The 72,089-nt window shown below is 40.1% G+C and overlaps 2 protein-coding genes across 11 annotated transcripts; both read left to right on the forward strand.

Moving 5' to 3' along the window:
- Positions 1–26,728: 26,728 nt before the first annotated feature.
- On the forward strand, positions 26,729–41,797 carry Nt5c1b (5'-nucleotidase, cytosolic IB). 10 transcript variants are annotated; one of them, XM_051143425.1, is made up of 10 exons: positions 26,729–26,761; positions 28,330–28,420; positions 28,813–28,934; positions 30,036–30,173; positions 31,510–32,025; positions 32,186–32,353; positions 33,848–33,977; positions 35,819–35,941; positions 36,319–36,503; positions 41,451–41,797. In XM_051143425.1, the coding sequence occupies exons 1-10, from the start codon at positions 26,729–26,731 to the stop codon at positions 41,778–41,780; spliced, it is 1,836 nt and encodes a 611-aa protein (XP_050999382.1). In that variant the 3' UTR covers positions 41,781–41,797. The 10 variants fall into 10 exon arrangements, with proteins under 10 accessions (XP_050999382.1, XP_050999378.1, XP_050999379.1 ...); XM_051143421.1 differs by having other exon boundaries at positions 28,330–28,419; positions 28,761–28,985; XM_051143422.1 differs by having other exon boundaries at positions 28,330–28,419; positions 28,761–28,934; positions 30,036–30,182.
- Positions 41,798–42,458: 661 nt separating this feature from the next.
- Rdh14 (retinol dehydrogenase 14) lies at positions 42,459–47,632 on the forward strand. The gene is made up of 2 exons (XM_051143431.1): positions 42,459–42,886; positions 46,466–47,632. The coding sequence occupies exons 1-2, from the start codon at positions 42,500–42,502 to the stop codon at positions 47,081–47,083; spliced, it is 1,005 nt and encodes a 334-aa protein (XP_050999388.1). The 5' UTR covers positions 42,459–42,499; the 3' UTR covers positions 47,084–47,632.
- The last annotated feature ends 24,457 nt before the right edge of the window (positions 47,633–72,089 follow it).

Raw genomic sequence — 72,089 nt, forward strand, 5'->3', positions numbered from 1 at the left:
GGCTAAAAAAAAGCTAATGAGAACCTGACTTGCGTCATACACTTTGCACATACAATACACTTTTGAAAATTTCAAGAATACTATACACTGTTATTTCCCACTGTCACCATACTGTACAGTTAATTTTTTTAAATGTATGTATGTTTAGTTTTGTTTCCAAATAACTAAGCTATCCATCTTATTACACTTGTACAGTTAGAAGTGCAAAAATGAGTCATTAAAAGCTAAAGTATTTTATGTATCCCACTAAAACAAAGTAAATTGTTCCACTAAGAAATTATTGTTATTTGTATTTTATATTACTTATATTTTTTGCATATTTGTGTTATTATTCACGTAGATAAGTGTGATTATGTGCATGTGCAGCATGTGTGTGCATACCACATGTGTATAGGTGTTCATAAAAGCCAGAAGAAGGCACTGGTTTCTCTGGAGTTGGAGTTATAGATAGTTGTAAGCCTTTCTACATTTGCTCTTGCAACTGAACTCAGGTTTTCTAGAAGTAGAGCAAGCATATTTAATGCTGAGCCATCTCTCCACCCTGTGGTTGATAACCTGAAATGTCAACTGACTGGGTTAAGACATCCTTAGGATATTAATAAGCACAGTGTTAGGTGTGTATGTGACGGTGTTTGCAAGAATATAAAAGGTAACAGTCAAGAGGCAGTATGGTATAAAAGAGTTTTGCGTTCTTAAAATATGATGTAAATGCATAGCTCTCAACCGGAGATGTACAGTATCTACTGCTAAAGCCAGTAAGTAGCCTAGAACAGCCTAATGACATAAAATGATACTGGTTTTACATGTGTAGATTATCAGGAATCACACCATCTCACTATCAGGTCCTTGATTTTGGTCTGGGACATTTCTAAACTCTAACTTCTCTCAGATAAACCTTGGGCAAGACTAGGGCACTGATCTGAGATAGGTTAGGAAGCCAGTTCTTACATTTGTCTTCAGCTCTGCCCTTTGTCATGGTGATTAATTAGTCATTCCTACTGGAAGTTATTATTAGCTTCATTCTACATGGAGGAAATTTGGCTTTAAACGAGTCTGCAATTGACCCTGCCCCATTTGCTGTCACAAAATGATAGATCACAATCCAGAACTGTCCAACTCCAAAGCATGCGCCTTCCGCTACATTAAGCTTTCTTCCTGGGTCTGCAAAATCTCATATTTCATCCAGTAATCTCTGAAAGTATCCAGTGATGATTTGCTTAGTATCTACATATTCAGCCGTACTACATAAAAAAGTGAAAGCACATAGTTCCTGCTTATGAGAAGCCAAGAGCTTCTCTTAAAAGAAAAGAAAAATAATGAATGGAAAAGCAAATTAACAGAGCAAGCATATTACTAAAGTTAGCCAAGAGAAATGTGCCCAATGGCAAGCTGTGTTGATTAGTTTCCCTATCACAAAATGCTAAGAGAAACAGCTTATAGTAGGAAGGAGGTCATTTTGGTTTGGTTCACAATTTTGCAAGTTCTGGCCTATCATTGGGTCATCCCTGTCAGTTTGAGCATCATGGATGAAGGTAGCCTGTGTTGGAGCAAAACTATGTACCTCATGGCTGGGAAAGCAAACAGGAGACAGAAGAAAAGGCAAGGCTCAAGGTGCCCTCTTCCTATCCTCAAAGACATGAATATCTCTCAGTGGGTGCCACCATCTAAAAGATCTACTACTCAGTACCCTTGCTGTAGTGGCCAAGCCTTTAACATATGAGCCTTTAGGTGACACTTAGGGCTCACATAGAACATATGTAAAAATAGGCAGAAAGGGGCAGTGTGAAAACATGACAAATGTAACTATGCAGAGGAAGTTCTACAACCCACCACGTGAAACCTGCAGACCCAGGAAAGACGTTGATGTATGTGTACTCTGGAATGCCTGAGAACCAAGGAAGACAACGGTGGGGGTCACAGCCCGAGTGTGACTCTCTGCACCAATGTCTCCACCGTGCATCTGCAGGAAGAAGATGAATACTGTAACTCAAGTAGACAGAGAAAATGCAAATGTACCGTGTAAAGGAATTTTAATCTAGCAACATAGATATGCTGGCAAGGGGTCACATCCAAAGACCTAGATTATGTGTGATCCAACTGGAATACAGACAGGCGCTTAGTATATACCTTTTTTGCTCTAGCTGGAGTACACACCTTTAATCCCTCTGGTTGGAATATAGACACACATTTATGACACACCAAGTCAAACAATGACATCTAATTGAGGGAAAGAAAAGTAATGAATCAGAGAAAATTTTGATAGAATGATTCAGAGATAGCATACCAGGATATGCCCAAATCTGATGAGAGTCACACAGAGACAGTAGAGAGTTTGTGGAGACAGCACAGTAGAGTTCAACAGTATAGGAGAGCTCGGTGCAGTTGAATTGAGTGCAGTTGAATTCAGGCAGGTGACATCATGGGGATCAGAGACAGTTTCTCCAAGCAGAGCAATTCAGTGAGAAGTGTATGAGAACCAGTTTAAATCAGTCATCTTGTGTTGTTTTTAAATTACCAGTATTATCAGTATGTGTGGCTAGCGATCAATTAAGACACTGACACTTCTTATATATTAAAATAGCCTTAGTTAACCTGGGCCAGGAAAGATATCAATCCTCTAAACTACCTGTCATAGTGGGGCAGGTATGTGCTACCTGCCCCAATCCCATGCCATCCGCTTCCAATAACGTCTATCAAGCTACCTCCCATCCATATTCCCAAATACTTACTAACGTTCTTCATCTGGGCCGAATCTCCATCCACGTCAGCCATGTGCTTTTCTTCCACCTAACCCATGAGGGCCTTCCTCTCTTCCCTTCTCCTCCTCCAGTCTCTCATCTTCTTCCCAGGATTCCTCTCTCTCTCTCCATCCTGGGAACCTTAGTCACACCTATCTCATCTTCCCTGCCCAGGTCATGGCCTTTTATTGGTCAACAGGTGGGGCACAGAGACATCAAGCAGTAATTAGCATCAAAATACATCAGACCATCTCCCAACAATCTTGTAGAGAAGTTTTGAGCCAGACAGGTAAGTTGAAGCAGCCAGCTAGAGTTCAGAAAGAGCTTGGAAAGATGAGCTTATTCTATAGTAAATCTTAGAGACTGAAAACCTTTTAGGCCTAGGTTAGCAGACAGAGGCTGGAAGCTGAAGCCTTCAAGGTACAGGCTTGCAGAAGATTAGATTGTTCAGCTTAGACGGAAGTTTAGATGGAAGCTTCTAGGCCTGCATCTAGGGATGGTTATATAAAAATGCTCCGGGCTCAGCACAAGCCATGTATTCATAAAGTTTGGGTATGGCTCTCATCTCACCTCCTCTTTTGAGGAAATAAAACTACACTTACAGTGCCCGCCTCTATCTTCCTTGTCTAATCAGGTCTCCACCCGGTTAGCAAGAATAGATTCTTTTGAAATGGATCTCCCAAATTATATGCTAATCTTCCAGGAATACTCTACGATGTTTCCAAAATTGCTATTGTACTGGGAATATGAGCTTCTTTCCTCTAAGTAAAATTAAGATACAAAATTAATCATCATCGAAGGAAATAATGAAAATGCATACATATGGCCGTGTAAAAACGTAGCTAAGTAATCTTTGCGACTGTCAGTGAAATGCCTAGTTAGTGAGATAGGGACCAAGGTTGATAACAAAGTAGGATGTACTAAAAATTTGAACACATGAAAAAATGGCTTTGCTGACAAAATGGTGGTGGTACTTTTCCTGACACTTAAGAAGTAGATAGTATACTTAGAGGTCTTTTCTTCCATTCCTGTCACTAAGTTTTAGAGATGGGACCTCCCTAGAGGCAAATCTCTGAAGAACTGATACAGAAAGTTGCCTAGGCAGGAGGCCCTAGTCTAATGCTTTGAACATTCTAAATGTAAAACTCTGAGGTGCCAGTTATATGTGGTATTGGGCAGAATGCCTTCCTGCAGTGGGTTAAACTATAGGCTGAGTAAAGACAGAGGCCTTCTGGTTTCATTTTTGTACCTTGTACGGTTAAGTGTAGTCAAAGGAGGCTTCCTAATATAAAGGGTTTGTTGTCACAGTCGGGCAGGTTTCAGTTGACAATGCTAGGGTAAGAGGGAGACAAGAAAGCATTCTTGGCAGAGGGAACTAAATTAGCAAAATGGGTACTACATTTTTATCAAGTCCACCTCTCCCTCCATCTCTTCCAACAGCTCCCTTGTGCCTCCCAACATCCCTTTCTCAAAACCAGGTCTTTATCTTTTAGTCATCTACATTATCATTGCTATGGTTACTGTTGCCCATCTGCCCATGGCAATAGTGCTGGTGTGTTTCTCACCTTACTCTTGTCTTTTCCTCTTTGAACTCTTAAAACAATGTTTCGTCCCAACTATTTTTCAAGTAGAGATGGAACTCACTGTACAATATAGTCCTCCCCGTATTCCTCTTCTTCCTGATAGAGTGGAAGCCCAAATTTGGGTTAGAGAAAGAATTCTGATACCTGAGACAGGACCTGAAACATAGTGGAAACTCAGATAACATTTGTTGAATGAAAGTGGCCTAAAGAACAAGGCTATATAAATTCTGTGAGAATATAGTCTTAGCCAGTGCTACTTTTCTTTGCATAGGATGTAACTTGAAGTTCCAAGATATTTTGGGGTCTTTTCTGTTGACAGGTTCTGAAATTGCCCCTAATGATGCAAAGATGAATCAGACATAGCCCTTGGCTATAGGGATTTACTATACAATAAAGGAAATTTAAATAAACATCTACAATATTCTCTAGCAAGAAGTAAATTAGAATTTTATGCAGGATTAGCATAAGCCAAGGACTAGGGTGGAAAGCACGATAGGGTGTTGGTGGCAGCAGAGCCCCCATGAGAAAAGCAGTTCTCCCTACTTTCTTTTGGAGGCAATGGGGTGACTGGCAACACACAGGCTTAAATTGTTGATCTTAGCGTTTCCTGCAATATTTATTTGGACAGTTCAGCATTTCACCGAGCAGCAGGTGATTAAGCATGGATTTACTGAGAAAGGACCAGTGGGTGGCACAGTTAGAAAATAACCACCACCTGTAGTCAGTGGTTACCCCTACCAGGACTAAGATCTGAAAAACCAGCAGGGGGAACTGCTCTAATGAGTTTTGAACAGATTGGAATGCAGGTCCTCAAAGTGCAGCTCCAGGAGCAAGCAGCTGCCACTGTGAGCTGCTCACATGGCCTCAACCCCATTCCTCAGACAGGGCTCCTGGGGACACAGTGTTCTGCAGGCTCCTGGCATGCTGGTGGAAAACTCCCTCCCTCTTTTGGTCTTGGACATCGTTCAATCTAGTACGCGATTGTACCATGAGACAACAGGCCCTCATTCTCTGTCTATCCAAGTTCGCAAGTGTTGCCAGTGCAAGCGCCACAGAATGGCTGGGGTAGGAACCAGGGGTTTATTTTCATTTTCCCCAAATTCAGGAGACTAGGGAGTGAAGGATCAAGGCACCCGCAAGCATGTTTTCTTCTGGGGCTTTCCATCTTTTCCGCATGTATTCTCATGTTCTTCCCTCTGTGTCTGGCCAGGGTCTAATGCCTCCTTTACATGTACAAGCCACACTGAGTTTGAGCCAATGACCTCAGTTTATACTGATTGCATTTTGAAAGGCCCTATCAACACACAAATCTTTTAATTTTTTTTTTAACATGGATACGTATTTTGCCTGCATTTCACCTGTGTACCTCATGCTCCTATTGCCCATGGTTCCTAAAAAAAAAAAAAAAAAGGTACCAGATCCCTTAGGGCTGGAGTTATAGTTTTGAGTGACATGCAGATGCTGGGAATTGAACCCAGATCCTCTAAAAGACAAGCACATGCTCTTCACCACAGAACTGTCTTTCTAGCCTCCCATATACACTCCTATTCTGAATTTCTGAGGTTAGGACTTTAAGACATAGTCTCGGGGACAACAGCCCTGAAACATCCACTTCTGTATAATGAAGTACTCTATCTGCTAAAATAAATTTCTGCATTATGCAAGTGCTACAGTTTCAAAATGATTTGTGTGCCTGCAAAGGTAAGTTGTGGGCCTGCTCCCTATGTGAGGCTCTTGGGAATTGATGGTAAACCATTCTCTCCCTCTCTCTCTCTCTCTCTCTCTCTCTCTCTCTCTCTCTCTCTCTCTCTCTCTCTCTCTCCCTCCCTCCTTCTTTCCCTGTCTCCTTCCCTTGCTTTTAATTACTACCCTTTTATCTTTATGCCTCCCCATGGTTTGATATCAAGACCTTTTGCTTTGACAAACATTCCCACTATGATGTGCCACCATACCTAGAAAAGATCGACTGGGGACACTAATGCCTTTGAACCTCTAAGACCTGTAAGTTGCCTCATGTTCTTTGTTGGAGTGATGTGAAGCTGTCTAACACAATGAAAGATCTCACAATTGTGTGGGGGAATGTCACCTTCCAAAGGTGCACTACCATCTCTTCCAAAGACCTGAACACTCTCTTATTAAATAAACAATGCAATCAGAAAGGATAGCCGTGAGGAAGGAAGAGGCGGGGAGATAGAGCTTAGAAATGTCTCATGAACACAGACAAGAAAGATGTCAGCAGGAAGTATGCCTAGGAAAGCATTTCTGGTAAATTGCCAAGGAAGCTTCAGAAAAAGATACAGAACCCCAAGCCTCTAATAAAGTATTGTTGTTTGTCTCCCATTCTTTTTTGTTAGAAATTCCATGCATTCCTGTAAAATATTTTATAAAACCCATACTACGTCTCTCTCTCTCCATTTCCTTTCCTTATACCCCCCAGCACACACTTCCCCTGCCAACTTTATACACTCTTTCTACTTTCAACCATTGAATCTGCTTTATAGTCCCTACATGTGATTGGGTGTAGGATCATCTACTACAGCACAGGGAGCATCTCAGGGGCGTCATCCCTTAATGAAACCGACTCTTCCTCACTTGGCAGCCATGGACACCCTCCTCGGTCCATGCATGCTTCTGCACAGGTCTTGCGGGTGCAGCTCCACCTGCTGTGATGCTATGTGTACAACAGCCCTGTTCTGTTCCATGTGGAGGACTCCACTACATTGGGCTCCTACAATCTTACTGCATAATGATCCTTGAGACTTGTGGGGGAAAGAAAAAGCTTCTCCCATGAGGCCTAAGAGATGCACTGCTTTATGAGTAGATAAGGACTCATGGGAAAGATTATCACTATGTCAATTTAGTAGGAAAATGTTCGAATTGCCTTCTCTAGGGCTGTGACCCAGCAACACATAGGGATTTGGCCCAGTTGAGAGTACTAAGCACGAGGTCAGTCTTACTGAGTGGGCCTTAAATTCAATCATAAAATGGTTGCTCACAGCATATCCCCGCTTCCTATTGCACCGGTGTACATATCTTCCTAGACTAGTTGTTACTGTAGTCTTAAGAGCTCACAACCAGGTAGGTCTGTTAAATATCTTTCTGTTCCTTCTAATACTATGGAACATAGCCAGTAAGGATCTTCCAGCACAAACCTTCCAGGTTCATACCAGTTTGCAATGTCCATGTTCTTTGACTTAACAATAGGGTGTCTTGCCAGCTGTGATGGTGCATGCTTTTAATCTCAGTAACCTGGAGGCAGAGGCAGGTGGATTGCTGTGAGTGCAAGGTTAGCCTGATATACAAAGAGAGTCCAGAAAAGCACAGCCAAGGCTACACAGAGAAACCTTGTCTCAAAAAACCAAAAAAAACAAACAAACAAACAAAAAGAATAGGGTGTCTTAATAACCATTTTTATGCCTAATTTTGTGTTCTTTATCTCGTTTCAAATTCCTAGCACAAATTAAATGAGTAAGGACTTTTCCTTCCTTCTTTCCTTCCTCTGCTTTTCAATCTTTCTTCTCACAGCTTGGAAACTGAAGAATCTGAATTCTAGTATAGCTTTCTAAAGTTGCAAACTACTCAAAATGTAAACTAGATGAAGTTGAGATTTTTAGCACTCAGTCTTGGTCTTGGGAGTTCCTTGGGATTGAACTAATAGAAATTGCTCCTTCACTGCTGAGTCCTCATGCCTTGGTGCTGGCTGCTCATCACAACTCAGCCATATTTAGAATGTTCAGTGCAGCCTACAGTTCCTGCTTCTACTGCAGAGAAAGTGAAAACAGCCATGAACCAATAATAAAATGCATATGGACAGAGTCTAAAACTATCTTTTTAAGAACTAAGTGATTCTATTCCCAGCAACCTTATTCCCATCTCACCCAAGACATACCTTCATAAAAAGTGTCCAAGTAGAACACAACTTATATATAGCAAAGTTTGTATAATCCATATAAACTGGTAACCCTACTCAATGTTGACCATTCACACTGTCAACCTCAAGTTCAAGGTCCACAGCATCTATACCACAAACACTGCAATGAGTTAAGATAATGTTAGTTGTACTTAACCATCCAACTCTCTTCATTATGTTATGTTATTTGGTGTCTAAATGCCAGTGTCCCTGATCATAACTCAATTATTCCTGACGAGGACACATTTATTTGGTGGGGTGAGTTGCAATAACTAATGATAGGCTCTGCTATCCATTTGGATTTGATATGGGTAGAAAAAAAAGCAAAGATTATTTCAGAATAGTAAATACCAAACTTCAGGTATAGTACTTAAAAGCAAAACAATGGGATGACACCTGTCTGTAATCCCAGTACTTGAGAATAAGAGGCAGGAAGATTATAAGGCCAAGGGTGGACTGGTTATATAGGAATCTCTAGACCAACCAAACTACTATCTATCTGTAGATAGATAGATGATAGATAGATAGATAGATAGATAGATAGATAGATAGATAGATGATGGATAGATAGATAGATAGATAGATGATAGATAGATAGATAGATAGATAGATAGATAGATGATGGATAGATAGATAGATAGATAGATGATGGATAGATAGATAGATAGATAGATGATTGATAGATAGATAGACAGATAGATAGATAGATAAGTATACATGATGATACTAAGTTAGATGAATTGTCCAAATAAAATGTTTCATATATCCTTCGATCTCCAGTGTATTTATTAGCAAAACAAAAACAAATAATTTCAAGAATGTTAGTCTATCCTGGTAATCTACCTACTCGGGGAAAAACAGAGAGAGAGAGAGAGGGAGGGAGGGAGGGAGGGAGGGAGGGAAGGAGGGAGGGAGGGAGGGAGAGATCCACTAGATAACCCTCTTCAACCCCAGTAAGGAAAAGTGAATAGTGGCACAGAAATAAAAAACTGCAAGGATGGTCCTTCAAACACAAAATAAGAAAAGTTAGGGAGTGTGTTTGTTGTTATGTGTCAGTATTAAAGACTAATTACACAGACTGTCAAGAGATTTTCAATTTTATAACAAATAACTACATTTCCATAAACACTTTTAAAGGAAGCTCATTTATGGAAATAGATTTGGAGTAACATTCTCATTTTAACAGTAGGACAGAAAAATAACAAAACATCAGAGGCAGCAATCTGATGACAGGGCTTGTATTTCCCTGTGGCAGGTGTGAGGTGGATTTGTCTTGAGGTGGCCATCACTACCACTGAGCTCCCATGGCAGTGGTTTTGGAGTGAGCAAAAGCACAGAAAGGATCCCAGAGTTAGGCAATTCTGGAAGAACCTTCATGGTACGGGTACCAATGAGATATGAGATATGAAATATAAGATATGAAATATGCACCACACAACAGATATGATATGGAGAGGTTTACTATTTGATCATGGGGAGAGAAGGAAGGGGGAACACTCTAGGGGGAAAAGAGAGAAAGAGAAAGAGAGAGAGAGAGAGAGAGAGAGAGAGAGAGAGAGAGAGAAACAAGAAAGAGAGAGTGAGGTGGGTTTTATCCTTTTATAATCCTAGGTAGGGCCACACGTAGTGCTAGATAGGCAATGACATCACACATTGCTAAGCAGACTGGGGCAGATCCTAACAAATAGTATATGTCCATTAATATGATTTATATGCTTTTAGTGAAAGAAAAAGCTCAAACTGTAATGGTGATTTTATTTTATAATTTTTATTTCATGGTGTTTTACCTGCATGTATGTCTGTGTGAGGCTGTCATATCCTCTGGAACTGGAGTTACAGACAGTTGTGAGCTCTCATGTGGATGTTGGAAATGGAATCCTCTAGAATAACATCCCGTACTTTTTAACTCCTGATCCCAGTATTTTTTTTTTTAAAGACAGCAAAGCTGTATTATAACATGATCTCAACAAAACGTTTTAATGTTTATAAAAACATAGATTCTAAAAAGTACACTTATATTTTTTCATGATATATTTTCAAAAGGTTCTGTAAGAAACATGCATCACATGTGATTATGAAAGGCTTACTTTTTCCATATCCTTTAATTTTTCCCACATACTTGAATTCATTTTTTAAAATTTATTTTATTAATTTATTCTTGTTACATCTCAATGGTTATCCCATCCCTTGTATCCTCCTCTTCTTCCCTCCCTCCCATTTTCCCCTTATTCCCCTCCCCTATGACTGTTCCTGAGGGGGATTACCTCCCCCTGTATATGCTCATAGGGAATCAAGTCTCTTCTTGGTAACCTGCTGTCCTTCCTCTGAGTGCCACCAGGTCTCCCCCTCCAGGGGACATGGTCAAATATGAGGCACCAGAGTACGTGAGAAAGTCATATCCCACTCTCCACTCAACTGTGGAGACTGTTCTGCCCATTGGCTAGATCTGGGTAGGGGTTTCAAGTTTACTGCCTGTATTGTCCTTGGCTAGTGCCTTAATTTGAGCAGGACCCCTGGGCCCAAATCTGCCTATTATAATGTTCTACTTGTAGGTTTCTAGGACCCTCTGGATCCTTCTACTTTGCTATTCTCCCATGCTTCTCTCATCTAGAGTCCCACTAGTTTGTCCTCTCCTCTGTCCCAGTTTCCTGGTAAGTGAAGGCTTTCATGGGACATGCCCCTTGGGCTAGTATGCAGATATAAGTGAGGATATACCATTTGATTCTTTCTGCTTCTGGGTTAACTCACTCATTATGATCATTTCTAGCTCAATCCATTTATCCACAAATTTCGGGAATTCCTTGTTTTTAATAGCTGAGTAGTATTCCATAGTGTAAATGTACCACAGTTTCTTTATCCATTCTTCTACTGAGGGACACTTAGGCTGTTTCCATGTTCTGGCTATTATGAATAAGGCTGCTATGAACATGGTTGAGCAAATGGTCTCAATTCTCTTGAATTCATTTTTTATATATTATTCTAATTTAATAAAATGAAAATTGTTCATACTTAACTATTATTCTTTAAATTAAAGCAAAACGTGTATTTTAAGCCTATACAGCATTTACTATACATATAAAAGTGACTATTCATATCTTTACAAACATACCCATGAGTTTTACATCAATGAAAAAGGAAATATTTTCCTATTTCAATTTATCCTCAAAATTGAGACATATGTCTAAAACACCTATTGATTCTATAGAATAGAATAAAATAGAATCAATGACAAAATGAATTCATGTTTTTGAAAGGAGCAATATTAATTTTTAATTATTCATGATCAAGGATGCCAGAGAGAATAGAGTAGGAATAATCAGATTTGAAATTCAGAAAATAATTAACTTTTTTTCATTACCTCTCCTTCCCTTCTTTATTTCCCTCCTCCTTTCCTTCCTTCTTTTCCTTCCTTCCTTCTTTCCCTTCTTTCCCTTTTCCTCCGTCCCTTACTTCCCCCTTACTTCTTTTTTCACAACCTTGCCAATCAAGCTGAGACGCGCTAGAAAAGTGTTTTACCACTGAGTTACATTTACAGTCCACAATATTTTTTAAATTATGTCTTTTGTAACTTTTGAGAAGTCAGTGTAGTACTTGGGAAATGATTGTTCTGAGAAAGTTTTCTTGTTTATCTGGCATACTAATTTAACCCGTGTGTGTGTGGGGTGGGGTGGGGTGTGTGTGTGTGTGTGTGTGTGTGTGTGTGTGTGTGTGTGTGTGTGTGTGTTGACATATAGGCAAATGCTCTATCACTGAGCTATATTCCAAGCCCACCATCCGAAAATTTTAAGTATTAAACTGGCAACCCTATTCATAATGCCCTTTCAAAAAACTACATTCTCTGCTCTGAATATCCAATACTCAAGTTCCTGCAGGGGGCAGAACAATTGAATTAACCAGAAACCAGTTCATCAAGCTAAAACTAAAGCTTTCCAATTCAAATGGAAACTCCCAGGGAGGGTACTTAAAGCGACTCCATGCTTGTAAAACTCACAGCTTTAGCCACACTGTAATTGTTTTTGTGGACCTCTCCAGGCTCCCATGCCTGTTGCCCCAGCTCAGCTAAACCAAGAGCAGCAGGGAATCCAGGTGTCCTCATTTCCAACTAATCCTAAAAGGGAAGTCTCCAATCCCACCTTGCTCTGAGAACAGCCCCAGCTGCACTGCTATACCAATGAACCCATGAAAATGATCCAAAATAAATAAATAAATAAATAAATAAATAAATAAATAAATAAAACCCCACTAGGAACATGGCTTCCCATGATAGGGAAGCACGCAGAAACAAAGCATTTGGATGGTGACATCCTTTGCAGAGAATAGTAGAGACATGTACAGGAAAGGGCGAGTAGCCCCCAAGCAGACACTGTGGAATGTGCAAAGGCCACATTTGCTCTAAGAATCTGAATCATTCATAGATGCATTGAGAGAAAAGGAAAGTCATGGAACCATTTATGTCTTAGCAATATGGGGCAAGTATCTGATAAAAAGGCAGAGAGACCGGAGGTGACAGTAAATTGAATTAGAAAAGCAACAATGAAGCAGGGTATGTGTGGGCAGAAGTCTGGATACAGTCTAATTGTAGAGACACCCTAGCCTGAAATCACTCTGGGAGGGCATGGGCTTGGAGGGTAGCTTCCTTGCTGAGCTCAGGGCTGGTACTTACTACAGTACAGAGAAGAGCCAAGGCCAAGGGCTGGTGCAAGATGCTGTTCCTCATTATGCCTTCTCAGACCTCCACAAGTTCTCAGAACAGAGAAAAGTCAACCCTGCCAGACTTTTCTTCAGGCAAGAGCAAAAGCCACGATGTGAAAGCAATGCTTTTATCTTAAAACAAGCATGTTAACAATGTTAACAATAGGCACCAAACAGATATGTTACACCGACAAAAAGATAGCATGTTGGTGGTTTTGGTGTGTTTATTTTATATTTCTTTTAAGGAAGAACACAGCTCTCCTCTCCATAAAAACCCCTTCCAATTAATAACGTGTTTAGCTTCAACTTGAAGGAGGTTTTTAAATTAACACAGGATTCTCCAGTTCGTTTGTCCCAGAGAAGCCCCACAGAGTGACTTTCTAAATATTGCTTTTGTCTGGGCCAAATCAACTTGCCATGCCAGAAACACATTACCACGAAGCTGCATTATGAGACAGTGCCATCATAACAGAACAGTGCACACAGCAGAGCGAGTGTTTATTAATAACAGCAGAGTGTAATTTCGTTGGTTTTAATTTACCATTTTCACATTTTACTATGACATTACCCAGATATAAACTGTTATGATGAGAGCCATTCACTAGGGACCAAAGAAAGTTACGGCTCTGCTTTTCAGAAAAAGGCTTTGCATATATCAGTGAAGGACAAACTAATAAAGATTGGTCTGGAACTCTTCTTTTTATGACGATTGACTTATCAGCAATAGTTCTCGCAGCACAGTTGGAAATTAAATAATTGCCAGAAACTGTAGATATTTGACTTGGCAGAAACCCTAGGTTTATCTGATTTATTTTTGTTAGAATTGGGCCCTGTGGATATTTAGAAATGTTTCATGAAAGAACAGTAGAATACAAATGAAACAAGCAAAACTCCTCTTTCAAAGGCTGCCTTTAACTCCATCCTCACTGTTGTGATAACACAAATAAACTAAAGACAAACCTTTGGTGATGGTGTGGGGTGAAAACACTACTCTAAATTAAAACATTATGGGTTACCGACATCTGGATATTTTCTCCCTCTTCATAATCATTCTCGTCCATTCGCTGTGTGCTATTTGTCAGTGGGCACTATGAAATGACATGGAATCTGAGAACACGTGGCTTGTATACAAGGCTACGAAACAGGAAGGGCTTTACCCTGGTAGGCAGGCTTTCCTGACCTCCGCATGCACTCTGAGACAAGGCCACCCATTGTCTAGGGAGAGGAGACAAATACAAAAGCCAGGTTAAGATCCTGGCTTGCTTTAGTAAGGATGAAGGGGTACAGTCTTAAATTTTGAAAAGCTGTGCTCTGAAGTGGGCACTGGGACCTACAATGTGCTAAGCACTGTGGACATGAGGAAATGAAGATTCTTAGAATTTTACAATTTTATTTGAGAAGAGAAAACTCTTGTAGACATTTGTTAGTACTACAGCTAAGTTCGGAGCACAGCTATAATCTCTATGAAACATGTAGCCCAGTGTTAGGTCTTGTATGACGGCTTCTCCCCAGCAGTGTTTAATTTGTAATTTTAAAGAGCTTTGTGTATATTTTATGGGTGCATGTGAGTACCTACATGAATGTATGTATGCCATGTGCATACCTGGTACTGTAGAGGCCAGAAGAGGGAGCCACGGAAGGTTGTAAGCTGCTAGATGAGTGCTGGGAACTGAACTCAGTTTTCTACAAAGGGTCTTTAACCTCTCCAGTACTGAATTTATTAACATTTTGAGGAATTTTCTTCACATTCCTAAAAACCACTACCATTTTCCCTAGAACTCCATTAGACAAAAGAACTTCAGTGCATGCACTACCTCAGGAAACTGACTCTGATTGTTCACAATGCAAAGGTCTACATTTAGTCAGATCTTCCATTGTACTCGATGCAATAGGAAAACTGTATCGACACTATATAATACGTGAGCACTTTTTAAAAATCCATATCCAATAATAAGAATATGACAACATACATGATGAGAGTGCAAGCTAGTGGGCTAAGAGTGTAGGGTTCTGCCTCTGCCACTCACGAACTTTTATTCTAGTCAAAAAGAAGATGGGTGTGTTCTAGATCATTAAACTGAGCTGAGAAAAATAATCCAAGCACAGGTTGCAAAGAGCCAAGGAAGCCAGAAGGGGGCAGTATTCGACCTTCCTGGAAGGCACTGGGAAAGGTTTTCAAGGGAGGTAATAATGGAGCTACAATACCGGGGATGAGTAGATTATATCAAATATAGGCAAGTAAAAGTTTCCTGGAAATTGAAAGTGGTGAAAAGAACAACAATTCAGGTGAAAGGAGAAAAATGTGCAAGTCATAGGTACTCAGTGTAGATTGTTCAGAAGCACTGGACAGTCAGACATCTTCAAAACCTAAGTAAGAAAAAGAGACAGCAGAAAGGTTAGGTGGTGTAAGTGGAGGAGCTTCTGGGTAATAAACGACATGGGGTATTTTTAAGCAGGGGAGTTTTGATGGCAAATGTGAGAGGTTGGCCTGGTGTGTGTATATAGGGGTAAGACACTGGAAAAGATGCATGAGAGGAAGAAAGAGAAGGGAGCTCTTAGCTTACTCTTAAAACCCTCAAGATACAATTGTTCCTATCTTATGTTTGCCTCGGGAATTGAAGAATATATTGAGTAAAACCAAAAGAAGGAAATTAGAAATATAGAAATAAAATATTTTACTGAACCATGCATAACTGGTTTGCAACTGAAGATACCAATATAAAGGCATGGCTTTTAATGCCACAGACTAATAGGTACATAATGAGATGGAGAAATTGCAGAGATTCTTTATTTTTGTGTGTGTATGTGTGTTTGATCAGAAAAAAAGTATGTCTATCTGTTTATATATCTACCTACCAATGCATGTATCTCTTCATGATTAGTTTTAGATATTTAGTAGGATAAAGTATAAGCAATAAATGAATATAGGTAAAAATTTCTAAGAGTTCCTTTTTTGTAAGTTTCAAATTACACACACACACACACACACACACACACACACACACACACACAAACATTGTGCATGTATGGAATTTCTTGTTCCCAATAGCTCATAGTAATGGAAAGAGAAAGACATTTAAACAAAAATCTAAGACATAATGTGTCAATAACGTTTTATTCTCACCACACTGACCACCCAAAGTAACCTGTTCATGAAGTCTGCACCCACTGCAGAAGTCTGCGTTGATGTGATGAGGAGAAGAATAAACAATGGAGGGAGGAGGTGAAGAATTCAAGAGTTATTGGGAAAATGGCATAGGGAGATCTCAGCGACCTGATGACTGGCTGGGTGACAGAGCTGAAAAAGGCTTTTCAAGATCCTTCTGTCCCTGCCCAGGGTTCCCTAAGATAGAACAAAGAGGTCTTATAGGGCCCCCAAATAAGTTCATTTGGGGGTCATATCAAATTTCAGGTGTCTTCAGTCATGAAGCAAACTAATCCTCAAGTTGTTTTTTTGGGTTTTTTTTTTTTTTTAACTTTTTTCTTTTCTTTTTTGAACATTCTGTTATTCAGAGCACACTAATCAATTACTGGAGATATTTGTGTGACAATTAAAAAAATACAAATAGGAGGCAATAATGAGATTGGAGATTGAGTGTTTCAGGTTTGGAAAGCCCCGCCTCAAACCTTTACCTGCTCTTGGACACAGACTTTCAATACAATATTTTATATGCATTTTTTAAGCCAGAGACTCTCTAGGTATACCAGGATGAGATTATAGGCATGTGCCTACATGCCCATCTTCCTTTCTTCTTTTGTTGCTTTGGGAAATAATTACTTGAAACAGTATACCGTAGGCACTTGAGGATGCAGAGATAGATAACATGGAGCTTCTAATCTCCAAATCTGAAAACTAGTGAGGTGGAGGAAAACAATTAGGACAAGTTATTCTAATCTGGCATGCTTAGTGCTTAGTATAGACATTGCCCAGGATGCCATGAAAGGGACCACATATGGCACAGGATATGCGATGGAACTGTATGGCTCATGTCAAGGGATAGATATCACATAAACTAGACCAAAGAATGGTATTAAGTGTTAAGGAGAACTCTTCAGGAGACTAGAATTAATCCAGGTATTGTGCTATCAACAGAAGCTGATCGAAAGCGAAGCAGTTGAACCTTTTATTTTACAGGGGAGGAGGTAGTAGGTACCCAGAGGCATTAACTGAAAAAGACAGGGAAGCTATCTATGTCAAAGCCAAATCTTTAAAAGCTAAACCACGTCATGAAAGCTAAGTTTGCCCATTTCCAATACAAAACCCAATTCAGATTCAGAACTCTTGCCTGAGATGTGCTGTGGCTAGGGGCATTCATCACTCACTGACATTTTGTACTTATGTCAGTGGGTAGTACAGTGACCTCAGAAGTAAGCTGCTTGCTCCTCAAATAGCAAACACACATTTTCTCACCATGGAGGGGGCTGTTGCCAGGAAATCACACAGACCAAAAATAAAAAACAGGCTAAAGAAAAACAGAGAGACAATATTCCCTGTCTTTTGTCCATAGAGCATTGGATTTCAGGGCAGAGCCCTCTGTAGGTGGCCTTGGGATCCAGAGGAAACCCCATCCACAGCCCCTGAAATATATTTAGGACACTGGTGAGTAAGGACGCAGGGGTCCTGGGAAGAGGCCAGGTATCCATGCTTGTTCCAACTATCACACTGGAGTCCCATCTTCCCTTGTCTCCTTTCCACTTCTGAAGTTAGCTCATTATTATTCCTGTTTTATGAAGGATGAAATGGGAGGTGAGAGCAAGCAACTTACCCAGACACACAGCAAGAAACAGCACTAAGCCAAGGCCAAACTATAATGCTTCTTCATTCCTTAATAGTATATCTCTCAAGGAGGTGAGCAAGCTTACCTGGGAGGTCACTGATCCTAGAAGTGAGGGCCACTGCCACACAGAAACTAACTTAGTGACAGGGAAGGCACAGCATGATGAATTCTGTCCATGGGCTGATGACTTAAATCCTTTGCTTCTTTCTTTGAAAACTATCTAATATGTCTTATCTCCCCACATTCCTTCTTACGCCATGGGTATCCCTACCAAATCAGTAAAGTACTTAATGGTCCTTGGCCAGAAGGCATTGCCCTGTGCTGTTCTACTGAAAGCAGGATTTTGAGAGCCAAAGCATCAGGGTGCTACATTGGGTCTACATACAGATCAGCTTCTGAGACACATGTCCATCTGTCTATACATACTATGTTTCTGGGGGTAGCTGCTGCTGAACAGTGGAGGGTATATACATAAGTCCCACTTAGTAGTTGCCCTACTGGTCAGCATGAGCAGGAAAACCCCACCCTTGGTAAGGCACATAGCAGGCTGAGTAATGGTGTGAGGCAGGGTAGGCTGAGGAGGGGAGTTCACATGCTTTTTTGAAGAGATCTATAGCTGGCATGAGGAAAGAAGAGTGTGCTTTACAAGTAGAAGGGGTTGGCAGCACTGACTAATTAGGGTTTGGTTAAGGCTGTTCAGTGTTGAACATTCCTGTTAAGGGCTGTTATTAATGGGAGAAACAGGATCACTTGTTAATTTTATTTATGAGAGTGGGTGTTGAAGGCAGAATGCAAGAGAAAACAGTGAATATGGACCGTTTGAGCTAAGCTGAATGAAAACTGGGGGTGGGTGTCACAATTTTTTGTAAAAAGAGCAAGACACTAATTTCACATTGGGACCAAGCTATCTTGCCTTTGTGAAAACATGGTCACTGACATGTATTTAGCCAGGCAGATTTTCAAGCCCTTTGGTTGTCTTCCAACTGACCTCTTCTCCCTATTCAGTCTATAGATATATTTTAAATACTGCTTATCTTGGAGGTATGTGTTATTAAGAATGTCTGGGCTGGGATGTAGGTCATTGATAGAATGTTTATTTAGTATTTGACTCTGGAATAGATTCTGCCACTGGGAAAAAATTCTGTGAACTTCCTATGTACTTTTACTTCCATGACTACATTAGCTATGGGAGTACTGGTATGAATGTGTGTGTGTGTGTGTGTGTGTGTGTGTGTGTGTGTGTGTGTGTGTGTGTAAGAGAAAGAGAGACAGAGAGACACATAGAGAGAGGCAGAGAAACAGAGAGAGAGACAGAGACAGAGATATTCTTATTTTAAAAAGTTAAGAAATTATAGATAACACATTTTGAAAGCTTTATATTTTATGGGACGTCTTTAGATTTCAGATCTTCCCTTTGGTAGAATTTTTAAGTTATTTAATAAATTACTAGTGATTTGCAAACATTGTCTCGGTGTCCCTAGACAGTTATTTGGCCCTCTGACTCCATGGTAATACCTAAATGTATGAATAACCAATATGAACTGAATCCTTCACTTGGGATTCCTGAAGAACACACTCACCTCTCTTGATGGGCTTCTTAGAACTTGTATTTCATAGCCTTGGCCTGCACAAATATAATGCTGATGTCATCAGGATCTAAGAAGAGCCTGGTATAGACACACAGGCCTTGAGTCAAAGTTTAAGACAAGAAATATCCACTTACCAGCGTTTGGCAAGAATATGCTACAAAATTCTCAAGCAGGCACTCCAGGAGAGGCTTGGTTGAACCCTTGAGATCTGGAAACTGCAAATACATCTAATCCAATACTTTAGTCTTTCTAACTAACTGCACTAGATTCCAGATGACCGAGAGTAATAACTGATGCAGAAGACAGGGCTACTGGAGAGGAAAAAGGATGATTAAAAATACTAATATGCTATCAATGTAACAAGATGGCAGTCGGCAGATTGTGAAAAGGGCTTCACAAATTCTACATCTGACAAAGGGGCAATATCAAAAAGTATATAAAGAACTCAAAACATTAAACACCAACAAACAGAAAACCCAATTAAAAATGGGGTACAGAGCTAAACAGAATTCTCAACAGAGACATCTTGAATGGCTGCGAAGCACTTAAAGAAATGCTCAACATCCCTAGTTATCAGGGAAATGTAAATCAAAACAACTCTGAGATTCCCCCTTACATCCACCAGAATAGCTAAGATCAAAAACTCAAGTGACAGCACATGCTGGCAAGGATGTGGAGGAAGGGGAACACTCCTCCATTGCTGGTAGGAGTGCAAACTTGAACAACCACTTTAGAAATTAATCTGGTGTCTTCTCAGAAAATTGGGATTAGCTTTACCTCAAGACTCAGCTACATCCCTCCTGGGTATATACCCAAAAGACACTGCTCTGCACAACAAGGTCATTTGTTCAAGTTTGCTCACGGAACCTTTGTTTGTAATTGCTAGATGCTATAAACAAACCAGATATCCCTCAACCTAAGAATGGATAAGTAAACTGTGGTACATTTACAAAATGGAATATTATTCAGCTATGAAAAACAAAGAAATCATGAAATTTGCAGGCAAATGGATGTAATTGGCAATGATCACCCTGAGTGAGGTAACCCAGACCCAGAAAGACACACATGGCACATGGTACTTATAAGTGGATTTTAGCCATATAGTACAAGATAAGCACACTACAATGAGCAGATACAAAGAGGATAAGTAACAAGGAAGATCCAAGGGAAGATGCTTAAATCTCACTTGGAAGGGGAAATAGAATAGACAGAGATAGTGGTTCAAAAGAGGTCACAGAGTGGGAGAGGAAACACAGAGAGATATGGGAAACACAGAGAGCAGACCTAGGGAGGATGAGGGCTGGAGGACAAAAGGCCTGTAGAAAAAAAAAAAAGAAAGAAACTGTGGGCTAGAGCAGCTCTGTGACTAGCTCAAGACCTGAGTCATGGTAGGCTCCCAGAAGGATATGAGAGGGACTCTAGAAGAGACTTCTAGTAGCATCAGCCCTAGAGACTGAATAAGACACCTAATTAGACCAGATACCTAGCAGAGAGAGGAGAACAGCAACCAACTACACAAACTTCAACCCAAAATCCACCCTGCCCACAAGATGTGCATTTTTGCTGGGCACAGTGGCACACACCTGTGATCTTAGCAGTTAGAGAGGCAGAGATAGGCAGATCTGTGTGAGTTCAAGGCCACTCTGGTATACAGAGTGAGTCCAGGACAGCCAAGGCTACACAGAGAAACCATCTCAAAAAAGATATATATATATATATATATATATATATATATATATATATATATATATATATATATATATATGATATATATTTTTTATTTTTATTTTTAGAAGTACTTAAAAACTATCTTTCCTATGTCAATTAGGTTTAAAGGATTCCTTTAGGTTTAAAGGAATATTTAGGTCTATTTAATTCTATTCTGTACAATACGACCTCAGAGAAGACAAGAGAACTATACTAATCATCCAATGACATCCAAACAAAAGAACCTAAAGGACTTAAGCATGTGCTCCAAAACTTCTGTACATATTATGTTTTTTACACCACCCTCTTAAAAAGTAGGTCATGTCCTCAAATCAAATGCCCAGAATCTTTTGTATTTGGTGACTGAATAGTGATCAACATTGATTTCAACCCTGAGCATTTTCAAGCAGTTCCCTACTTTAAAAGCTCAACAAAGTGAAGTCAATTGAACAAGTATGTGGCAGCATCTTGTAACAGTATACAGTAATACCACAGCCAGGATGCTGACATTGATAGAATCAAGGTACCAAAACATCTCTTCCATGTTATTCTGTTATAGCCATATCCACTTGCCCTGAGTCACTTTTGAGACCTACTGACTACAAGTCTGTTCTCTAGTTCTACTGCTTGTCATTTTAATAATGGTATTCAGATGTAATCACACAGTCTCTTACTTTTGAAGATTTTTTTCTCTAGGAAAGTCATCTAGTTTACTGGCTATATTGATAATTTGCTCTTTTAATTGTTGACAGTATTCAATGTGTAGATATGACATCACTAAATTATTAAATAGCCTGTAGCAATCTCATCTTATAGGCTCTCGGGGTAATCTGATATCTTCTCTAGTATAAAAATAACTAATCTCAGGATAACTTGCTTACAAAAGTAAATAGAAAGAAATACAGCCAAGTGTGATAGAAGAGGCAGATACAGGAGGACCATGAGTTCAAGGTCAGCCTAGACTACACATTTAGAAGGCAAAGAGATGAGTCAGTGGTTAAGCTCATATATCCAGAGGACCAGAGTTTGGTTCCTAGCACCCATGTCAGACAGCTTACAACCACTTGTAACTCGATACATAAATGGCTTTTCTTTTTAACCCACCCCACTACTGTTAGCATAGGCTTCTATGCCTTTCTGATCATTGATAATTAAATTACTTTCCTTGGAGATCAATATATCCATTAAACAAACACTTAGTAAAGTACTTGCTAGTAATTGTTTTGGAACATGAAATAACAACCATGAGAAAGATACACAGGCCATTTCTCAAAGGCTACTTTCACTCCAGTCAGGCCAGGAAAGGTGATCAGTAAATAAAACTTTGTTAAATAGAGTCAACTTAAAATAACTGCTGTAAATAAAAATAAAGCAGGCTATAGGTTATAGAACAAATCAAAGGAGGGTATTGATTTTAATAGCAATGACCTCCGTGAGATGTCATGGGTGCAGAAAGCCAGCCAAAATGATCAGTTGAAACATGAAAATACATGAGGAACATCAGCAGACAGAACATTAAGTGTAATTGTCTTGACTTTAGAATACTCTTAATTCATAGACCTAGAGACAGTAAAAAAAGAGAGAATGCTGTAGCATATGAGATGAGAGCTAACGTTGAAAGAATATTGAATTTGTTTGTTACATACACACACACACACACACACACACACACACATATATATATAATATATATAAAGTAATGCTTTGTGTGTGATTCAATTCACAGCATTAAGTCATTGTTTTGTTGTCTCAGAGTAGGAAAGAATGGATATGCAAGTCCAGTGGCCTATCAAGACACCTGTCCAAGTAAGAGTTGAAGAAATTAGTTCAAATCAGGTAGTGATATACATGAGTAGTGATATAATGGGTGGCTGATCGGATATATTTAGAAAGCAAAATAACCATGATTGACTGGAGGATTAATAGTGAGAGAATAGTAGAGTCTAAGATAGCACTACATTTACAGTCTTTAAATTGGCTGACTGGAATATCATGCATGGAGATGGCATACATGAAGAGATGAAACCAAACAGGTCTGTGTAATACGCCAAGTTGAAGGTGCTCTAGCTGGAACACTAGTCACTATGAGAATAGACTGCAAACTACAGGAATTTTACTCTGATTAAACAAAGAAGCAAGAAAAAAATTATAATGAAGAAAACTTAGAGATGCCTTCAAAATTCAACAGTATGAAAATCCTTATGTAGATTATTGTGGATTCACTCTGTAATGTTATGAAGTCATTGAAACCTAGGATGAGCCAAAATAACTGACAATATGGAAGCTATACTTAATATTATAAAAGAAAACACTGAATTGCAAATGCAATGTAATTCTTGCAATACTGACAGAAAAGAAGTTAAGCAAGATACATAAATTCTGATAACTACATTATTATAGGAAATTCAAAAATGTTTTCTTTATATAGCTTTAATTGTTTTGTTATCCCATAGTATTTCCTTATTTATTTTCCTTGCATCTTTTTAAAAAATTATTTTTATGACAACTTCATACAAGTTTATAATGCATTCTGGCCACTCTTTTTATTCACACTTATCTCCTCCCCTTCCTTCTAAATCTAACCTGTAAAGTGTCAAGTAATACTTATCTTCTATTCCTTTAAGCCTTGTGTTTCCATATACCCAAAAGCACTTTAATATAGGAATGAATGCAGTTTTTAATGTGTTCCTGTATCTTTAGGCTCAGTAAAATGAATAGACAAAGGACATAAAAACCATTAAAACAACAGAGACACATCCCGCAATATTTGTTTCTATGGATCTGAAGAAAGCAGGGTAGCCATGGTGAAAAAAAAAATGATCCTTTGATATCTTCCCTGGTTGGCAATTCCTAGTTGTATGACTCAATATTTGTCTTTTACTTTGAAAAGCTCCAGACTAACCAATAGTCTACTAACAGCTCCAAAATTGTCAAGTGATAGCACTATTGTCCCTGAAAATAAGGAGGAGAGGAAATAAGGCCAAATGGAAACTATGTCCCAGAAATCCTTTTGAAACATCCTGTTAAGAAGAGCGCACTGCCAAGACAATGGAGTGATCATCTTTGTAACCATGGCAAGAACTAAAAAGCATTTGCTCCAAAGAGATGAAGAATGCAGACTCTCCATGTTTGTGGTTTTCTAACATTCCTTACCAATACTTTTATGGATCTCTTTTTAAAATTATACACAACTGAAACTGGCAGTAGTAATTAAATCATTGAAAATAGTCTGAAATAGTCTTCGAAGGCCACACAAAAGTCCAATAATCACGTTTCAATTTACCTTTATGAGCAAGGCCAAACGCCTGGAGAGAGGAATCCAAGCAAATAAATAACTTACCTCCTATACATGTGTATCTTTTTCCATGCTCAATAGAGAAGTTAAGAAGTATAAAAGAATAAGAGAAAACAAAGGAATCTGAAAATAAGCATGAAAGAGCTCTTTAATGTCACCTTCAGAGCTTGAAACAAAACAATGTGGCTAACAATGAGTTAGATCTCAACTCATAAAATAATTGTAATACTTATTGGAATCCTATTTGCTCATATACTATGTAATATTGGAAATATTTAATTGCTGGGCTAGTTGGAACAGTGTAGAAGAGGTCAGATGAATTGATCTTAGATATGGTTTGGAAATATCAATAAGAAATCAAACGTTTAAGCTCTCATCTCTACATCTTTCTTCTTTCTTCTATAGAATGCAAGTAGGAGCTTTCCTAATACCTGGTCCCACGTCAGCTGTCTCCTTCACTCTGCTTGTACCACCAAGTCTACCATGTAGGGAATGGAAGGAATCACAAGACTGACATTTGATTGTTCATAAATCTTGATCAACAACAAGTATTCTACTAATGTTGTTCTCACAATTTTATCTCAGTAGTTTCCAAATTATTTTAAATTATTTAAAAAAGCAAAAATTATGAGTAAAAGTAGTAGCTAATGTTTATTACTCAGTGATAAATTCTTCGCATGCTTTATATGTAAAAAATTACAATAATTTGTGTGTGCGCGCGCACACGTATCATGCATGCACACGTGTGTGGCAGTGGGAAGTTCTTCACTAACAAGGATACAAGCGGAGGCCAAAGATCATTGTTGGGATATTTTCTTCAACTGCTTTTTTACCTTATGTTTTGAGACAGAGTCTTTCAGTGAGCCTTTTGCACTTCAGCTAGACAAGATAGCAAGCCCCTGGGACCCACTTGTCTTTGCCCTGCTCAGTGCTATGTTCAAAGGTGCGCCCCTTCTCAGTTCTGGCACTCAGTTCTTCTGTTTATCTGGCACACACTTTCCTCACTCCATTCAGCATGCCAGTTTCCCCAGTAACTTTTTAATGCTTACTCAATTATTATCCGATCAGCGTCTCCATTTTTTTTAATGGAGAAAATTAAGATTATTAAAACTAACCAAACTCTTTCAGATTCCAGAAAGATGGGGTAGTAGAGAGTGGTGGTATAAAGGAATTCAAAACTAAGGCCTGAATGCCATATTCTTTTTTTTTTTTAATTAATTTATTCTTGTTACATCTCAATGGTTATCCCATCACTTGTGTCCTCCCATTCTTCCCTCCCTCCCATTTTCCCCTTATTCCCCTCCCCTATGACTGTTCCTGAGGGGGATTACCTCCCCCTGTATATGCTCATAGGGTATCAAGTCTCTTCTTGGTAACCTGCTGTCCTTCCTCTGAGTGCCACCAGGTCTCCCCCTCCAGGGGACATGGTCAAATGTGAGGCACCAGAGTATGTGAGAAAGTCACATCCCACTCTCCACTCAACTGTGGAGAATGTTCTGACCATTGGCTAGATCTGGGTAGGGGTTTAGAGTTTACCGCCTGTATTGTCTTTGGCTGGTGCCTAAATGCCATATTCACTAAAAGATTATTTGGAGATTTTCTACTATTCAAACTTGACAATCAGTGGCTTTTGACTGTCAACAATCTGTCACTGTCTTTTGTGGTTTCAACAGTGTAGGTTGGTAGGACAGATGTATCTTACCTACATGTGGATGAAGATTAATATCAAAACAGAAACCATACAATATGGTTTGACTTCATAAACCAGGGTCTGGGGACTGTCTTTGATACAGTGCTCTCTGTTTCCACAATAGGGGGAAAGGTACATTACAAAGGTTAAGCGTTGGGCAAAAAGGAAAGACAGGCACAGATAGTACAGGCAACATCCTACTCTGTTCAGCCATAAGGGAGGGGCTTTGGCAGTGACTTTGTCAAGAGTCTTTGCCACTATGAAAGAAAGCTCAAAACAAAACTCCCCAATTAGAATCAATTCTTAACTATCAGGAAAACTCCAAGTCTACAGACAAATAACTGAGCCAACAAATGAGTTTGCCTTTCATTTCAACAAGAAAATAGACAGAGCCAAGTAGAATTGATATGATGAGTGACAGAGTCAGGCTTTAAAAGACTTACAAACAATCAAGTTGTAAAATTAGCATTGCCGTATAGAACACATCTGAGCACCTTACACACCAATTCCTAGAGTTGCAGGGGAATGACTGTAAGTAAGTAAGCTGAAATAGGAAAGGCCATTGCTCTATTTACCACAAAAAGCATAATTATGTATGCATGGCATCAGTTACTATGGAATCCCACATGATGTCATAAATTTGACATTCCAAATTCAGAGCTAGACTGAACCAGCGAAGTGGGAGGAAATGGAGCTGGGGAGATGAGGCCTTTCATAACAAAAAAAGAATTCCATCAGTTGAAGAAATGAGTCAAACATCTTTGAAACAGAAAAAGAAAGTGAGTGAGTGAAATGCCCTAGCATCTTACCAGGAAGTGGAGGACACATAAACATTAGTCCATCTTTTCTCTCTGGGAATGCTCTGCAAAAACAAATAAGTCCGGATCATGGAGACATGTAAAAGGGAGTAAAGGGAACAGAAGAAAGGGGGTGGAGAAGGAGATCATAGGTCAGCCTAGCCAGCCTTTGTTGAGCATATGCTCACAGTTAATATGAAGAAGTAACTACAGTGATTCTGTAGGACAGAGACATAAACACTACAGTTCAGTGCTCAGAGAGATTTGTACAAGGACAGAGGAATGTTCCCCTATGGTATTGCACCAAGATCAGGATGAGATTCGTTTAGAGGATTGCTGAAGAGAAAGTGGTTTACAGAAAAGAGCCAGAGGGAAAAATGACTTATCCTAAATGGTACAGCATGGGAAGGGTGGTGAGCGTGGGAGTAGGAGGTAGTGGGGGTCGATCCTGAGTCTCCTGGTCTGCCTGGGTGGCTAGAGTTGACCCAGCAATGAAGCTTCACTAGGCTTGCATTCCATAGAAGAAACAAGTTTGGAAATGTGGAGGCTTTTAAAGCCAAGAACGATGACTGACCTGAGAACCTAACACAGAGCTGAAGAATGTTTGGGCTTAAATCTTTTTTGGAGCTAGAAGTGAATAGCTAGAATATTATGGAGCCTGGAATGAGGTGTGGAAGATGATGGAGAAAAGTCGTGTCAGTTCAGTAATTACACAGCTAAACCATTCCTTGAAGTCACATTACCATTCAGCTAACATGGAGAAGATGATTCATAGGCAGGTACAGGGAATAGATAGATGAATACAGAGAAATTTCCTGAGAGAACTTTGCTCTAACTTATGTAATAAGGCTCCATAAACTGACACTTCACACTAATATTACTCATATACTCTACATCTGAAGTAGCATGGAACAAATAGTCTCCTGATAAGCATTTCCCAACCAAGAATGAAAACATCAATATTTGATCAGGTTTCCATGAAAGACACGGTCATCCTGACTGCTCTTGGTTTTTACGTGTTAGTAGGCACTCTTTTTCAGCTAGACACTAAGAGAAATTTTGATATTAAGAATAAGTGTTTTGCCAAGAAACCTGTACAAGATTAAAGTCCCTGTTTGTAAAACTCAAATAATATTGGTTAGGGTCGTTAAATGTGTTTCTGTTCTATATGGAAATTTAACAGAGGATGAGAAACAGTTATTCTGTATAAGCCACTTCATATTTAAACCCAAGTGGTGTTGACCCTGGAAGACTGGCATTGCCTTTCTCATTCTTAATGATAAGCATTGCTCATACTATGAGTCTGTGAAATGACCAAATCACATAATAGCATGCTTATGTAATTTTTTCACTTATAAAATACATTCGTATTTTTACCTGTTAGAATGGGAGAGAAACCATGTCTAAAGTTGACGTACATTTTTGATGCTGGCAAAGAGACAATATGTACGTTTTATTTACCCTTTTTTTTTTTTTTTTGTTAACAAACCCAAGGTTCCTATTGTCTCTGAGAATCAAAATTAATAAACATTCTTTGTTTCCGTATTAAGAATGAGCCTGGGATGAGGTACTCAAAAGAGAGTCTAGATGCAGAGAAAAGAAAGGATCCTGACAAATCTGGAGCTCGTCTGAGCACTCAGGTGAGCTACCCTGCATAGCACAGCTGAAAGAAAGAGCAGAAAGTACAATGAAAAAAAAAAAAAAAAAAAAAAAAAAAAGCAAGGGGGAAGCTTCACAAGGGACATGTGAGCCACACAGGTCTGCAGCATGGGTACCTAAGGTCCTAGTGAAGAGGTTAGGGACACACTCAGGAGAAGCTGGCCCTTGCCCTTGCTCCAGTCCACAGCCTCCTGTTCATGCAGAATAAGAGTAGAAATACAGTCTCCTTGACTCAGCTACAGGAGGAGACTGGTGCACTCAGATCAGGGAGGGAAGGGAAGTCTGGCCATCACATTGACCCATTTTCTGCACAATCTTTCAGATGAGGCGTGCGGGCTATCCGAATCACTCGCTGAGATGTTGCCCCATGCGGTATCACCACTCCTGTAGACGCTGCCTTTGTGCAGCTGAGGGAACTAGCCCCTGTCGCACAATACGTATTTATTTTCACATGTGCCTGTTGTGGGAGCAGGGCCGGCAGATCACCATGATCAGGGTGAGCAGAGATCAAATGACTAATTTGGGAGGGGAGCCCCAGGCATCCTGGGTAGGGGAAGGATATGGGACAGAAACTAGTCTACTTGCCTCGCCAAGGTGTCACCATGAAACAAAGGCTGGCAGGTTGTATGCACTTGTGTGTAGCTGTCACAGAGCCCTGCTGCAGCTCTGGCTTGGGTGCCAGCTGCACTCACTTTACAGTATGGTAAAATCATAGCTATGTCATTTTAACCTCTATCACTACACTTATCTTTTTTAAAATTTTAATTTACTATAATGTATTCAGATTACATCCCAATTGTTATCCCTCACTTGTATCTTCCTGTTTCCACCCTTCCTCCCTCCCTCTTCCATCCTATTCCTGTCCCCTAGACCTCTGACAGAAGGGGGCCACTTGCCCCACCACATGACCACAGCCTACCTGTCTCATTTGAATAGCCTGCTTCCCCTTCCTCTGTGTACCACCACACCTCCCCACCGAAGGGAAGTGATCAAATTGGGGGCACCAGAGGCCATCCTGCTCTCCCCATAACCATGGGAAAAGGAGAAAACATGACTTAACTCTGTTATGCACCATAGCAGAAGTGTCACAGGTGAAAAACTCTGAGCTACTATAGTAGCCTTGTAAGACTTTCTTTTGTTTGTATATTTTGGATTTTGTTTTTGTTTTTGTTTTTGTTTTTTGTTTTTTGCTTTGTTTTGTTTTTCGAGACACGGTTTCTCTGTGATAGCCTTGCTTGCCCTGGACTTGCTTTGTAGACCAGACTGGTCTTGAACTCATAGAGATCCACCTGCCTCTGCCTTCCAAGTGCTGATTAAAGGTGTGCGCCACCACTGCCAAGCATAAGGCTTTCTTAATATTGGATGTTCAAGCTCTTCAACGTACATCTCCACTTTACTTCATACTGAAGTTAGGATTGGGCCAAAGCAAGGATGGTACAAGGACCTAGAATGAACCAAGGGTTGTAGACATGGGGTGTGGTGGGTCATCTTTCCATTGGTTGCTGCTGCTTTAGCCTGGCATGGTTATCCTGTGGGCACATACATATAAGGAGTAGATGGTTAAGAATTAAGTAGTTGGGTTTCTTCTCTTACACAGGGATCCCAAGAATTGCCTGTGCCTAACTCAGACTCTCGAGGGTACGTTGTGCGAAATCAGTGGTCCCGAACATCACGGAGCCCATCCACTGGGGCTCCATCTGTAGATGAGCCCAGAAGCAGGAATTCAGTTTCCAAGGTAGAGCTTGTGGCGAAAGAGAGGAGTGGGTGATAATTAATGACTTGTATCTATTGGGACATACTTTTCAAAGTGCTCAGGGCTGGGAAGTGGTGGCCCATGCCTTTAATCTGAGCACTTGGGAGGCAGAGGAAGGTGGATCTCTGTGAGTTCAAGGCCAGCCTGGACTACAGAGTGAGTTCCAGGAGAGCCAGAGCTACACAGAGAGATCCTGTCTTGGAAAAAAACAAAACAAAACAAACAACAACAACAAAACAAACAACAACAACAAAACCAAAGTGCTCAGGCCCAGCTCTGGATAAACTACTTGTTTGTAGTCAATTTAGCTCTTCTAGAAACACCCAGGTAAACCCAAATTTAGTACTGAGAAAACCAAAAGCACAGAGTAATCTGCTCAGCCTTCACACTACATAGCAGTAGAGAGCAATTTGAAACAAAGCGTTTAGGGCCAGCTGTATGTTCTCTGTCCTTCATCCACACAACAAACAACTGAGTACCCCTGTCTCTCAAAAGAGGAATGGGATGAAAAATATCAAATCAACAAGAGAGAAAAATTAAATGCCATCATATGTGCTTTAGGCCCTTAACCAGGCCTCCCCAGAGAAGCAAATTTGTGAGATTCTTTTTGGATGCATAGACTAGATTCCCAGGATACATCTATATTCTGTCAGGTTTAGTACAGTAACCTCACCAAGAATATACCTTCCACACATGTGAAGCAAACAAAATTTGAGATACTATGTGAATGTTTAATAACATATTGCAAAGCCCTGTTAGAAAAGGTATTTTTTCTCTAGAGTTGCCCCTTCTTACTTAGAGAGTCAAGTCTGTTGTTATCTGATAGCATACTAGGACTGCAGATGTGTGATTCCCCAGCCTTCCCAGAAAGCACGTGCTTTTCGAAGAGCAAAGGGACCCATACAGGATCAGGATATGACGAGCATTCTATCAACAGTGCCATCTTGCATAGTTTGATCATGAAGCTGTCTGGAGTCACTGAGTGAGGCAAGGTCTCTGACTTACGCTGCTTAAGGATAAAAGAATTTGATCCTTTGTACTCAAAACCAAATAGTGGGTGCTACAAGGATCACCTGTGATATGCATGTTTGAGGTGTAAACAGGGGCGTTGGAGGATGAGAACAGAGCAGTCTGTTTTAAACATTAGTATCCAGTGTCTGGCGACTTGAAATGCTTGCCTGCTTTATGTCTTAGTTAAAGGAGCTAAAATGAAGTAGAATTCAAGACTTGGGACTAGGCTAGAGCTGGGAGACACAATGTGGGAGCTAGGGATGTGCATCCCCGTGGTCCTGAACTTTAACCCCCATTTCTTCAGCAGGCCCCCAACAGCTCTGCGACCTCTCGAGCTTCCTCTGCCTCCCCCAGCCAGCATGAGTCTTTGCCTCTACCTCAAGCATCAGAAAACCCCTCCATACAGCAAACCCAGCCAACCAGACCTGTCACCTCGCTTGACTCACAACCTCCCACACCCCCGGAACCAGAGCCCAATTCCAGACGGACTTCAAAGATGTATGGGCCCACGGATACCTGGGTTCACAGGGAAACCAGAGAGGCTAGGGACTCGCAGCTGAGGGACTATGCTCACAGCTGTGACTCCAGAGAGCTGATACCCAAGACTAATAGAGAGTACCCGCGCACTCCTCCCACTGAGTGGAAGTCCTATGTTCAGCGCCGCCTGCAGTATGGTAACTCTATGGACGTAGATGCGGAATGTATGACTGAAGCCCAGCAGCGGCAGAAGCAGCAGATGGAGGAAGATGAGGTGGACGAGGCTTACTGGTCATCCGTAAGCATGCTGTATGAAAAGATCCCCAGCTGTGCGCGGCCGAGGCCGGTGAGAGTGCTAAGGCCTCTGATGCCCCCGGGCTCCCTTCTCACTTACTGCCTAGGGATGTCCTTCCCAGTCCTTCTCACCTTAGTCCTCTGTCCCTTTTCAGCGTCATCCCTACCCCTTTCTACAGGTGTTGACTCTCCTTTCCTTGACCTCTCCACAGCCCAAACCCAAGCACGCCATCACCGTTGCTGTCTCTTCCCGGGCACTTTTCAATATGGTGGACGACAGAAAAATCTATGAAGAGGAGGGTCTGGAAAAGTACATGGAGTATCAGCTCGCCAATGAGAACGTCATCCTGACCCCAGGGCCAGCATTTCGGTTTGTCAAGGTGTGTGAACTGCCTCTCAGTCCCAACAGGAACTCTGAATGGCAAGCGATAGACCCAGGCGGATCGTTGAGAGTTTGTCAGGTTCTCCCGACAATCCTTGTGCCATCTTTATAATTCTTGCCTCATTCCAGTTGACCAAGTCACAACGACAGCTGTTGAGAAAAGGCTTTTTTTTTTTTTTAAGCTAAAATCCACCGTTATGGATCGTGGCTTTCTTAAATGGAGCCATAGTCTAACCTTTAACAATATCCTGTTTCCTCCATACAAGGAGTCAAGTAGGAAGTAATAAGGAGCTAATGGTCCTCAGTCGTGGAGAGAAAAAAAATGCCTTATTAAAATGAGGGAGTTCAGTTGAGCTGGTCGGACCTCAAATATATCAAGACAATCAAGATGCTCCTGACACTTAGGATCATAAATATGTACTAAAATATGCAGCACTCATAATTAATATCCAACATAAGTTATAGGATTATTGCAACCATGGGAAACCAAGTGATATCTCTATGGGTTTAGGATAAAAGGTGCTTGAAGGACATGTAGAACCATAGGGAACATCACAAGCCCATGAAAAGCATATTTTTTAACAAAAAAATTCAAAATAAAGGGGATGGAAAAGAAGGGTACGGTATTACAAGATGGCATTGTTCTTGAAGAGGACCTGCCCTCAGTTCCCAATACTCACCTAGGGCAGCTCACAACCAGTTCCAGCTCCAGGGAATTTGACACTGCCTATACAAGTGGTTCTCAACCTGTGGGCCATGACCCCTTTGGCAAACCTTTAGCTCCAAAATATTTACAGTAAGAATCATAAGAGTAGCAAATTTATAGTTTGAAATAGTAAAGAAAATAATTTCATGTTTGGGGCTTACCATAACATGAGGAACTATATTAAAGGGCCTCAGCATTAGGAAGAATGAGAACCACTCTTGTATATTCTGTGGGCACCTGCATTCTGACATGTGTTCACACACACACACACAGACACACACACACACACACACCTTTAAAAATAAATTAATGTTAAAATTAAAATAAATGAATCAAAGCTTTTGCTCTCCCAGAAAACATAAACAAGATAAAAGAAAAAAATTGAAATTACCAATCTGCTTCCTGCATGAGTGACATGCTAATTCCCCAATCATTCCAAATTTCTCACAGTGAAATCAGAATTTACAAACTTACATAGGCAAACGAGAAGGAAAATCATAAAATGGATACCCTGATCTTTTTCTCTACCTACCATTGAGATAATTCTATTAAACAGAATGTTCTCAGAGCATCCCATAGACATTACACATCTGTGCCATGGGCATGGAATGAGGCCAATGTGTGGGAGTCAGAAAATACAGGATAATGACATAGAGATGTCTTAAATTATTTCTCAGCCAGTATTCTGCAGAGTTTGGTTCTGACACTGATGAGGTATTTTTCCTCCTGCTGCCTAACACCCACCTTGCCTGCCCTTTCTTATACATCCATGTTTGTAACCTGCAGGCGCTGCAGCACGTCAACTCTAGACTCCGTGATCTATATCCTGAAGAACAGGACTTATTCGATATAGTACTGATGACTAATAACCATGCCCAAGTGGGAGTACGGCTTATAAACAGCGTCAATCACTACGGTAAGTTCAATAAATACCATGTGGAATACCAGCCCACAGCTCTGCAAAAAAGAAGCTGTGCTATTTTGCTAACTGTGGCTTAAACCATTGCAGTGTCTTTGATACCAACACCCCCTTCTACGTGGGGAATGTTTATTTGCCTATGTCAGAACAAGAAAGGCCATGTTCATTTTTAACTTCGGCACAGAGTTCGGCTCAAAGCTCTGGATTTAACTTGTCAAGTGTGAATTTCAAAGTCTTAATCCCAGGTCCTCAATATATTTTTCTCTGCTTTATGTTTTTCACTTCTGAACTTGACTTCAAGGAGCTGTCAGCCTGGAGGCTTTTTCTATGGGATCAAACTTTTTCCTCACCACAGATCCATGTTAGGGGTTTAAAGGTTTTTCACCTCTCCTTCCAGCTCTTAAAATTGGATGCTCCTGGCTGCTCTCTCTCTCCCACACACAAATCCATATTCTTACCAGTAAAACTGTCACTAGTACTTTACAGAAAAATTGTACTGGCATTGGTCTCCATAGCATTTCCACCAACGTGTTACTTTCTTATAAAGTCTCCTCTTTATTTTTCCTACTATGAAGTGACCTAACATTCTCTTTGGGATGCCATCAGCTTGTTTTCTAGTAATGGATCTAGTCATGGGTAAGTCACATCAAAATCGTTTACCTTGTGCACATAGAGATTAGATTCCAGGTTTAAATAGGGCATTTTTGTAAATAATGAATGTGTATTACAAGTTGTTGAGTTTTATTTTATTATTTCACATGATTCAGATTTTTTCCCACATAAATCCTTACTGAACTTTTGTATTATTTCCTTAAAAGGAATTCTATGTTAAAAGGTATAAATCTCTAAAACCTATTAGTAGAGACCATTAAATCACTTCTTTTGCATTACAGAGTATTGAGCCTTAGACCTCATGCATAAACTAGCCAAGTGTGTAACCACTGAGCTACATCTCTCAGCTCATTAAATCTCTTTCTAGACAGCTTGTGTCAATTCATTCTTCCATTCATTGTGAGTGGCAGCTTCAGAAAATCGTGTGAACATTCAACTTTTCTTTTAGTAGTTGGGAGGTATTTTAAAGTTTATTAATTAGATCCCGATGGCATACGCTTATAATGCTAACTTTTCAGGAGACAATGGCAAGAAAGGGGGTTGGGTTAAAGACCTACCAGGGCTGTACAGCAACATAGCAAGTGGAAAACCAGTATGGGCAACTTAAATACACCCTACTTAATAATTTTTAAAAGTTAAATGAACGTGGTAATTGGTAAAAATATCAATTAATATTCCAAATGCTAATAGCTATAATCAAATATTCTGTACAAGGAGGAGTGAAAATTTCAGAATATCTTTAGAATGACTTATAACTTATAAGTACTGTATTGAAGAAATGTAGAAAAGGCTCCTTTCAATAATCAAGGAGGGGGCTGTGGAGTTAGAAAGAGAGAATTGTCCTAGTGAAGATGTGAGTTAAACATGAGGGTGAAAGACTGCCCTATCTATGAACTAGTGGACTGGGCATATCTTTTCAGCATTCTTTTCTATAAGGAGAATAATATCCACCATGCTATTTTGAGTACATTGACATGGTCTATGTGAATATGTTCTATAAACCATAGTGTACCAAATATAGAATATGAAGTATTTGAGAGGTTTTGTAATATCAGTACTGTGAAAGTCATTTTTAATTTTCAATAATTTATAACATTTAGTTAAATGTATAAATGAACTCACATAAGTTTACCAATCCAACATCTTATTCCTACAGTAAATGTCATTTGGATCAGTGTTGTATCTTTAGTCTGAACCATAACACAACCTTTCTCACCTGGCAACAGGTCTGCTAATTGACCGCTTCTGTTTGACGGGTGGAAAAAGCCCCATTGGCTATTTGAAGGCATATCTTACCAACCTGTATCTTTCTGCGGATTCTGAAAAAGTACAAGAAGCAATAAAAGAAGGTAGCAACCTGGGTTTGTTCTCCTAGTGCGTAAGGTTTGCAGTGATGGTCTGTTCCCTTGGTTCTCACACACCTTTTGGGCGGCTTGCCTCTTTATTGGGGCTTCTGCTGAGGCTTTTATACATGTGGCGTCCCTTACGTTTGTTCCATAAGGATTTGACTAGCTGGAAGGGATATTTTCAGTGATTACTCCACAACTCATCTCCATTGTCCCATGGCTGTATGAGACAGACTTAGTGCATGCATACCTATGCTGAGATTTCTAGTTGTGGACAGGAGCAGCATTAAGTGGCAATGAGTATAGAGGAAATATCACTGTAGGGTGGAAGTTTTTACTGGGAGAAACTAAAACCCATGGGCCTCTCCCTATGATGCCAGGAATTGCCTCTGCAACCATGTTTGCTGGAGCCAAAGACATGGCTTATTGCGACACGCAGCTCCGAGTGGCCTTCGATGGGGATGCTGTCCTCTTCTCTGACGAGTCTGAATATATTGCCAAGGAGCACGGGCTGGACAAATTCTTCCAACATGAAACACTATTTGAGAATAAGCCTCTTGCACAGGTCAGTTCAGTGAGCTCAGTTTTCACCTGCTTTTCTCCCAGGATGTGAATATAGATACTGTTCCTTGTGATGACATTGTTAATTTGAAAATAACTTTAAGATTGAGAGCCTGGATTCTAATAAATAAATAATTAGCCCCCAACATCTCTTACAAACCAAAAACAAGTATTTGGGGATTTTGGGGTTGGGGTTGGAGCTTTCTTTCTTTCTTTCTTTCTTTCTTTCTTTTCTTTTCTTTTCTATTTTTTTCATTTTTTTAAAATATCCATTTCATGAAGTATTTAAAATCAAGATCTGGAAAGGGGATCTGAACAGAAGGAAGTTCAAAACATGAGAATGGTATTCAGACTGGATTTGAACCGATGGGTGATCCAGTTTTACTTTGGATACGCTGCATAGAACATTCAGCTACAGCATGAGCTTGGCTGGACCTGCTGGCCTTGCTCTCTGTCCTTCGAAGGATGTTCAGTCTTCCAGCAGATATGCCATGTCTACAACATCTTTTCAGATATCCCTTGTCAAATTGGGGCCGCTATCATCCACTACGCATTTTCGGAATTTGCAGAATGGATGTTAAGTATGATTGATACCGTTCTACCATTTATTGAGAAAATCAGTTGCTTTAGGAGATCAATCGTATGTAAATTTACTGCAGGATCTTAACTTGTTGAGACATTTCTGCACAGCAGGTACACTAGAGATGGTCATATAGGCTTTTAACCCACCTAGTCATTTAATTTTTATTCATTTCATTCCTTTCTTCTGTTTATTAGTTTGTATTCCTCAAAGAAATGGTTTCCTTTGTCATTTTTATAACCACAAACTTTTGAATGTTTTACTGGGTTTTTAATGTTTGTAGAATAGTTAGTTATGTGTCTCCAATTTCATGTTTAATATTAGAAATTATGGTCATTTTGTTTTGTTTTATTTCATTTTATTATGGTGTGTGTGTGTGTGTGTGTGTGTGTCACTATGGGCAGAGGTTTATCACTTGTATTTATCTTTTCCATGAAGTATATTTCCTAACTTTTTAAATATGATGCCTAAGGGTCACTGATTCCAGTCTTTTTTCTTTCTCTCTCTAATTTAGGCCTTTTGAGTTTTAAGTCTTCTTTGTAGGCTACAGTTTCATTTCCCAGACTTTTTAAAGTGATGCCATTTTATTTCAATTCAAAATGTATTTGAATTTCTTTATGACTTCCTCTCTGCTGGTGAATTATTTACAGTGAAGGTAAATTAACTGCCAATGATTTGGTGAGGTTATTTTCTTCTACATAGTCCTCGATTGTTATTTATAAGTCTTACTCCATTGTAACCAGATAATCTATTTTCTATTTTACTTTTGTTTGTTGTGGTGTGTTCTGTGCTGAGAAGGTTATAACCTGCTGAGTGTGCCCTGTGTTTAGTAAAAATGATATGCTGCTGATTTGGAAGAGATATTCAACAAATGTAAAATAGATTAAGCATATTAATGTCATGCTGCTAATATGAAGGGAGGTGTGTGTGTGGGTGTATGTGTGTGTGTGTGTGGGTATGTGTGTGTGTGGGGTGTGTGTGTGTGTGTGGGTATGTGTGTATGTGTGTGTGTGTGGGGTGTGTGTGTGTGTGTGTGTGTGTGTGTGTGTGTGTGTGTAAACAACAGATGGAAGTCAATTGTTTTCTCCTATTTTTCTCCTTATGTTTTGAGGCAGAGTCCCTGAACCTTGAATTTACAGCAACACTAGCTTGACAGCAAGCTCTGGTCATCCTCCTGTCTCTGCCTCCCTAGTGTTAGGATTAAATTCCTACACTTCCACCCCTGGATTTTTATGTGGTTGCTATAGACCCAAACTCAGGTCCTGGTGCTGAAAAGCACTTTAGTACCTACATTATCACTCTAGTTAAGTTTTAGATGGTCAATTCTTAATGTTTGCTTGCTGTATTCACATAAAGAAGACAGTCTTGGGGTATAAAAACATCCCTGGGGACTCGTTGGCTGATTGAGACAAGATCTAACTATTTCACTGTCTTAGGGTTTCTATTGCTGTGATGAAAGACCAAGACTAAGAAATCAGCTTGGAGAATAATGGGTTTATTCAACTTATAGTTCCACTGCACTGTTCATCACTGAAGGAAGTCAGGACAAGAATTCAAGCAGGGCAGGATCCTCGCTACAGAGGCCATGAATGGGTGTTGCTTACTGACTTGCTCAGTCTGCTTTCTTATAGAACCAGGACCACCAGCCCAGCCCAGCTGGGCTCTCCCCATCATTAACCAATTGAGAAAATGCCTACAGCTACATCTTATGAGGGCATTTCTTCAACTGAGGTTCTCTCCTTTCAGATAATTCTAGATTGTATCAAGTTGACATAAGACTAGCCAAAACTGACTCCTTGTCAACTTGACACACAAACGCATCACTATGAAGCCACAACCCTTCCTTTTTTATTCATCTCCAAGATCTCCCATTAAAATCAGGAATAACTTTTCAAAACCAATAGTCTTTACAAATTCAAACACATTAAGTTTCAGACCTCTTAAAATAGCCAATATCCTTTAAAATCCAAACTTAAAGTTCAAAATTTCTTAGCTGTGGGCTCCAGGAAAACAAAAAAATAAAATAAATATTTTCTTACTTCAATAGGGAAGAACCAGGGCACAGTCATAATCGAAACAAAGCAAAACCAAACTCCCAAAAGTATAAATAACAGAATGCCCAAATGTCTGGGACCCACTCACAGTTTTCTGTGCTCCTCCCAAAGGCTTGGGTCCCTTCTCCAGCTCTGACCTCTAGGGCACACATGACTTGTCTTCTAGGCTCTCGCTGGCTCCACTCCACTGCTGCTGCTGTTTGTGTCGGTCACCCCATGGTACTGCAATCTCCAAAACATCAGGATGCCCTGCTACAACTGGCCTGCATTTTCACCAATATCCTCTCATGGGTTCTCTTCACAGTGCCAAGCTTCATCTTTCTTTTATGATTCTTACAATCTTGGGCCTTCAGCTGCCACTGAGGCTGCACCTTCACCAATGGCTTCTCACAGTGCCAAGCCTCAGCTGCTTTTTGTGATCCCTTCGTGCATTCAAAACCGGCGCCACCTGGGTTGTCTCAAACTACAAAGTTTTGCTGCCAGCTCACAGTACAACTTTGGCCACCTCTGGAACACAGCTTGTGTGTGCTCTCAGGAAATACTTTCTAGAATATCTTACTTAATACTTCACCCTTCTTAATTACTATGAAACTCTCATGCCCAGTCCACCAGCATTGATTATCCCAGCAAAGCAAAGCTGTTCCCTTTAGTAGTTCAGGTATTTTGTTAATCACAACTGATTCTTCAGCCCCAGCCAACCGGAACCACGGAATCTTAAATCCAAATAGCAAATGGTCCTGATAGAGTCTTTTTAAACTTCCCTCTGAAACTTCACAAGACAGGTCTCCATCTTCGGCACTGTTCTCAACATTCTTACCTTCCAACCTTCCACAAAACATCTCACTGAGCTCTCAACATTCAATGGCTTCCGAAGTTCCAAAGTCCTTCCACAATCCTCCTCCAAAACATGGTCAGGCCTATCATAACAATGCCCCACTACACTGGTAACCATTTGTTTTAGTTAGGCTTTCTGTGGCATTGATGAAAGACTATGACCAAAAACCAAGTTGAAGATTTTTTTTTTTCCAGCTTACACTTCCATATCACTGTTCATCATAAAAGGAAGTCAGGACAGGAACTCAGACAAGGCAGGATTCCGGAGGCAAGTGCTGATACAGAGGCCATAAAGGGTAATGCTTACTGGATTGCTTTCCCTGGCTTTCTCAGCCTGCTTTCTTATAGAACCAGGAAGATAGCACCACCCACAATGGGCTAGGTAGGCACCGCCCCATCAATCACTAGTTAAGAAAATGCCTACAGCTGGGTCTTATGAGGGCATTTCTTCAATAGAGGTTTCCTCCTTTCAGATAGTTCTCCTGCCTAGTTGACATAAGACTAGCCACCATAGTCACCAAGGCTTTTCTTGAGCTTATTGCCCTCCTAACTCAGTTTCCCAGGTCCTGGGATTGCAAGTGTGTTCCACCTGGCAGTTTTAAATAATGTATTTTGAATCCCATGCGTTTAGGATTATTATTTATATTCATCATATTTGTCAACTCCTCTTTCTCATACAACATAAGGGTGCTTGTCACCAAGCTGAATGACCTGAGTTCTATCTTTTTGTAGACAAAATACAAATCATGGAATAAATATCCAGGCAAAAATCATACTGAGGTAAAAAGAGGGCACTGAGCAGAATGTTGTTAATATACTGAATTCTCAAATATTATTTCCACAAGCACTTTTTTGAGAAGACTACAACTATGGGACAAGTGCTGGCCAAGCAGGTCAATGGCTGCATGCACTAAGACATCAAGGAGCATAAAATGTATTTACTCATGGATTTAAACACAAAACAATGGTAAACACTAGAATAAGATAAAAAAAAAAAAAAGAAGAAGAAGAAGCAGCAGCTATTATGTCTTAATGTAGAAACTATAATGCTGCACAGATAAACAGCTTTAAGACATGGCTGGATTCAGGCCAAACAAAGTGACAATAATTTCCAAGTTTTTTTAAAAAATGGTACTTTTGGTTAACAGCTGAAGCGCTCATCACCCAGTTACTAGAGACAGTTTATTCCTATTGTCCTAGCTTACTTATTTATAGAATGTTCTTTCACACTTAAAATATCTTTGTCTGGATGATAAATGATGTGGTTATCCTAGATTTATTCCAGGCATGCAAAGGGATGGTTTTGTATCAGGAAATATCTTCACATAAATGCAAAGAGTTTGGCACCGTGCTGGAAGCCCGGAATCAGTGTACGTCAGTCAGCATCGTGTGGTTTATAAGATCATGTAAGACCATCTCTGTTCCAGTAATCACTTCTTTCCGCTCACATACACACAGCTGAGACATATATTCTCTTTTTCAGGGTCCCCTTAAAGGCTTTCTGGAAGATTTAGGCAAACTGCAGAAGAAATTCTATGCCAAAGACGAGCGGTTACTTTGTCCCATCAGGACCTACTTGGTTACAGCGCGGAGCGCAGCGAGTTCAGGCGCCCGTGTGCTGAAGACCCTTCGCCGCTGGGGTCTAGAGATAGATGAAGCTCTTTTCCTGGCTGGAGCCCCCAAAGGTCCAATCTTGGTGAAGATTCGGCCCCACATCTTCTTTGACGACCAGATGTTCCACATCGAATCAGCTCAAAAATTTGGCACCATCACGGCCCATGTGCCTTATGGCATTGCTCAAAAACGCAACTAGGGATGGGAAGGAAAAATAAACCGTGGCAGTCTAGTATTACAAATGGCATTGTTTTGGTTTTAGAGTAATTAGGTATATCCAAGAATGGGACCACAAAACTGAGCTTCTTTGGTGTTCTTCTTTTTTTGGAAAACATTTTGAAATTGTCACGTTATAGTCAAGCTACTTCTCTTTAAGTTAAGGGTGTTGAATCCCATTGCACCTGTGTAAGTTATAGTGGTGGCTCTTTAGATAAGTTTAGAACTTGGATACTTATGCTGTTTCACAAGAACTTTAATTTCCAAAAGCACTGATCATTTTTTAATATTAGGAGGGTAAATAAATTTCCATCCATCATCACCTGAACAGGTATCCACAAGGTGCAATGAGAACAGTTAAGAACATTGCTGAAAACTAGGGCTCTATCCTTTGTTATCTCTGTGTGGCAGGCCATTTACCAAATCAAAACGAGAAATGTCACTTTGTCTGCGGGCATACACAAATTTTAACTCTGTCCACCTCTAAATAAATCCCCTGGTGCTTTCCATTGGGGGTTTTTGAGACGAACTCAGTCATGGCAGCCTCAGAAGGGAAAACTACAAGTCCCAGGAAGCCCCGCGAGCACTAGCCCTGGACAGCAGGAGGCGCCCCAGAGTCCTTCGCGCCACACCCCCACTCCACCCCCCCGCCCCGATTCCGGAACCTGTGTGTTAGGTCCTTTGCACCCGCCCCGGAAGGCTATGGCAGTGGGTACTGTGGCCGCAGCTCTCCTTGCTGCGCTGGGCGGAGCGCTGTGGCTGGCGGCCCGGCGGTTTTCTGGGCCAAGAGGCCAGCGGCTGCAGGGAGGCAGTGACCCGGGCCTCATGCACGGGAAGACAGTTCTGATCACCGGAGCAAACAGTGGCCTGGGCCGCGCCACGGCCGCCGAGCTACTGCGCTTAGGGGCGCGGGTCATCATGGGATGTCGGGACCGGGCACGAGCGGAGGAGGCGGCGGGTCAGCTCCGGCGGGAGCTCAGTCAGGCTCGGGGTCCTGACCCCGACGCCAACGACGGCCAGCTGGTCGTCAAGGAGCTGGACCTTGCCTCGCTGAGCTCAGTGCGAGCCTTCTGCCAAGAACTGCTACAGGTGTGGGTCTAATGGGACCCAGCCACCTTCCGGGAGGGTGAGGCCTGGTGTGACATTGAGAGTGGTTTAGGACTAAGTAGGAAGGACACCTGCCTGCCTGGGACACTGCTAGTAGGAGGGGCAGGTCTGAGAAGGAACTCCTGAGAGGTCCCCAGAAGAGGTCCCCAGAAGAAGTGAATAAATAAGCCAGTGTCTGATCATTTCATTTTGTTAGGCGACGAGGACAGTCCAGGAGTCACCATCTGATCTTTGAATTGTTTTTTCCTGGATCAGAAGTGAAATATATGCCAAATTTGTCTTGGTGTCACAAGGCCTGAGAGCACTGCAGGAGAAAAACTAGCCAAGAACTTTGAGATTTTCTGTAGAGGTTTTCTGGTTTTTTTTCTTTCTCATTTCCATTTCCTGGTTTTGTTTTTGTTTTGTCTTGCTGAAGTAGGAGGGAGTGTCACTTGCTGTTTGACACCTTTGCATCATCCCTAACCAGCCCCTACCCTATTTCCAAAGAGAAGGGAAATTGGAATCCCCTTAATGGCCCAAAGAGGGACTGGAATGAAAACATAATGCCCAGCTTTATGAAAGATTCGATGTATTGCCAAGAGATGTATGCCAGTCACACTTTTAAATGATGAACAAATACCATTGGCTGTTGTCAGATCTTGGCTGTAACTCTTGTAAAGCAAGCATTAATATCTCTTATTTCGTAATGGGGAACTGAGGCCTAAGGAGGCTAAGTCACTTAACATGTCTGCCTTCAGAGTACTTGCTTAATGTCCTGTTCTATATTCCTGGTGCTTGAAAGCTGACGTGTGAGTTTCTTTAGGTGTGTGGTAAATACTCTACTGAAGCAGAAAGGCTGTGGCCAAGGTGGCTTGCCAGAGGTAGATCTAAAGCTAGTCAGGCACGGGAGATGGGGGGATGTGCTTGTCTCTGTTGGGTAATCTCTTGAATCTACAGCAAAAATTCTAAGTGTCTTTTTTTTTTTTTTTTTTTTTTTAAATATCATGTACTTGGACGAAAAGAAGTATCTGGAAGTTCATTTGTTAGCAGTTAGATCTAAGCAGCCTAAATTGGAGTGTGCTCACGATTCCATAGATGCCCAACAGTACACATCATTCAAAATTAAGTATATAACTCTTATGTAGCAATAATTATTAATAGATATATGTGCCTGTTAGTCACTGTAGTTACTTTTCCAACCGCCAAATCAGCCACCCTCTTTCTTGTCCTACATAGATTTTTTTTTTTTCACTTGCTTTCAAGACAGTAGCTATTAATAACTGCTGGGAGCACAGCTACACGAAGAAACCATATCATCCGAAGAGAGAACAGAGAACGTACTGAACCAGTTGGAGCTGGTAGTTTTGGGGATGAGTAGAGAGCGTCACATTTTCCTTCAGGGTTAAGCCATTCAACAGCATGCCCCTGCTGTGTTCTGGGCATCATGTTGCTTATTGAGACCTGGTGTAGAGCAAAGATGTTGGTATCTTCTTTTGTCGTTAGCCTTTCGTTTGATGTAGCAGATCAAGTAGGGGCACTTATCTCTGCGAGATCTTCGAAAGATAACCTGAAGCAGGTGAGCCTGTCTCACTGATGTGTAAATAGGGCTGAGTGTGCTTCTTCCCGATACCATCGCTGCTTTGGTGTCTTAGGGTAGAACCAATACAAAGGTCAGAACGCAAGAGGTAACAAAATTGTGCTATCGTAAGTATTTACATTCTTTCTTGGCTCTGAAGTTCAATGATTATAATTAGAAGAAAAAAATAGACATTTTGACATTTTACTGTTTGGTATTCTTGGAATTTATGCCATTTATCTGCTAGAATTTAAAAAATAGTAAATGATAAAGTCTTAACACAAATCCAACAAAGAAGGATAGCTCAGAAATGATTAATTCTGGAAACCTTCCTAGAGGATTAGAGAAGATGAACACTCCTTTCTGTGAACTCATGCCCTCTTTTTGAAGTTGGCTGTTGGAAAACATGAAGGTTTTTTCCCACAGGCCAGAATGAGAAACAGTTAACCCAACAGGTAGCTTTGATAACAGTTGTGAAATTTAACACATTTTTCTTTCACTTGCACTTGGCAAAAAAACAAAACAAAAAAAAGTAAGAGTTGAAATTTGACCTGAAATTAATTTAATCATAGGTCATCACCATGCCTTTGTACCTGGAACATGCTGTGCATTTCTTTTCCTCTGTCATCAGAAGAGACAGAGAAGCCAGGAAAGAGCCAGGAAAACCAACTTAAATGATGTTGGGAATGAGAAGGCTCCATGTGAGAACAGGACAATTTAGGACTTTAGTTTGGGAAGATGTGGGCGTACATGATCAAAGTACTAAGCTGACTATATGGATATTTTAATTTGGGAGCCCCTTGATGCTTGCAAGATATTTCCTACAGGAAGAAAAGACAGTTCTAGAATTACAGTGAAAGGTAGTGGTGTGCGTTGATGCTCTCTTCTCTTACCTCCTGTACTATTGTAAGACTTGGGTAACGGTCCCTGCATTGTTGCTAATATTTTTGTCACCCACTCGCTTATTTTATTAACTTTTCTATCTTGATTTATTCACAGTATTCTCTCTAGTACAAAGTTTGCATCTCTGACCTCTGTCCCAGTTTTAGGGAAGTGGCCTCAGTTACTCTGTCCCTGTGGTGACCTTTTATACCTAATAGAACTGCAGATTAAATCATCTTAATTTGCCAGGTGTGGTGGCGGCGGCAGCGCATGCCTGTAGTTACAGCACTTAGGGAGACAGAGGCAGGTGGATTTCTGAGTTGGAGGCCAGCCTGGTCTACAAAGCGAGCCCAGGACAGCCTAAGCTTCACAGAGAAACCCTGTCTCAAAAAACTAACTAAATTTAAAAAAGCATCTTAATTTGACATTGATGGTGATATCAGTAAGGTGGGAGTCACAGTAACAGGCCTCTGCTGGATATGGTCTCCCTGCCCACCCTGGCTCAAGCTCTGTTTTAAACATTCCAATTAGAAGGCCCAGGTAGGTTATTAATTATAAGAATGGGTTTTGGAGTCTCTTTAGGCTAGTTCTTACGTACCTCTTAGGAGCTTGGTGACACTGACCAAGTCACCTGCATGGCCTTGAAATTAGAATATTATCTGGGAAAGGGGACCAAGTAGGCCCTATTAATCACGCAACCTTTCTTTGAAAGTATATACTTTTATATTTTGCAAGTTTTTTAAAGTTTATCATAGGGACATACTATACATTTTATGTGTTAACACCAAATTTAACATGATAACACCAAATTGATACTTTCCTGTTCAACTGAAATAAAGGGAAGACAGAATCCTGAGTCCCTCATCCTCAAATTTGCTGTGTTTGTAAGAAAGATCTTGAAAAATTACCATAAAAATCAACATCTGAGTGAAATGTGAGAGCATTAAGTTATATATATATATAAAAAAAAGATTGACAATGTTTCAATTATTTACCACATACAGAGGCTAAAATTTGATATTAGTTTTAGTCTCAAATTCTTTCTCTTAGTAAAACACAAATGAATAAAAAGAGCTATGGAAACTGTATATTCATAATTCTGCATTCTCTTTATGGTTTCAAAGGAGGAGCCCAGGCTGGATGTCCTGATCAATAATGCGGGAATTTTCCAGTGTCCGTATATGAAGACTGAAGATGGGTTTGAAATGCAGTTTGGAGTGAACCATCTGGGCCACTTCCTACTCACCAATCTTCTGCTTGGACTCCTCAAAAGTTCAGCTCCCAGCAGGATCGTAGTCGTTTCTTCCAAACTGTATAAATACGGAGACATCAACTTTGAAGACTTGAACAGTGAACAAAGCTATAATAAAAGCTTCTGCTATAGTCGAAGCAAACTGGCTAACATTCTTTTCACCAAAGAACTAGCCCGTCGCTTAGAAGGAACAAATGTGACTGTCAACGTGCTGCACCCTGGTATTGTGCGGACAAACCTTGGGAGGCACATACACATCCCACTGCTGGCCAGACCTCTTTTCAATTTGGTGTCATGGGCTTTTTTCAAAACTCCGATAGAAGGTGCCCAGACCTCCATCTACTTAGCCTCTTCACCGGATGTAGAAGGTGTGTCAGGAAGGTACTTTGGAGATTGTAAGGAGGAAGAACTCTTGCCCAAAGCTATGGATGAGTCAGTAGCAAGAAAACTGTGGGATATCAGTGAAGTGATGGTTGGCATTTTAAAGTAGGAGTAAAGACAAGAGGGCTATTCATAAGACTGTCCATCACACCCTTGGTCGGGAACAGTATGTTGTGAGCATGTGCTGTTTGAAAATGCTTGGTTTAGCAGTGAAGCTGCTGAGAGGCACACGTGGACATTTGACAGGCATTGGAGTTATTGGGGCCTAATACAAAGTTCGAGAAAGATGTTTTAAGTGTAGATCATAACTAAAATGACAGAATTCTGTTTTATTAAACGTCATAATTGGGCAATTATGAATGCTAAAGATATTGGTAATTTAAAAGATATCATAAGGGAGTTTTAAAAGTCTTTGAGTTTCATGGCAGAAATGTTAAGAATTTTTACTGCAATGCTTGTTTTGTAGAACTAATATGCCCAGTATATGCACATAAATTATCACTTGGAATAAATGTATGATGGAGATGTTTCAGGGTGCATTTCTTTAGAAGTAGCTGAATGCAGCCCTTTAGCTTATCCTCATTAGCCTTTCTTGGACCAGGTTCTTTCTGTCATATCCTGCACACTGCTGAAAAATCATGTTCCTAAAACTCCAATCTATGAACTGCTGTCCTATTGCACTTCCAAACCTGTGATGGTTTTCCACTTAACCATACAATAAGTTTTCTTAGCCTATTTTTTTGTTGTTGTTTTGTTTTGTGTTTTGTTTTCCTTTTCCAGCTGTAGAATTCTTTATTCAAAGAACTCAAACATCAATGCTGAGTATTTAATTTAAAGTGTGATACAAGGCTGGAATCCACCAAAGGGACACCATAGAATATTGTAGTTGATCAATTATTCATACTTAAACTTCAAGCTCTTTAATTCACACTGGAGTCACTCCATGGACCATCCACATGCCTTGCGCTCAGTGCTATTGGGTGGAAAGAATTCTGTCCACCACAGCCCAATAGAGTGGACTAGATGCGTGGAAACAGACTATCTGAAATATAAGTAAGAAAGAGACTTATAATCATATTTAAAGAGGTAATTGTCTGGTTACCACCTTCTTAGATGTCTGCCTACAGTGCCCAACCATGAGAGTAGAAGAGCCACTCATGCCCTTGCCTTTGGATCGTCTCCTTCTATGTCCTTCAGTCTGGAATACCCTGTTTCCAGGACACAACTGACCTATCACGTGTCCATCAGGTGCAACTGTAGGCAGTAACCATTCTTCCTACTTTGTTTCCTTTTATTTTAGTGGTTTTGCTTAAAGTGCACTAATTAGTCACTCCAAGTTCAGTTAGACAACTTAAAAGAATTATCCAAAGAAATGAAATGGTTTTTTTCCTCCCTCAAGAATAAACTAGCTTATTGTATGGAATGAAAAAGCACAATAAAGAATGAAGGGGTGTTAGGCATAAAAATAACTGAGCCCAAATGGGCATACTGTAGGCATCTGCATTGTAACGCCAGAAGTATCAGCTTAATAACTTCATTCTTTTTTGTCTTGATACTTCAGAATATTAGTTAAAACACACACACACACAAAAAAGAGGAAACTCCATTTAGTTTAATGGCTATCTGAGCAGAGCTAACTCTTTTTGTTTGTTTGTTTGTTTTGGTTAGTAAAGAATGTGCCATACCTGGTTACTAATATTGATTCTTCTCCAGATTGGTAAGCTCTTGGTAGATCGTGCAAAAGATGTTTTCTTTTAGAGCATTACCTTTTGAATACAACAAATAGTTCTCTCATCACAGGTGTGTCTCCGCAGAGTCGTGGGAAGAGCTACATCATGTTCTTTGAAATATTTCTTAGGAGGTTATCCTACAAAGAGACCTGCTGAACTTGGAAATATGGCCAGCAAGTACATGAGAAAGCACTTGGAAAAATAGAAGCTAATAAATCTGTCCCACACCTTGGCTTCATTAAAAAGGAGCTCCTTTTTTCATTTAATACCATCTTTTTCTGCCTATGTTTTGATACTTGATGCTTTTCAGTGGTTTGGTCCCTTTGAGCCTTTCAGAGTTTTTTGTGGCACCACAATAAAATAGGATATATTAATTTATCATGATGGGGAAAAAATACTCATCTGCAGACACCAGCTGTTAAGGTAAAATGAGCCGCCATTTGAAGGATGTCTTTGCCAGTACTGTGGCTGATAGAATCAAGGACCCACAGCACCAGCCTGACTAGGTACAGTTGGCAGATTATTCCAGCTATTTCTTTCTCCCATAACTCACTCTAATCATTCCACCTAGCGAAGGGAAACAGTTCTGTTACTATGATCCTCTTACACGCAGCAAAACGCTTGTAGAGCAAGCCTGAGTCAGGTAATGAAGTAAATGAGGTGAAGCCCATTTTTTCCATCATAATTCTTAAATGTGTTGGTTTTTTTTTTTTAAGTGAACCATTCAAGCAGTTTGGTCCTAGAAGCCACACAGTCACTGGCCTGCTGTTTCACCATCACCCACATTACTTAATCTAGTGGGGTTCCTAATTATCTAACCTGGAAAGGGATTTCATTTCTTAGCATAACACCACATTGGGTTTAATTAGTCACTTCCCAACTTAATCCTCCCAATAATCATGGGAAATTACTTAACATTTCAAAAGTGTTGTTTTCCTAGCTCTAGTGTTAGATCCACTTTAATTTTTATGGTTTCATATGAAAGTGCATATGTGTCTGACCCACAGCACCCATACACCAAGGTCACAGAACAAGTTTGTGGAGTCAGCTCTCTCCTGCCACCTTTCCCTTGGTTCTAGAGATCAAACTTGGGTCAGGAGGCATCTGCAGCAAGCACTGAACTATTGTCCTGGCTGGTAACTATGTACTTTAGAGAACCGGTCAATGACCGAATGTGACAGAGAAACTCAAGCATTTAGTACAATGATAACAGACACATCCACTTTTCTTTCAATAGTATGCCTGTTAGTGACATTAACAGTAATAAGAGTCAGTGCTGCTGCTGGTTAGCTGAGTGCATTTGATGGAAAGGACTCTGACCCAAGGATCAGTAACCTGTTCATATAAAAAGATAGAGGTGCTATCTGAGACTTGATGAGTCATTTCCAATTTATGTTACATCTTCTCACATGCTGTGTTTGTATTTTTTGCCAACATTATAAAATTGTAAAACCATTCCCAGCTAGTCCAGAACATTCTATTGTACTTCAACAGCTAGTGCCATCTTCCAGGGCTGGTACATTCACACAGCTCATGTTTATACAGCAGTTTTAAGAGTACAGCAACTCCTTCTACTGTATGAAGCTGCTTCTGTTTTTCTATATCATTTTTAATCTTGTGTGATTATTTGCTTGAAGACCCAGGAGGTCTAAGGAGTATATTTTTAAATCTATCTCCAGCTATAGATTCTGGTGTGAGGAATAGCAGTTATCTGCCTCCAACTCCTTCCCCGCACAAACCTGCTGAGCCTGGCCGGAGATCTAAGAAAAATCTATATTTGAATATTTAATTGATTCCAAATGTCCCAAGGACCACTAAAGAGAACATGTTACTAATCACCCTTCAGGAGCTGAGCGCCCACGGACAGCTTCAGATGTTCACAAGGCTTCTCCGCTGAACAATGGGGGTTAAATTAGCTAAGGTCAACATGTAGGAAGGTAGTTAATTCCTGGAGGAAAGTTGGAAGGCATGCCCAGCTTTCTGCAGACAGCATGGAAGAGGTTTTGCCAAGCCAGATGTTTAATCAAAGTAGGGTCGATTCACCCTTCAGCAACTACCATGTAACAAACTTACTGTAAAACCAGAATTCTCATTCTTTCTGAAAACCCTCAGACTGATTCTCCTGGGATGTGAAGGTGCTAGGTTGACGGGCTTCTCTTTATTACCCTGATGTGTCCAACCTTTAGACATAGCAAGACTATATTATCAAAGTTCATGCTGGAAATCTGTGAAACTACATGACAAAAAATACCCAAAAAAGTTTTAAGTGAGTTTATAATGTTGTGTTAGACCACATTCCAAGGTACCTGAGAGTACATGTGTCCCACATAATTGTGGACTCTTTGCTCCCTTTTGTCCTATCATCATTAACACAATGAAATTATGTGCCATTCCCTTGTTCAATTAGCAAATATTTAAATGTCCTTTATATGTTAGAGACTGGCATAGTGCAGGAGGCAGCAGAGAGAAGCCAGCCAAAGCTATGTGTCCTTATGTGCTTGTTAGCTGTGCTTGCTGTTAATCACAGTACAATATAACAGCCATAACGCAAACTAGTGAACTATGAGGCCAAAGAAAAGTGAATTTTCTGTAAAAGGTAGCCTCAGTGCTTTGCAACAAGGAAATGAGGGCAGACCACTGGATTTTTCTTTTTTAAAAAGTAAAGTTACAAACAACAGAATGACGCAGTAGTGCATACCTTTGACACCAGCACTCTGGACGCAGAGTCAGGCAGATCTCTCTGAGTTCAAGGCCAGCTGGGAATGCCGCACAGAGAAACCCTGTCTTGAACACCCTCCCCAAAAGCAAAAGTTACAAACCACTACTTTTTAATAAAAATAAATGGCATGAACACATGAAAATATGTCAGTACCCAATCCCTTGCAAGTGACTTTAAACTCTGAATCCATTTTTCTTTTTTTGCTGTTTTTTTTTTTGCTTGTTTTTATTTTTTGTCTTTATTTGTAGTTGTTTCATTGGAGGCAGACAAAACAACGGGCTTTATTATGACATTTATTTATGTACCCAGCATTATACAGTGTTCTTATTTTCATTCTCACTGCTGCACCGTTTGGTCATTTTTAAAAAAATGACACAAAAGTTGAAAATCATAGACTGTACGCCTTAAGTGAACGTAGTGTAAGAAGACACAGTTCCAAGTGGATTTAAGCTCAAAGAGCATCAAGGAGGGTGATTAAGCCCTTAGCCTCAAATGAGATGATAGGCTGATTAACGGATGTGCTCCGCTTCAAACTCAGTAATAGCTTCATGGTGTAGATGACTCACCGTTATTTTCTCCTTCTTTCATAAGCCTTTTCATGTCACCAGCCAAATTCAAGAACGAGGGCTTCTACCGTGTAAAACACACTAATCCATGGCATTTCAGAAGAATTTTGGCTTGATGGGATTTGTAATACATATTTTCTGTGCGTGATTCAGAATTTTCCAAAGGCTTCTAAATTTTGGAATAACTTTATTTTTCTAATGTACCAACGGGCTGAACTGATTAGCTGATATAGTCAGTGTGGTTCAAACGTGTTTGTGCAGCTGCTGCTTCAGATTTAATTTCATTATCAGCTTAGCCTCTCCCTCACTCATTTAAAACGTGCCTACTAATTATGTTAAATAGCAAAGTTCCTGAATGCTTAAGATTTATTGTTTTAACAAGTCATCTTGTATTCAACAGTGGCTGTGTTAGGTATGAAGTCGTACAGTCCCATTGCCAATATTTGAGTCTGTTTGGAAACATCAAAAGAGATATTCATTCATCCATTTATAAATTCAAACTTACAGGAAAATGTATAGCATTTTTGTTGTTACATCACACACATCTAAGTAATTATCCAATCATTCGCAGAATGACACGGGAAACTCTTCTAACAGCCCTCATTCGTTTTTTCCACCATGAAGCTAGTAAATTGAATAAGTCATATTTTATGGTAAAAATATTATATTGATTTGGAGATTTTTTTTTATCTATATAGACCTACATACATGATGGGTTTTTAGCTGTACCTGGAAATTGTATGTGTGGTTTGAAAAAAAAAATGCTGGGCCCTATCACTATTAACTTGTTTTCAAAAAAATTTTTTAAAGCAAAACTAGTTTCTGCCACCAAGCCAGGAAAGCACAGGAAATGGCTTCATGTAGTAAGTGTCCAGTCTAAGCAATCTGTTGACAGAAGGGGCTTCTACCCAAGGGTTTCTCGTTAATGTAATCAAACACTTCTGAGCCTTAGCCCAGCAAGATCAGGTCCACCCACCTCCAAGTTTATCTTCAGCTCATCTGGAAGAGTTTATTTTAAACATTGAACATTGTTTGCTGCTGTTGAAATGAAAGTGAGAGAGTTACAAGCTTTATTCCACTGCCATCTGGCAGATTTACTGATGGATCGGGTTCTTTAATCCGTGTAACCCTGTGTGTGGGAGCTGTTGTCTTTGTGTTGATCATGCAGCTGGCTTGGCTGAACTTTCAAACGCTCACACAAAGCTATCAAGAGCCATCCTATAGATAAATGAACTTGGGGTTGTTGTAAACGTCACTGTGGCCTTTTGGAGAAAGTGTGGATGTATATTATCTTTATTCTTCTCCGAATACACATTTTTGCTCTATGTCTCTCAAGGGAACAGGGAAAGAATATAACTGTATTTGGGTATTTTAGAAAAAAAAATAATTGAAAACTACAAAAACCTGACTGTCTTTAAATAAGAAAAGTGCATAGCAGAGTAGAAAGGAAGGGAATAACAGTCAAATAAGTGTTCTTTGTAGTGAGAATTTGCCTGGCTACTTGTTCATTCTCATTCTTTACATGATGTAGGCTTATTCAGTGATATGAACATATTGGGTGAGCTTAAGGTATAGTAGTACCCAGAATTCCAAGCAGTACCTTTCACTAAGCACAGTTTATAACCAACTCTAGGGCACACGCACAGATGTAAATGTGCCCAGGAATTAGAACATTATATGCAGACTGGTAAGATAGCTGAGCAGGTAAGGACACTGACTGCCAAGACACCCTGGGTTCAATCCCTCAGACCCACATGGTGAAGAGAATGGATTCCCGAAAGTTGTCTTCTGGTTTCCTCATTATTGCCATGTCTTGTGTGTACACACACAAATAAATAAGTTAAGATATTATATGCAAACAATAGGCTTTCTGGAAGATGGACTAGCTTATGTGACCATATATAAAGCTTATGCGAATGTGGTCAGACAACTAGAACATGAAACATTTAGATATAATCAATGAGATGTTTTATTCTGATCTAAAATCACTTTGTGCTGTGTCTTTGGGTCTTTTTTTTTTCTGTTTGTTTGTTTGTTTTGTCCTATTCTGATTTGTTTTTATTTTATACTATTATTGTTATTATTATTATTAATGTCTATTTATAATATAATGAAAGAAAGAAAGACTGTAGACATAAATGGGTGAGCAAGCAGGGGGTCCTTGGAGGATCTGGGGAAGGGAAATTATAACCAGAATATATTGTATGAAAGATATATTTTACATTAAAAATTTGAAATATATTTTTTAAAACTCTTACATACAGTTGCGTTACAAAACAAAATACATGATATGTAGCTCAATTGGCAGAGAAAACTTGCTTAGCATGTATTAAGCCCTAGCTTTTATCTCCAGTGCCACATAAACTGGTATGGCAGTGTGCCAATACTTCCAGCATTCTGAAGGTGGACACAGGACCATCAGAAATTCTGGGTCCCCTTTAGCTGTCTAGCATTTAGGCTAGACCACGATAGGTAAGACCCTCTCAAAAAATGTTTTTATAAAGCCAAATCCAAAAAAGAACTGCATTTCCTATATTGTGGATAAAAACATGGCATCCAAAATGGATGACATTAACATGAGATTTTAACAGAAATGCCAAGAAAGAAGCCTTCCTCCTTACATTATAGAATAGTTCCTACTGACAGGAAAGATAGAAACAGTCACTTCTGTTGGCTCAACTTTGTTTCCTGTGCTTTGTTTGTTTTGATGATAAGGAAGCACTGGGCATATCATCTGAGTACACTCATGGCTGCCGGTGTTGAGAGAGCGGGACAGTGTTGGTAATATCCTGATGCCATTTCATGATTCCAGTGCAGAATTGTGATGATGCAAGTTCTAACTTGTCATTCCAGCAGGAGCCTCCAGCTTCCTTGCCTTCCTCATTATGGTAGAAGTGGTAACTTCACCTTGCTGCTTAGTACTTGTAATATTCTTGGCCACTCATAGCATCTAGTACTTTCTGGAGACCTAATGTATTGCAGTGAGCAGTCTGCCTTCGGTTGAGTAAATAAGAAATACTAAGGCTGACATAATTATCTCTTCAATAAGCAGTGTGCATTTGTTTCTTTTCTTAATGAATTTCCATGTGAGATGATAGAAGAAAAAAACATGGGGGCTTTTCATTCTTCTTACAACAATAACAAAGATTATCACTTAATAAATAACACAAAAAGAATATGTCATCACGATTTTCTTGATCAATTTCACTTGCCAAAGTTGAGTGAAGAACAGATAAACAAGATAAATAGTCCCATTTCCCCTACAGAAATAGAAGCAATCATTGATAGTCTCCCAACCAAAAAAAGCCCAGGGCCAGATGGTTTCAGTGCAGAATTCTACCAGACCTTCAAGGGCGAGCTAATACCAATACTCTTCAAGCTACTCCAAAGGATAGAAATGGATGGAGCATTACCAAATTCATTCTATGAGGCCATAGTCACATTGCTACCTAAACCTCACAAAGACTCAACAAACAAAGAGAATTTCAGACCAATTTCTCTTATGAACATCGATGCAAAGATACTAAATAAAATACTGGCAAAACGATTACAAGAACACATCAAAGATATCATTCATCATGACCAAGTAGGCTTCATTCCAGGCATACAGGGATGGTTTAATATACGGAAATCCATCAATGTGATACACCATATAAACAATCTGAAGAGAAAAAAAACATACGATCATCTCTTTAGATGCAGAGAAAGCATTTGATGAAATCCAACACCCATTCATGTTTAAAGTTTTAGAGAGATCGGGGATACAAGGCACTTTCCTCAACATAATAAAGGCTATATACAGCAAGCCAATAGCCAAAATCAAAGTAAATGGTGAGATACTCAAGGAAATTCCTCTCAAATCGGGAACAAGGCAAGGCTGCCCACTCTCTCCATATCTCTTCAATATAGTACTCGAAGTTCTAGCCAGAGCAATAAGACAACAAAAGGAGATCAAGGGTATCCAAATGGGAAAGGAGGAAGTCAAATTATCCCTATTTGCAGATGATATGATAGTGTACATAAGTGACCCTCAAAATTCCACCAGAGAACTCCTACAGCTGATAAACACCTTCAGCAAATTGGCTGGATACAAAATTAACTCAAAAAAGTCTGTAGCCTTCCTATACACAAATGACAAGCTTGCAGAGGAGGAAATTAGAAAAACCGCACTCTTCACATTAGCCACAAGTAATATAAAATATTTGGAAGTTACTCTAACTCAGCAAGTGAAGGACTTGTTTGAAAAAAATTTCAAAACTCTGAAGAAAGAGATTGAAGATGACATGAGAAGATGGAATGATCTTTCTTGCTCATGGATCGGGAGAATTAACATAGTAAAAATGGCCATCCTACCAAAAGCAATCTACAGATTCAATGCAATCCCTATCAGAATACCTACACAATTTTTTAAAGACATTGAAAGTTCAATTCTGAACTTCATATGGAAAAACAAAAAACCCAGAATAGCTAAAACAATCTTGTACAATAACAGGTGCTCTGGAGGAATCTCCATACCTGATCTCAAACTGTACTATAAAGCAATAGTAATTAAACCAACATGGTACTGGCACAGCAACAGGCTGGTTGATCAGTGGAATCAAATTGAAGACTCAAATATGAATCCACACACATATGGTCACTTGATTTTTGACAAAGAAGCCAAATCCATTCAATGGAAAAAAGATAGCATCTTCAACAAATGGTGCTGGTCTAATTGGAGGTCTATGTGTAAAAAAATGCAACTGGACCCATATTTGTCACCTTGCACAAAACTCAAATCCAAGTGGATTAAAGACCTCAACATAAATCCAGAAACACTAAGTCACTTAGAAGAAAAAGTGGGGAGGAGCCTGGAACATATTGGCACAGGAGACAACTTCCTGAACAGAACACCAACAGCCCAGGCCTTAATGTCAACAATTAATAAATGGGACCTCATGAGGCTGAGAAGCTTCTGTAAGGCAGGAGACACTGTCAAGAGAACAAAGCAACAGCCTACAGACTGGGAAAAGATCTTCACCAACCCTACATCTGACAAAGGTCTAATATCGAAAATATATAAAGAACTCAAGAAATTAAACACCACCAAACCGAATAACCCAATAGAGAAATGGGGCTTGAAACTAAACAGAGAATTCTCAACAGAGGAGTATCAAATGGCTGAGAAACACTTAAAGAAATGCTCAACCTCCTTAGTCATCAGGGAAATGCAAATCAAAACAACTCTGAGATTCCATCTTACACCCATCAGAATGGCTAAGATCAAAAATTCAAGCGACACCACATGCTGGCGAGGATGTGGGGAGAGAGGAACACTCCTTCATTGCTGGAGGGAATTCAAACTAGTACAGCCACTTTGGAAATCTATCTGGTGCTATCTCAGAACCTGGGAATAGGGCTTCCTCAGACCCAGCTATTCCACTCTTTGGAATATACTCAGAAGATGCTCCAGCACACAACAAGAAAATTTGCTCAACCATGTTCATAGCAGCCTTATTCATAATAGCCAGAATATGGAAACAGCCTAAGTGTCCATCAGTAAAAGAATGGATAAGGAAACTGTGGTACATATACACTATGGAATACTACTCAGCTATTAAAAACAAGGAATTCCCGAAATTTGTGGATAAATGGATTGAGCTAGAAATGATTATAATGAGTGAGTTAACCCAGAAGCAGAAAGACTCAAATGTTATATACTCACTTATATCTGCATACTAGCTAGCCCAAGGGGGCATGTCCCACGAAAGCCTTCACTTACCAGGAAACTGGGACAGAGGAGGGGCCAACCTAGTGGGACTCTAGATGAGAGAAGCATGGGAGAATAGCAAAGTAGAAGGATCCAGAGGGTCCTAGAAACCTACAAGTAGAACATTATGATAGGCAGATTTGGGCCCAGGGGTCCCGTTCAAACTAAGGCACCAGCCAAGGACAATACAGGCGGTAAACTTGAAACCCCTACCCAGATCTAGCCAATGGGCAGAACATTCTCCACAGTTGAGTGGAGAGTGGGATATGACTTTCACCCGTACTCTGGTGCCTCACATTTGACCATGTCCCCTGGAGGGGGAGACCTGGTGGCACTCAGAGGAAGGACAGCAGGTTACCGAGAAGAGACTTGATACCCTATGAGCATATACCGGGGGAGGTAATCCCCCTCAGGAACAGTCATAGGGGAGGGGAATAAGGGGAAAATGGGAGGACACAAGGGATGGGATAACCATTGAGATGTAACAAGAATAAAATAATTTTAAAAAATCACACACAAAAAAGAATGTCATCAAACTCACTGGGGAAAGCTCTTTCTAGTATAATGACCATTTCCATGAGAGATCTTACATATATTGGTTCTAATACTAACAACCACATGGTATGCAGGAAATTCTTATTCCTTCATTATGGATAATAAATTGGACTTCAGAAAACAAGTAATGATTCACCTAAAGCATGATGAGCCAAAAGTCTCACCAAGTGTTTCGGGATTTAGAGTCTTTGGCTGCTTTAATACATTACCAGATGCTTCTTTTAGGGAACCAAATAAGTTACATAAAACAATTAACATTTCCTCTAAACTAAAAGCAATAATATGTATTTAATTCTGATGTTTATAATTATTGTTTTTCAATCTGTTTCCTAAATATATGCATTTCCCAGATTAGGTATAATTTTAAATAAGATTGTTTCTGCCTGGCAAATCAAGAATATGTTGATTTTTTTCACTAAATATACTATATTTAGTTTCTCTGTCAACCCAAGCTAATTGAAAAGGTTTCTGTATAATATCCCAAGTGTAAATTATTTATCAGAGTGGTTAAATAACCCAGTGCCCAGCATACTGTTCATTTCCTGCCGGAGGGAAATATATCATCTTTCATGGCCTTGCAGAAATTGAACAAACAATGAAGATGTATGAAGTAAATCATAATACAATGATCAAAAGAACCATGTTATAGTACTTTATAGTAAATACATTTATTTCTCCTGCAATGTAGCACTTTTGACTCTTCAACATCTGCTGAGAAGTCAAAGACATTAGGCATGCCCTATTAGTGAAAGGCCAAAAATGAAGCCTGCACCATTTAGAGTACCTTTCCCTTTCTACAACCGATCTTGGCACACCAATATTATCTCATGTACATTTTTCTAAATAAATTGAAAGGTTACAAAGAAAACTTTTTTGTTTTTGTTTTTTAAAAAATAGTTGAAGAGTCATTGGCATTTAGATATGATACACTAAATTACACAAACATCCTTATTTAAGGACAACTCTGGATGAAATCTCATACTTTTTCTTTAATTTCAAAGAACTGTAAGATAATGATATGTTTGTAGATCAAAATCAGGTCAATGTGAATAAAGGACTCATACAGACTAAAAAGCCACTTTCATCCAGAAGGTCCTGATCTCCTTCTGCCAACTGGAAAACAATATACACAAACTTTTGATGCTTGAAGAACAATAAAATTGAAAATTCACATGAAATTAGACATCTACAAAATTCACATTAAACTGGATTTTGAATGACTATCAATAACTAACACTAAGAATCCAGGCACAGGTATACTGACCCTCTGCTCACACTTCAGTCAAAAGAATTATGAGATGCAGATGATAAAATAATGGCAGTTACTATGCTTAACAAAATTAATACTTCAACAGAGACAGAAAGCTATAGAAACGGTATACCTGTCTAATAACAAAATAAAATCTCTATAGAGGAAAATATAAGTGAAAAAAAGAATCAGAGATGAAGTTGACTTGACACAGTAGAAGGGAGACATGGAAACTGGCAGCATGAGAGGGAGGAATTATCAAATGCTATGAGAGATAATACAGAGGTCAGAAACCGTGGAAAATATAAAGAGATATATAGGGAGAATAAGCAAAGCATTTGCTGAATGCACAGAAATAAAATGGCAGGGAATAAGAACAAGGCAATATTTGAATTAACAGCAAGAAAAAAATGTTCCTGAAGTGATGAAAACAATAATTCACAGTTTCAAGAAGCCTAGTTTGAAATAGGAGCAGTAAAAAGTTCCATGTTAAGAATATCAGCACACACAGAGAGACGTGGAATCCACAGACATCACAGCAGTTGTAATTGTGACCGCCCAAACTTGGAACAGTTGGGATGAGCACATGAATATATAGCAAGCTGTGGTTCATCTACACAATAAAACGGATTTCATTGCTGACAAGGTGTGTGCTGCCCAGCCTATGCTGGAGCCATAAATATGTACAAAAAAAGAGCCACCCTATTTGATCCTGGGGATACCACTTTCTGTAAAATACAAAACCACAGAGGCAGCAGAATGACCAGCGGATACCAGAGATTGGCAAGAATGAACACACAGAGCATAGGAGTGTTTTAGAGCATCTAATTTACAAACTTATTGGCATTCATCTGTCTAAATCCATGGCAGCTCACCAGGAGTGAATTGTGTTAATAGCAACAAAGAAAACCTTCTTATCTAGATAAATAATGAAGAAACTTCCGGGAAACAAGAGACAAAGTCTACGAAGCTACTGAAAAGAGTAAACACTTGACCTTTAAAGAATGGACCTTCTCAGCAGCAATCATTTGAGCCAAAGACCACAAGACACTGAACAGAAGTAACTGTCAGCCGACTGCCTGCCCCAGTCACAGCACACATGAAATTAGATGTTAGTTAATATACCAAAACAGGACTGGCCACCACTGAGCCCCATCAGAGGCATCCTCAGTGATTCACTTCTGGCCTAAGGAAGGTAATTTCATATGGAGGACCAAGGTACCCAAGATAGAATTCTGAAGCGAAAACTCATAGGTATATTAGGAAATAAGAATGTAAAATAATACAGTGTGTGTGTGTGTGTGTGTGTGTGTGTGTGTGTGTGTGTGTGTGTGTGTAAAATGGGAAACTTAAATGTTTAATGATACTTAAGTACAAACAATTTTCTGGATAATGGAAATATTGAGTTCAAGTATTCTAAGATTTTTTTCCTACTACCTTGAAATCAGATAAAAGTAATGACTGATATTAAATGTTGCCGAGGACAAATTATGCCATGCAGGTGCTCACTGCAACAATAACAAGAAGGACTCTTATCCAGCATCTCAGAGCAGAAAATCAAATGATAAAATGTCCTGAGGGCAAATGAGGAGGAGGAGAAAGAGTAGAATATGCAGGGCATGGAATAGCCTAGTAGATTTAAAGTAAAATGTATCGCCGAGATAAATGTGAGCAAAAGGATGCTACTCTGTTAAAAATATAAATACGGAAACAGCTTGAAAGTAAAAGGGAGAGGAGATGATTCAAGAAATTAGTAATCAAGTGAAAACTTGTACATCTTTATTTTGGCATACTCAAACCAAGTCCAGAAGCTTTGCTGTCAGGGATCATTTCACAATAATCAAAAATTTTAATTTGCCAATTCCTTTCTTTCTTCCTTTTTTTTTTTTTGTTTGTTTTATTTGTTTTGTCTTTTTGTTTTTTGAGACAAGGTTTCTCTGTGTAGCCTTGGCTGTCCTAGACTTGCTTTGTAGACGAGGGTGGTCTCGAACTCACAGTGATCCATCTGCCTCTGCTTCCCGAGTGCTGGGATTGAAGGCGTGCGCCACCACGCCCAGTTTAATTTGCCAGTTTCCTAACATTTTCTTAAATTTAATTATATGAAAACTTAATAATATTGCCTTAAAACATAAAAAAGCCAAGAAAACCCAATAACTGTATTTACCCAGGGGATTGCTGTATTCACCATCAGAGTTAAAATTTTAAGTATGTATCAGTTCTTAAGAACTATGAAAGAATAGAAGTTATTATAGAGAAAAGTTAAACAATCATTTGATTAACAAGGTTTATTGGATGGACAGATGAAGAACACTGACCTCATTGACTGAAGCATATATTATCTGTCAAGCTTCTGAAAATTTTCAGAAAGTGACTTTATATTGTGTATTGAGTCAGTTTTCACTTCTGCCATAGGTTTAAGGGTACATGGAAGGTCTCCCAAAGCACCATTCAGGCAAGAAAAACCTCAGGAGCTAAGCAATAACTAGTTGTTATGTGGCAAGGATTTTCCTGGGGAGACACAGCTTGCACATCTACTGGCTCCAGATAAAGAACCCACAGCAAACCGAAGAAGCCCCAACAGCACAAAAGCCCAACTTGGTGAATTATGAGTTTTTTTTTTTTGAAATATGGGTGAGAGGTTACCTAAAAGGAACATAAATGACTCAAAGACAGCTGGATCTACAAAGCCCAGCCCAGCAATGGGTGACAGCTCACCAAATCTGGGAACGTCTAACAGGTTGGAGAATGTCTTTTCCAAGTGACTCATTTGTACTAAAGCTCTTCCGGGCAGCAGGCTGGTTTCTGCTTCTTCCAGGCAGCTGGTCTTGTCTCAGTTGTCATGTCTTTCTTCACAGTTGTCATGTCTAATAATGAGTCTCAACAGCATCTATTGCTTGCTCAGGTAGGGTGGGGCCTAGAGAATCTGGTCTATGGGGTATGAAGGCAGTGATGCTAAAAGAGATATTTTTTTAAGTATTGAGAACTATTCTTTTTATTCTTCTCAGAAATTTGCAAAAGATATAAAACTCAGAGCCATGAGTGATGAATGAAGAACATATATCTACTTCGTATAACTAGAGAAATCACACACAAAAAGAAAAGAGCAGGTATCCATGTCATAGAAACAAAAAAGCCAACAGAGATTCAAATCATCAATGCTGCTCTTTGAAAAGGCCAATGAAATTGTCCTAGTTTTATGGGGAAGGCAAAAAATAGAATCACTCACTGTCTTATCTGTAGGCTAATCTGAGGGATATTCTGTGCATCTGCCTAGGCACTTATTCTCACTCAAGAACCAATGTTCGGGTTCTAATGCTCTGCACGCTCTGTTTTCAATGTCTAACCCCTTTACCTTTGACTCTGTGCTTTGCAATGCAGTCCAGTAGGACTGTGGAGCTTTCAGTAGAGCTGCACAGGCAATGCAACTATATTGTAGGTATTGTTCCCTTAGGATTGGTTCCTCAACACCTGGTGCCTGCTCCTACCTTACTGATCCTTTACTCCCACAGGGACCATGGTCCCACTGAGTCTATAGTCACCAGTTAAGCATGTGTCTGAACAGCATAACACTAAAGGTCAAAAACCCAACAGGCCAATTGAAATGAGACCACAGAAGAAAGGAAAAGGCAACCGAGGCAGGAGGATTGTTGAGAGTTTTAGGCCAATTTAAAATTTGTGGCCAGGCATGGTGGCCCATGCCTTTAATCTGAGCACTCAGAAGGCAGAGGCAGGTGGATAGCTGTGAGTTCAAGGCCAGCCTAGTCTACAAAGTAAGTCTAGGACAGCCAAAAATACAGAGAGAAACCCTGTCTCAAAAAAAAAAAAAAATTGTAACGAGTTCATGGTCATCAACAACTTTGGATACTTAAGAAACTTTGTGGAAAAGAGCAGTGGGTGGAGGGGGTGGGAGAAAAGGGAAAGGAGGAAGAGAGGGAAGATGCTTTGCTCCAAGCTTAGCACACTGGTGTTTGTATTTTCATTTTGTCCTGGAGCCTACAAATTAGGTAGCCAGTCTCTCTCTGGCAGCATGGGCTTAGAGAATGACGAGTAATGCCTGACTAGATACTGATGCTGGCCCCAGCTGGCTGCTCGGCCAGAGCTGTTGCCTGGAGGACCTGGTTCCTCTGGATGCCTGCTTTGGCATGAACAAGAGCTTCTTGGAGGCTGGCATCTGACTTTCCAGAGCAAGCATTGTGTGGCAGCAGGCCATTTCCTTGGGCCAAGGCCCAGAAACCTGGAGCCCCACTTTTGACAGGTGCTGCTGCTGAACTCAGACACAGAGGCCAGTCAGAGGTAAGGGTAGGGACCAGACATGCTGCCATCTCTTAGGAGTCTCCAGCACTTCATTGCCATCCACAATCTTCCACAGGGACATGGGTGGCAAAACAGCATGGTGGGCTAGGAGAGGAGATGATTATCACTGTGATGGAGGCACTGGGGACCAGGAAAGAGACTGTGAGGTGGCGGGAGTGTGACTTCTTGAAGACAAGTACTTTTTCTTACCTTTTCAAATTATTTTATAATTTTTTTAAATTAACAAAACAAAACAAAACACATATTGCCAGGTGCAGTGGCACATGCCTTTCATTTTAGCATTCTGGGAGGCAGAGGCAGATGGATCTCTGTGAGTTCGAGGCCAGCCTGGTCAACAAAGTGAGTGCAGGGCACCCAAACCTACACAGGGAAACTGTGTCTCAAAACAAAACAAAACAAAATAAAACAAAACGAAACAAAGCAAAAACAAGGTTCTATATTTTAAAATCTATAGGATGGTAAAAGGAGATCAGAAATTAAAAGTGCTAGCAGTGTGCAATCATATTTCTAAGAAATATTTTTGGTGCACCTCATGTATAAGCACTTAAATCATTTTCATAAGTACTATGATTTTTATTCATACTTCTATCATTTTGAAGTTGAAAGTGAAAAGAAAAGCTATTGAATTTGGGCTCACATTTTCCTGTGCTTCTGGTCAAAATATAATATTGCTAAATCCTCTTGTATATGTCTTAGAAGTGTCTTTCTCTGCTGTTGTAAATGTAAATGAGGTAAAACTTGTTTACATTTCCATAGTTGTGGCAGCATAAGTGGAGATAAAATGCGTGGCCGCAGACTATCTAAAGCAGCAATCTGAAGAAGGAGTCGCATGTGAACAGCTCTCAACCTTCCCAATGCTGTGCCCCTTTAATACACTTCCTCATGTTGTGGTGACCCTCAGCCATAAAGTTAATTTTGTTGCCATTTCATAACTATAATTCTGCTATTGTTATGAATTGTAATGTAAATATCTGTTTTCTGAAGGTCTTTAGTGAACCCTGTAAAAGGGTTGTTTGCCCCCACCACCACCAAAGGGGTTGCCATCCACAGGTTGAGAACCACTGGTCTAATGTCAAGGCACAGTGGGCGAATGAGACTGTAATAGTGTTTCAACTGGCCAAGGGAAATGGTTTTGACCTCAAACAAAAATCAACATAGGCTACTAGACCCATTCTGTCGTCAATGCCTGCTGACAGGACAGCCCCACCCATGTATATGTGATCCAAGGATCAGGGATAAATTAGCTGATGCCGACTCTGTACTGTTGTGCACTCATAGGTTGATCATGGCTCTTCCATGGAGGATGCTGAAGAGGGGTCCTCAGCAGTGAGGAGCTCCCAAGGCCCCACTCACAGCTGAGGAGGCAGTGGCTGATGGGAGAGACAGAGTCACTTTTCACTGGTTTTATGACCACTGGTGGGTTGCTCAATTCCCTAAAGGATGCGCCACTCCTGTGCATATATGGATAGTACTGATTGGACTCAGTAGATTGTTATTTTTTTTTTTTTTAATTAAGGACATGAAACAGGAAAGGAGATGTGATGAAAGGTCTGTCTGGAGAGTTGGGGAGTCGGGGGAAGGCATTAATAAAGATCTATATGTAGGAAATTTTCCAGGAATAAACAAAGACTACTCTCAAAATAAAGGATGATAAGAAGAAGAAGAAGTTCAGAAATCTTTACACTTTCCATATTTTACTATGGATCATCCCCCACCCCCACCCCCATGCTTTACCCAGTACTAGGACCTTCTTTCTCCAAATCCTTGACTACAGAGCCGAGAGCTGTTTGTCATTATTCACAAGTTACATACATTCTTAACTTGGCACCTTTCCTTCTAGACACAGCTAACAATCAGGCATATTGCTGTGGAGCCAGGGGTATCAAAAATATCTAGAGGCAGGATTTGACCTAAATTTTCCTCTTTCTTATGATCAGACACAATTCCTCCTATCCAAGCCCCTGAGCCTGGTTTAGAAACATCCCATGCCTGAGCACTCAAACCTCCTTGAAACATTTTCCCCTTAGGTCCCAAGTCACTTTGCCCCGCCCACTCCATGTCCCCCTTGGGCCTTAGTTGGAGTATATTACAGCTTATATGTTGTTAAAGAATCTCTGATTTCTACACATCCCATCAAATTAGAGATTAATAACTCCTGGACTTTGATTCTCTCTCCTCCTCTCCCTCTCTCTCCCTCTTGCTCACCCTGTCCCTCCATCTCTCTTTCAACATATCCACAGCACTCAGCAAAACCCATCTGATTTTAGCGACTTTATAATAACTTTCCACACACTTCTTGAACACCTGAGATATTGCATTTGTCACTACATTTGCTTCTTACTTTCCCATCCCCGTTCACCACAACTGAAACTGCTAACAAATGTGTTGCTGCAGTGGACCCCTAGCTGGCTCTGCCGCACTTCCTTCCAGTAATGTAGTGCTTATTGGTCTCAGGAAAGGGGTTTAAGCTGGGCTGGGCGACACCTTCTAACAGGGAGGCAATTCTGTGGTGAGACTTTCACCTGGGAATATCAGCAAACTACACAATTTTACAGAGCATGTGGTGGCCATAAGATAAATGCTAACATCAAGGAAGAGGACTAGAAAAGGCTTATCATAGAATCTGCCACCTTGTGTTTCTCATTTTCCTTTATTTTTATAGCGAGTTTCCAGTGATGAGAACCAATTCAAAGAGTGGAACATAAAGTTGATAAACGTTGTTCCTGTAGAACTTCATAGAGATACTAACAAAGGCCTCTAAAAATAGCTTAATATTATTGTGCTATATTTACTTATAGTATTTAATTATAGTATATTGTTTATATATAGTATTTTTAAATGTGTATTTATATACTGTCATTCATACTTAAAGACTCCTTTTCATGTATTCATCTCTAAGGGGAGTTTGCACATAGAGGTTCAAGGACAACATACAGGACGTACTACTCTCCTTTCAGCATGTGGGTTTCTGAGACTTGAACTTAGATTACCAGGCTTGGCAGCACTCATCCTTAACCAGGGACCCATCTCACTTGCTACACTTATTTTCAAGACAACCAAAGTGCTCCTTAGAAAGGAAAATGACTATAAAAAGGGCAATGTGGGGGCTCTATGCAACAGAAATACTGTTAATTCAGCTATACCAATGTACATATTATGTATTATGTATTATGTATTATGTATTATTATTATTATTATTATTATTATTATTATTATTATTATTATTATTAAGCATCTGGCATGTGTAAAAACAACTTTTATTTGCCTGAAATAATTGTAATCTCTGAGGCTTACTGGTGAATAATCTCATCCTTTCTGGTTTTTTGTCAACTGGCTGGTTCAACTCCGCTATTCTGGTTCAAACTCTCCAAGATGACTGATTCAAACTGGTTTCTATTAGCTTCTGACTGAATTGCTCTGCTAGGCCTCATACTAATTCTAGCAATCTGTTCTCATCTTCAGTCTCCTTTTCAGTCTCTGGCTTGTCTGTCTTCATGTGTGTGTCAACCTTGTTCTCTCTACAACCTGTCTCTGTAAAACTGTGCCTGTAAAACTGCTTCCTCTCCCCCTCTCTCTGTCGCACCCTATTCTACTGTTTCAACTCTACTCTCCTCTTAAGTGGCTTTTCTTTTCTATGCCAATCTCATGGGAGTTAGGAGTACCCTGTCCTGTTGACTCTTTCTGATTCAGCACTTTGTCTGCCCCTCAATTAACTGTCATTTTCAAATATGAGTGCTTCCTTCTACAAACTGACTTTGCCTTCTTTGTTTGGCATTAAAGGTGTGTATTAAAGGTATGTCTGTATTCCAGCTAGAGGGATAAAAGGTGTGTCATTACATTCCAGCTAGATCACACAGACCTAGAAGATCTTTGGAGGTGGTCCCCTGCCAATGCAGCCTTGTTGCTAGATTAAAACTCCTGAACAGGCATGTTTCTATATTATTTATTTAAGGTAAAGACTAGTCTGGGAGTCATGATATTTCTATTTCAGCATTGTGCAAACTTACATTATATTTTATTAATGAATTTATTTGTTTGTTTTTAGAAAAGGTCTCACTTTGTAGCCCTATCTAGCCTGAAATATTGTAAAACAAACAAACAAAAAAATAAACAAAAAGCATGCTGGCTGGCCTGGGACATTATCAAAAGTTAGCCAGAAGATCAGGGAGATTGCTATGACATTGTGTAGCCTAGTAACGTCAGGAGTTACACTCATAAAACCTCACCAACATGACTGCTTAAACAGGAATGGAACAAAGACAACACAACCAGATGTGCCAAAGAGAATAGGAAAAAATCTATGAGACCTCAGACCTACACAAAGAACTACAGGAAACTGAGGAATGCTAATAGCAGGAGAAATAGTGTTCCCCAAAAAAGAGCACACCAAGGGTTGTCCAATACCAAATAGTCAGCCCTGAAAACATACATACAAGTAACACTATATAAACAGAGCAGGCTATATTTAGGAATATACATGTATATGCATATATGTATACAGTAACAGTTAATGGGCAAACAAGAGGGCATGCCCTTGAAAGAGAGTAAGGAAGGGTATACAGGAGGCTTTAGAAGGAGAAAAGAAGAAGTCTTATAATGATTATATATATATATATATTATAAATAGCCCAATAAAACATCCACATAGCTAGGAAAGACTTCTAAGCAACACCTTGCTTTTGGAGGGATGACCCAGGAGGCAGAGTGTCTTCCACCATTTCTGAATACAGGCTTTCTCTTCTCATTGCCCTGGGCAGATGCACATTCGAAGACCAGAGATGGAAGTTCGTAGGTGATGATTCTATCACGTGGCTGGGGAGTAGCTTGTGTTCTCTGGCTCCCTTCCATACCTTCATCCCTCAGTCTCTTCCAACCTAGGACATTTGATGGGATGATGAGTTTTGTCAGACATATTCCTGCCTGCCAATCATAGCACCCTATAAGTGAGGAGTAGTGGGGGGGTGGGCTCCATGTTTAGAGATAAGGAGGCAGCTATGAACACTTGCGCAGGGGTTCAGCCTCCAGGGTATACTCACGCACTCATCATTTTCTAGGCATACAAACTTTCAGATCTCCCCCTCACCCTGGGGACATGAGTCTCTGTGACTGTGGTCTGATACTTTCAAATGTAAGAGCCAGAACTTTCCAGGCTGTTTGAATTTTAAAGACCTCTAAAGAGTCAGCAGAGAGATCATCTTCTGGTAGATATTCAAGAATAAGAAGTTAAACTAGAAAGGTGGGTGGCCACTTCTAGCCCCCCCTTCCCTCCCCCTGACTCTGTACATGAGGAGAAAGCAGACTCTGTGTAGGAGAAATGGGTTGCGGTCCATTCTGAGAAGTGGGAAAGCTTTGTCAACTGATCACATCATCTTACGAGACTTCCAGAATTGAATAATACCTTCAGAATTAAATAAATCGCATGTGCGGTTATAAGAAAGCTGAGCACTTCTTCATCCACATCATTAGTCATTGAAATTCTTGTAGGGAGGAACAGCCCAGCCCCACAGGTCATCCACGTCATGTTTCCTTAACACTTCCACTGCTTTTTAAACACCCGCTTCTTGATTTATGACTGCACTGTGGCCTCAGGCTGGGCCTAATAACGCAGCACGTACCACCCCATCAGAGTGACACACACATTCCCTCGCACCAATTTAAGTCATCCCATATGTGAGCTCTTGCTTTTTATTCTGCTATCTGGGAGTTCATGAAAACAGGTGACCTATATGGCAAGCCAAAGCCTTTCACTTTGGTTCAAAATTCTCATTTCCCAGATTGACTCTAGGCACTATGTGTTCCTGCAGTTTTCTTTTTCCCTCTGTCACTCAGTATCCTCCAATTGGGGCACTTAATTCCACGGCAAATGTTTTTCCTTCTCCTTGCATGACATGGGATGAGCAGTAAAGGAAAATTCATTCCTTTCTTAGGTTTCTCTGGAGAAACAGAACCTGTTATATGAATCTATATTAAGGTGGAGGGATTAGTAGGTTGGTTTATACAATTTGGCTAACATAGTCCAGCCATAGGTATCTATGCACTGAAGAAGAGGAGAGCATAATCTCTGAGGCTGAATGACCCCACAGTCACAGGCCAGCACTGGAGAGTTTCTGGAGAGACAGTGACCTTAGATCACATTAGAAGGTGAAAGAAGTTGTAAAAGTAACTTTTATTCTCCTGACTCAATTGTTGTCTGGGAGGCTTACTGCCTCCTTCTGCTAATCTAGGCCTTGTGCAAATATTGTACAACTTAGACCTAGAATGTTTTGCCTCTGAGACTTATAGCTTAGACTTGTTCTTGTTGGGCTCTGGGTTGGCTGGTTCAGTTCAATTGTTATGGCTCCAACTCTTTTCCCAGCTCACTTATTTAATCTGCCTTCTCTCTTGGACCTGGATTTGCTCTGCTAAGCCTCAAACTAACTCAGCAATCTGCCTTAATCTTCTAGCTTCTTCTCTTTTTTTTTTTTTTTTTTTTTTTTTTTTTTTTCCGGCCTGTTCTGTCTTCACCTGAGTTCTCTCTCTGCAACCTATCTCTCTATTATTGTCCTGGTAAAAACTGCCTCCTCTCTTTCTGAAAAACTGCCTCCTTTTTCTTTCTTTCTTCCTTTATTTATTTATTTTAATTTATTCATATTACATCCCAATTGTTAACCCCTCCTATCTTCCAGTTTTCATGCCCCCTCTGTCTTCTGCCCTCTTCTCCTCCCCTAGACCTTTGAAGGGGGGCCACCTCCCCCACCTTCTGACCACAGCCTATCATGCCTCATCTGGATAGCCTGCATTACCTTCCTCCATGTGCCCTCACATTTACACAAAGAAATACTACTCAGCTATTAAAAAGAAGGGAATCTTGAAATTTGCAGGCAAATTGATGGAACTAGAAAAGATCATCCTGAGTGACAGAACTGAAAAACTGCCTCTTAAGTAGCTTCATTTTCCACTCTCTTCTCCTGAGAGTTGGGTGTATCCTATTTTTCTCTGATTCATCACCTTTTCTGCCACCCAATTAGACATTACTTTTAAGCATGGATGCTTCCTCTTACAAACTAACATTATTTTTGTTTGGGATTAAAGGCATGTAGCACCACAGCTGTATCTAAGCTTTTCTTTACCTGATATTTGCTCTATACCAGGCTGTCCTTGAACTCAGATCTATTTGCTTCTGTCTCCTAGATTAAAGGCATGTTTGTATGCCAGCTGGATCACACAGACCCAGAAGATCTTTGAATGTGATCTCTTGCCAGCTGGGTCACATAGATCTAGAATGTCTTTGGGTGTGATCTCTTTCCAGAACAGCATGTTCTAAAAGAAGCTGGGTTCTAATGTCAGTGATGAATGACTGAGTCCAAAGTAGCAGCAACAGAATAGAACCCTCCAGCAACATGGGAAGAAGACAATTGAACTCGCCATAAGGGATGAAGGCAAGCAGGCCAAAAGCAAAGGCTTTCCCTTGGACCTCGTTATGTCTTGGTTGTGACCAAAAGGTACCAGCTTCACTCAGGTTTGGTCTTCCCGTGTCAGTTGATGCCATCAAGAAAAGCCCATAGAGTTGCATCTTAGTTGAACACAGATTCAGTCAAGTTGCCAAACTATATTAATCACTACAACTTTCTTTAAAAAATTACTGCCCATGTGACAAGTCTCAGTTCACAGAAGACTACCCTCAAAGGGGAAATACTCTCCTAGATTTGCCTTCATTTCTGTTCCCTGCTTTATCTACTTCTGTCCTAAACTACAGCTAAGTGATTGTTCTCAGAACCACCCTCCCTGTCCGCAAGATGCCATCGCCTCTATGCCCTATCCTTGACAGGATGCTGAAACTTGTGGCTGTGTTTCCTGTCTCTGGGGCTGATCAGTGTGTGTTTTAGTGCCTAGCATCAAGGATGCACATGATAGAGGAAATCAACAAGTAAGAACCCAGAGAAAGGCAAGTATGCAAATTAAAGGGAAAAGACTCAGAAGAAACAAGCTTGCCACCACCTTGATCATGACTTCCAGCCTCCAAAACTGTGGGATATGAGGTTCTCTCATTTAAGCCATCAGTATGGAGTATTCCACATGCTAACCATGGCAAAGGAACACAGCAAATAATTACAGCTTATGCTCATAAGCATTTGACATAGTCAAAAATCGCAGAACCCATGGAGGAAAGAAATCATAATGGACTCATCCTGGGAGATGCAGAACAGGAGAGAGTTCCTCAAGAGATGCTCAGAAAGATGGACATGCACTTGCA

Source organism: Acomys russatus, chromosome 1, assembly GCF_903995435.1.
Source record: "Acomys russatus chromosome 1, mAcoRus1.1, whole genome shotgun sequence".
In the NCBI taxonomy this organism is placed as follows: domain Eukaryota; kingdom Metazoa; phylum Chordata; class Mammalia; order Rodentia; family Muridae; genus Acomys; species Acomys russatus.

Bases quoted from the DNA above. Each gene is read 5' to 3' on its own strand.
- Rdh14 (XM_051143431.1), top strand. From the start codon at position 42,500: ATGGCAGTGGGTACTGTGGCCGCAGCTCTCCTTGCTGCGCTGGGCGGA. The intron at 42,887-46,465 runs GTGTGGGTCTAA...ATGGTTTCAAAG, and splicing joins TCTGCCAAGAACTGCTACAG to GAGGAGCCCAGGCTGGATGT.
- Nt5c1b (XM_051143421.1), top strand. From the start codon at position 26,729: ATGAGTCAAACATCTTTGAAACAGAAAAAGAAA. The intron at 28,420-28,760 runs GTGAGCTACCCT...ACAATCTTTCAG, and splicing joins GAGCTCGTCTGAGCACTCAG to ATGAGGCGTGCGGGCTATCC. The intron at 33,978-35,818 runs GTAAGTTCAATA...ACCTGGCAACAG, and splicing joins AAACAGCGTCAATCACTACG to GTCTGCTAATTGACCGCTTC.